Source organism: Physella acuta, unplaced genomic scaffold (genome assembly GCF_028476545.2).
Source record: "Physella acuta isolate Inbredline_101_S28 unplaced genomic scaffold, ASM2847654v3 ptg001844l, whole genome shotgun sequence".
In the NCBI taxonomy this organism is placed as follows: domain Eukaryota; kingdom Metazoa; phylum Mollusca; class Gastropoda; family Physidae; genus Physella; species Physella acuta.
In genome coordinates this window covers 1-72089 of record NW_026733353.1, presented here as the reverse complement: position 1 = coordinate 72089, position 72089 = coordinate 1, and the positions used below count along the sequence as shown (strand labels likewise).

Below are 72089 nucleotides of genomic sequence, written 5' to 3'. Positions count from 1 at the left end.
GTTGTTTGCTTTTGGAGTTGTCTTACAAAACAGAGTGGTTGTCCCCAGCTAACGAGCCTCATCTGCCCGAGGATTCGAACTCGAGACTTTTCGGTTAAGCTACCATGAGCTTTACCGAATTGACATTTATCAGGTCTAAATAACGGCCGTGTCTAATGCTTTAGACCAGGGGTCTCCAAACTACGGCCCGCGGGCCGGATGCGGCCCGCGAAGTCCTCTTATCCGGCCCGCGGAGATCTTTTTGTCCAAGGAAAAAACGTTTGTTGGTGATGGCTGAGGAAATTTTCCCAGAAAAATCACGACATGTCTAGAAGAAACTGGCCATCGAACTGAAATTTGATAGTTAATGCGGCCCTCGGACTGAAAAGTTTGGAGACCCCTGCTTTAGACCATTATCACGTCAAAATCTTATAATGGTGTGTCTGATAGTTTAGACAATTATCACGTCTAAATAACGGCCGTGTCTGATGCTTTAGACAATTATCACGTCTAAATGTTATAATGGTGTGTCTGATAGTTTAGACAATTATCACGTCTAAATGTTATAACGGCCGTGTTTGATAGTTTAGACAATTATCACGTCTAAATAACGGCCGTGTCTGATGCTTTAGACAATTATCACGTCAAAATCTTATAATAGTGTGTCTGATAGTTTAAACAAGTATCACGTCGTCATTAAGACCGTATCAGATAGTTTAGAGAATCATCACTTTCTTTTACAACGAAGCACAAAAAACAATCTCAGTGAGTGTCATTCAGTAAAGTGTCATTCAGTGACGTGTCATTCAGTAACGTGTCATTCAGTGAGTGTCATTCAGTAACGTGTCATTTAGTGAAGTACCAGGCCAGAAGTAACTCGAGTCGCTGCCTAGCAAAAGTTACGTCGGTGTTTGTCTGACCACCGTCAGGATGACCTGACAAGGACTGAATCATTAACATACAATATATTTTAATTATAATTTTAAATAACAATACGGCAGGTTAAAACAATATCTGAGTACACGCTCATAGATGTAATCGCGAATGTTTATTTGTTAAAGCGTCTTGGTACTATAGAGTCAGATGGTAAAATGACGTCTGCTTATAAAAACCTGCACTCGTGTAAATTCCAGAGATCAATTTAAAAAAAAAACATAATCAAAAATTTAACTTACTGTTCGTGATTCTGGTAGAATTAATGTATTTTGTGATTCTATCCGCAAAAAAACAAATTTACCCACCCTTAGTTGAGGTAAAAGAAGATGTATACTGTCGGCTGATCAGTTGGAATGTTTTATTTATGTTTCACATTGTAAGACCTCTGGTGAGTGTTCACTTGAAAATAAGTTATCCACTCACCCCCACCCGTCCCTCTCCCACACCCTCTCTCTCAAACACATAGATACACACACACACACACACACACACACACCAGAAACATAAGAGCTTAGAGATTCAACAGAGCTTATTTTTGCGTGAACAAAATGTACAAAAGGGCAATGAACAATGGCCTGTCAACTGTAGTGTTGTTTCATCTCTTATGCCAATTTTAAAATTATCCAATCATACTTACACTTTAATCGTCCTTCCACATACAACCACGGCATACAAAAAAAAAATATTCAATTATTTTTTAAAACATTTTATATTATAAGCACTCATTAGTTCGATCTTCACAAACCAATTTATTTGAAACTTGAAACTCAGGGGACGTCACTCGTTTAATTTGCACAGAGCGGAGAAATCAACTTACCTCCCCTATATGAAGGTTTCTGTAAAACGCTAATCATCATAACCTGAACTAATCTAGATCTATATCGCAACAAATAACAAAACACGATATGAAACAATATTGCCGTGCTGAAGAACATACCATCACCATGGAAAGATTACGTCGCCCATATTAAAAGCGTTGGTTTAGAAACCACATTTTTATTTGCCTTTTGATGTGTTTTCATTTTTTGTTTAATCCGTCTAGCACATATTTTTGGTTAAACCAACAAACACATAATTCTTTGGCTAACCTATCTAACGTATATTTCTTTGCTAAACTCATGAAACACATATTTATTTGGTTAAACTATTAAACATATATTTCTTTGGTTAAACAATTAAACACACATTATTTCTTGGAATAACCAACAAACACAAATTCATTTGGCCTACCTATCAAACACATATTTCTTTGACTTAACCATTAAACACATATTTATTTGGCTAACCAACACACACATATTTCGTTGATTTAACCAACAAACACATATTTCTTTGATTTAACCAATAAACACATATTTATCTGGCTAACCAACAAACACATATTTCTTTGATTTAACCAACAAACACATATTTCTTTGATTTAACCAATAAACACATATTTATCTGGCTAGCCAACAAACACATACGTCTTTGGTTGATAACTGAAGAGTCAGTTTAAAAAATATATTTATAATGAAATCCACGAACAGAAAAATTATTAGGAAAAAAATATTTACACATTGTACACAAACACTTTTGTCATCTACACATTTTATATAACTGGTAACATCTTTAGAGACATATCTAACCATCGTATAAAATTGTATACACAAATTTGTCACCTACACACTGTCTTATACAACAGAAGTCGTCTTTGGTACTTATAAAACAAATGCCATCTACGCATCTTGCATAATAAATGACATCTACACCTCTTGTAAAACAAATGTCATCTACACATCTCGCACAATACATGACATCTACACATCTTGCACAATCAATGACATCTGCACATCTTAAAAAACAAATGTCAGCTCCAGTTCTCGTAAAGTACTACACATATCTACACGTGACACAAATGACATGTACCCGCACACATCAAATCACAGCCCTCAATATTTATCAATGGGTGACCCTGATGTGTACGAATGTCCTAATGGAGAGGACAATTCTCGGGAATTTCCCCGGGGCGGGGACAATTCTCGGGAATTTCCCCGGGGCGGGGACAATTCTCGGGAATTTCCTCGGGGCGGGGACAATTGCCGGACGTTGGTTTCCGATGACCAGTTTAAATGTTCATAATGCCGGCTGTTCTCTTCCGGCGACCGGTTCGAGAATCCGACCATCCTATTTTCCGGTTCCTGTGAGTGATTAATCTCCTCTGCTAGTCTATTAGACAGCTCCGACGACCGCCTGTTTGAAACCGGTTGCCGGTTTGAAATCTCAGCCGGCTGCCGGTTCGAAATCTCCGCCGGGTAATACGCGCTGTTTTCGTACGCGCCCGGCTGCGACGTGGGGAGACTGAGCTGCCGGCTGGAGATGCTCTCGTACAGATCCGGCTCCGAGCCGGTCGGCGAGTTGAGGGCTCGGGTGGAGGAGGTGGAGGTGACGGACAGGCCTCGCATGGGCTCGGGGCGGGGCCTGCTGGAGGAGTAGGACACGGTGTCGTAGACGGGGGACTCGCCGGCTGACTTGGGCGGGCTCTGGGTCTTGTGTTTCTTGGAGGCTGCTCTCAGTCTGGTAGGTAAAGTAAGAAAAATTGTCAGTTTACTATATATATTCAATTTTTTTTTTTAAATCTGGAGGGCATTATCAAGGGTGTCTAAATTTGGTTATTGGTAAAATAAAAATTATCTGACGGAGGGTTATGGGGATTAATAAGATGAACAGGGGCTAAGAAAGTTATCCATTGCTTTAAATGAGCAGTAGGTACGAGTACTACGATCTAATGTTCTTTGACAAAACCATACACATAGAAACCCGTATGCACGCAATATATATATATATATATATATATATATATATATATATATATATATATATATATATATATATATATATATATGTTACGGTCAAAGCCCGAAGTGCGGCCAAAGCGCGGATTGGCCGGCCAATCCGCGCATTGGCCGGCTCTCTTGGCCAAAGCCCAAAGAACTTAGCGCTAAGATCGTATTTCGTATATTGGCCGGCCAATGCGCGCACTGGCCGGGACGTACTGGCCAAAGTCCGAAGCGCTTAAACTTGACAGCGTATTTTGTACATTGGCCGGCCAATGCGCGCACTGGCCGGGATGTCCTGGCCAATGTTCTATCTAGACTAAATTGTGATCGCATTTTCGTTATTCTTGGTGCGTTTTCATTGAGAGTAACGTATTGTTTAGCTCTTGTTTGTATAGCATTCTATATGCAAGGCGACATGGATCAAAAGGGCCGTCAGACCATGAGACAGACATAGCAGATGGCTGTCAAAAGAAAAAAAATGTAAATCCATGTTAGTTTCCATATATGGGCTCCCGATAAAATAGTTACTGAGGAAGATCTTGAGAACATTGAACAAGAAATGGAGGTTGCCATAAATGCAACGACATCCTCAGCTAACACATCTACTGCCGTGGCGGAACGCCCAATAATGTGGCCAACTGATTCTATATAGTTTGTGAAAAACATTGTAGTGCAGCTCATTCTTTTGGATCCTGTGGCAACGATGTCCATGCTATTTCTGGAATACCCAATGAAGCAGACGAAGGGTACGGAGGGAACATTACCTGCAGATTGTGTCACAACAAACAAGACATCATGGAACACAAATCAGCAGCTCATACTGGCTTGCAAACTCAAGGTGCTAAGATGCTTAAAACATCAAATACAAAATTTAAAGATAGTGAAGTGGGTGACAATGTACGCATCCGTTTTCCAGATGTTGACAGAGGTCACGGTGATCCCCGAAGCGTGATTGCAGTTGTCATGAGCGTCGAGGGCGGTTTCTACAAATTAGGAACGGAACATGGTGTTCTAAAACAACTGTATGCTAGAAGTGAGTTTTCAATTCTTCACGAAAAACTGCTCTTATTGTCGTCAGTTGGCACTGAGGAAAAATCACTATGGACCATCGCGTCTTCACAATCATTGACTGGGGGCCAATGCTACACTCGCTGCAATTGCACAACTAAGTGCACAACAAATCGCTGCAAGTGTAAAAATAACAAGCTGCTATGTAATTCTAAATGCCATAAAAGTTCAACTTGTTTGTAACAAATGATGATATTGATTGATTGAGACTATAGTACAATAAAAAATTTGATTGTTTCTGTCATTTACTTTAATTAATAATCAATAAAGACTTAATTTCATGATCCTTTCGACATAAAAAAAAAACAAAATCTGCTCATGATCTTCTAATTCGGACTTTGGCCGGTCGTCCCTAGCCAGATGATCTTCTAATTAAGACTTTGGCCGGTCCACCATGGCCAGTCTGCGGATTGGCCGGCCAAAGGCCGAAATCAAGCAAAGTTTCGGGCTTTGACCGACCTATGGGAGGCGATATTGGCCAATGCGCGGATTGGCCGGCCAATCCTAGCATTGGCCGACTTCGGGCTTTGACCGTAACATATATATATATATATATATATATATATATATATATATATATATATATATATATATATATATATATATATATATATATATATCTTATTAAGCCCCATACCACTCCGTCAGATAATTTTTATTTACCAATAACAAAATCTAGACACCCTTGATAATACCCTCCAGATTAAAAAAATAATTTGAATTTTGAAATAAAAATATATATCTGACTACTCCTCCCCATAAACCAGAAAAACCCATCTATTATATACCTGACAACCCCACCTGCATACCTGACAACCCACAACCCCCTCCCCCCCCTTCCCCCCATGAAAGAACATCCGACCCACCTGTCCCTCCTCTTGGCACTGTTGTCTTTAGTCGTGAGGGAGAAGACGAGCCTGTCTCTAAACAAGGCGTCGCTGACATCCAGGTAGGTGAACGTCCTACAGCAGCGTCTGATCAACGGGTCCATTTCTTCCTTCGGCACCTGGACACGACATGAGTTGAATTAGTATTTACGTGTGTTGTTTTTTTTTTTTTATTTACAATTTTGGAGACAATACGTTTAAAATGTGTTCAATTTTTTTAACGTGGTTATGTCCCTTAGGTTAAAAGGCCATCGCTGCACTGCAAACATTCAAAGGTGGTCTGTTTCAGACTATTGATAGGAAATCGTAACGTGAAATGAGTTAGCCCAGTCAAAGTAAAAATTTAACGTAAAATGAAATAGTAAGAACAGTTTTAGCATGACCAGGATCCGAACTCGTGACTCGCAAGCTTCTCCACGCCTTCCTCGACATGCTCTACTTCATATGTCCTGTGAACGCTACATCTGAATGATATAGTTTTTACGCTTCAACTCAAATCGTTTTGTTTTCAACGTTTCCAAATAAAATTTTCTTAGACACGGGTCGCTAAACACTTACCTTCTGTATAAGTTACAAGGTGAGATACCTGGTCTTCTTTAACAGACTTTGTACGCCTGACTGAAATACTTACCCCCGCAACAGACATGTCTGAATTAACCACGTAACCACCTACTGTAGTAGTCCTGTTTTAACTAACCACCTAACCACAAAATCACCTAACTTCTGCAGCATCTTACCTCTGTAGCAGGCCTGTCTGAACTAATCACCCAACCACCTACGATTTGCAGCAGAAACCACCTAACCACCTACCATCTGCATCAGTAACCACCTAACCACCTACCTTCTATAACAGGTCTGTCTGAACTTACCACCTTTCAACTACCTACCTTCTGCAACAGTAACCACCCAACCACCTACCACCTGCAGCAGTAACCACCCAACCACCTACCACCTGCAGCAGTAACCACCCAACCACCTACCTTCTATAGCACTAACCACCCAACCACCTACCTTCTGCACCACTAACCACCCAACCACCTACCTTCTGCACCAGTAACCTCCCAACCACCTACCTTCTGCAAAAGTAACCATCTAACCACCTACCTTCTACACCAGTAACCGCCTAACCAACTACCTTCTGTAGCAGTAACCACTTACCACCTACCATCTGCAGCAGAAACCACCCAACCACCTACATTCACAAACCACCCAACCACCTACCTTCTGCAGCAGTAACCACCCAACCACCTACCATCTGCAGCAGTAATCACTTACCACCTACCTTCTACAGCAGTAACCACCTAACCACCTACCTTCTACAACATGCCTGCCTGAACTAACCACCTACCTTCTGCAGCAACAACACAATGAGATGCCGTGTTTTCTCCACCAAACTCTGCCTGTACGCCTGCCTGAGTTCCTCCATGGCCCAGTAGCTCTTCAAGAAACTCGGCGACAGCACGATGATGGTGTGTCGACTCGACTCGATCGAGTCCACGATGTTGTCGAAGATTGTCTTCCCCGGAATAAAATCTCGCTGGTGTATACACAACTTGAACTGTTTGTTTTCCCCAAGCCAAGAACCGGACGCCGGTTTCTTTTTCTTGTCCTGCTTGTCATTCGTACGTGAGGGGTCATCTTCTGATTGTGTTTTGACCACCGGTCGGTTTTCTAAAAAGGTGATCAAATTCTCAAAGACCCACGTGTCGTCGTCGTTGCTGTACGAGACGAAGGCGTCGTAGGTTTTGTTGTGGCGCTGGTCTTCCGCGTCGCAGGGTAGGCGCAGGTGTAGCCGCGTGTAGAGGAGGATGCGGATCTCGATCTTGTAGCGGATTAAAACGATGATGAGGATGAGGAGGATCCCGAGGGAAACGCCCAGAGCGATGAGGGCTTCGTCGTGGGTTTCATAGGCGGCGCACATGAGCGAGGAGTGGGTAAGGGTGTGGAGCGGCCTGCCTGCTAGATCCTCAGGGGTGGCGCACTGGAGGAATTTGACGTACTCGTACGCCGCAAGCTGACCGGTGAACGTGGATTCCTGTTGAAGATAGGGTAAAAAACTAGCTAACTCACAGTCGCAGTGGATCGGGTTGTTTCTGATATCGACGAAAAAATTTTCAACGTTGGCCCAAGATTTGATCTCGTCCATGTTAATCGTGGTGAAATTATTGCTGTGGAGGTCAAAGGTCACGACCCCCGAGTTGGGTTCAGACGGATAGTTTTTGACGTCTAACCTGCTGATTTTATTATGCGAGATGTCGAGGTATTTTAACCTGGGGAAGAACCTCCGCCATTGGGAGAGTTCTCTGGGCACTTCCGTCATGCCGATGTAGGAGTAGTTCATGACCTCCAAGACGGGGTGGTCAGATGTCTGGACCAGGAACTCGAAGAACTCGCTCGGCGTCAGCGAGGCCTGGCTTTCTTCCAGAACTCGCAGCTTCGTGTAGTTGCATTTCGTTTTCGTGTTCACGGATTTCTTCAGCAGTTCCAGAAAATCCGCTTTGGCTTGCCTGGACAAGGTCTCGTTGATTACCTGGTTGCTAGGCGACGGTTGTTTAGACTTGGAGGCGTCGGCGTTCAGGTTCACCTGATCCGACACGACTTTCTCCGCGTCTTTGATCAACCGCGTTTCCGGTTTCACCGTGCCGGAATTTCCGGCCTCGTCGACCGGCTCGGAAAAAAAGTCGCTGAGCTGTTTCTCGAGTTTGGGCGCCGCGGTTGTGTTTTTCTTAACCCCGAGCAGCAAATCGTCCGGTAAAAAATCAGACACGTTTCTGTTGATGATGATCTCCAGACTCCTGGCCTGACCGCAGTCGTACTCGTCGCTGATGTTTATACCGCCCATAGAATTCTCCAGAACGATGTTTCTCATCGAGATCGCCCATCGCGAATGATGAATTTCCAACACCCGTAGCTCATCCGGTAAAGTCGGATCGACTGTGTCATAGTAATTAGCGTACCTGTCTAAAAGAACGCAATAATAGATTCTGAGTTCTCTGAGACCAGGTACCTTCATCGGCCATGGCACGGAGACGTTCGCACCTGATTGACAGGTAACTTGGATGTGGTAGTGAACTGTTCGGTTGTTGGCGCCGGTCATTGCGTTAATGCGGCTCGTCATAATCCAAACACGGAGGTCCATTAGTTTCCACGGGAAGTCTTTAGGCGTGATGGCGCATGTCAGGGTCAGGTTGAGGTGAGTTCCTGCCGAGTCGGCTGGACGGGATTCGTTGGTCTGGCAGACTCTCGTCCACCGGGGCGGGACGTAGAGCAGACTGTACACAACAGCGGCCGGCAGCACGGATAAAAATAGAACACACGAGCACGACATGGCGGTGTAGGATCGAAAAAAAGCCTCCGAAATTTTTTTCGTAGAACTAGAACTTTCTGAAGAGTGGCCGTGTGATGAGATTTGCCACAAAACACATTATATATTTATAAATTATTTAGAAAGCGCTGAGATTGATACAAAAGAAAAAATCCTTCCAAATCCTCGGTTAAATTTTCTCTCTCCTAAACCCGGAGAATGCTAAGATCATTTTGGGCGTAAAGGGCGGTAACTGATGAAATTTAAAACCGTGATTAAACACGATGATGACAAACACAAATTGCATCAAAGCTTGTGTTTAAAATCTCAGAACACGTGTGTTGGGGTATATTTTCTGCTATACATGACATCATCCCTTGTTGTTTGATACTTGTTGCTGAATTTGTTCTGTTAGGAAATAGTCGACTTGATAGTGTTATTAGAGTCACGTCCCTTACAACGTCAGCGACCCTGAGCCTATGGAAAGAAAACAAAATATAGCTTGTTTGTGATTTGTTTACAAATTTGAATGCAAACATATCTAAATTATAGTTTTTGATTTTCATAAAATTTGAATATTTAAATTTGTTACATTTTAAGCAACCTGTCATTTTTTAAATGTAAGTGGTACTAATCCGGGGTAGAAAATGTGAGGGGTGGGGGAGGGAAAGAGATGGTGTAGTGGTGTGGTCTGACGTGTTGGGGTATGCAGGGAGAATGTGCTAGGGATGAATGGGGGGAGGTCAAGGGACCAATTGAGAAGAAGATGTTCGCGTAGGAGGTGTGAGGTAAGAAGTAGGGGAGGGGAGAATATGTTGTTAGAACGATAATAGATGTGAGTGGGGGGAGTGGGTGAATGTATTGCGAGGGGAAGAGGAATAAAAAAAAAGTTCAAATTTGAGCACTTCCATTTCAACATGAATATATTTTCTGGTCTGTGTCTACTTAAAGAAAAATAACAGTTTAAAATAACATTTTGTTACCTTTTAAAAATCATACTTTTAAGCCAAACTATACAACATCCTTGTTAAGCATCGGAGCAAAGATTGCCTGAATTACTTTAAAAAACAACTATATAACCCCGGTAGTTTAGCATACATTAAGTATTAATAGATTGAAATTGGCCTACTCACCCCCAATAGTTGTGATCTTTTTTTAAAAAATTGCAGCGACGGACTAACTTTCTGACTAACTTTTTGTAAAAGTAACTTAAAAAACCAAATACCAGAAACTTATTTTTTACCTTTTTACCTGACAAAAACAAATGACAGACGACATTAAACACCAAGACTTGCTGTACCTACAGGTCCCCTACGTTAATCCCGTACAACATTACAGCCAGCAGTTTAAAAAAAAAACTACGAGACTCAAGGTCACCCAGTCAACAACATCAAGACCCCGAGGGGGTTCGAGGTTATAATGATGTCACTGGTTTAACTATAGCGCCATCTGTACCATTGAGTTATTCAGTTCAAATAAAGTACGGGAATATTTTTTAAAGATAGGGGCGGGGAGTCGTTGTCCCCCCCCCCCCCCCCCCCCAACATTAGATCAGAGAGTGGAGCGGGAAGATGAGCAGCGACGACTAGCGGACAAGGGGCGGTCACTGCGTGCGATGACAAACGGGATTGTCTCCCTGCCTACTAGTGATCGAGCATCTCTCGACAGGAACTAACACTGAGTAGACCAGACACCAGTATTTTTTGACATGAGTAAGTCCACAGGCCGAGGTGTCGTTAGGGACAAGGAGTGAGGTGGTGTTGGCCGTGACTGAAACTGTATCATTTATATAGTATCGCTGGGGGTGGGGGGGGGGGTCCCTTGTGAATATAGTATCGATATGGGAGTGGAGGGGGGGGGGCTTAGTGAGTAGAGAATTGCTATGATGAGAGGGGGTGTCTTAGTGAGTATAGTTTTGTCTAGTATTGTTATGTGGGGGGGGGGGGGTGTCCCAGTGAGTATAATATCGCACAGATGGGTGGGCAGTGAAAATGGTATTTCTATAGGGGAAAGGAGGGGCGTATCAGTGAATATAGAATCATTATAGCTACTTCTAATTTGTTGTTGATACAACCCTAGCAGCAGCCTAGATCCGCCACTGGTATGGGTCATAGATCTGTGTACGGCTTTTATAATATCTCAAACTTAGGACAATTTTACCTAAAAATTTCACATTTTCCTATACACTAGAAAACACATGTTTTGAGACCTAAATAAAGTTTAGGATTTCTTTCAGACATTTTGTCCATGGGGGGGGGGGGGGGAAGGTTTGAGGCTTCTTGTGGGGCAGTTAAATAATTTATATTAATTGTTAAATTAAACATTTTTCTGTATCTTTAAAGGGGTGATTGAAGTGCTTGAATATACGGGGGGGGGGGGGGGGGAGCAGAGCACCCCCGGGGAGATGTCTGAATGACACTGCTAAAGATTATGTAAATATCGACACAATTTCACCTTGAAAATGATGGTCCACACATAAAAGTTCAGATGTAACATAGATAAAAACAATCGTTCTCTCTGTAATGTATGCACATTAGATGAAATGATAAAGGCCGGACTGGTTAATTAAATTCAAACGTTTTTTTATCCAGTCAATCATTGTATTATCTTTCAGCCAATGAAGTGGTGGCATTTGTGTCACGTGCTAGCTACTAAAATGTCTTGTTTAATTTACACTTCATTGCATTCTTAGCTGCCCCACTTTTCCAGATATAGCAGCCTCCCTCCAGCCTCCATCTTTAGCAGCCCACTCCCCCTCTATCTTTAGCAGCCCCCCCCCCCCCTTTCATATATTGCAGCCCCCTCCCCCTCCTTCTTTAGTAACCTCTCCCTCCCTTCCATCTGTAGTCGGCCTTTCCTCCATCTATAATATCCATCCCTCAAGTAGACCCACTCAATCAACCTTTCGTATAGTCACATTGTGTGTTTGAAATTTATCAAAATCTTCTATAAAGTCAAACAGGCTTTAGAAAAACTACTTATTTTTGTTCATATTCTTAAAAATATAACGGAGGGGATAGGGAATTTGGGATCACTAATCCACCCCCGCCCCTCCCCACTAGGAATTTTTTTCAAAAGAAAGGAATAAGGAATTTTAAGCGTTCAGTCTTAAGTATCTTAATTAGCGTGACAACTTGTTTATGTAATTTCTATGGGAGGGTCAAAGGTTAGACACAGTGTAAGCCCTAAACTAACTTACACTGACAGCGTCGGTTGGTAATGTTAATCGTGACGTAGCTAATGACGTCAGGAGGTAAGAAAACAGAAACTAATGAGTACGTTTAAAATACCTTACGCAGGTGATGTGTTTTATTTTATTTTTAATTCACAAAGTTTTTAGTAAATAACCTTAAAGTCTAGCTATTGGAGGATTAAATATTTTAGTAAATTTAAAGTGAATAATCTTAAACTTTAGCTATTTAAGGGATTAAATATTTTGGTAAATTTAAATTTAATGGTTTTAAAGTCTAGCTATTGGAGGATGAAATATTTGAGAAGATTTAAAGTGAATAATTTTAAATTCTAGCTAGATCTATTGGATGATTAAACATTTTCGTAAATTTAAAGTAAATATTCTTAAAGTCTAGTTATTGGAGGATGAAATATTTTGGTAAATTTAAATTTAATGGTTTTAAAGTCTAGTTATTGGATGATTAAATATTTTGGTAAATTTAAAGTAAATATTCTTAAAGTCTAGTTATTGGATGATTAAATATTTTGGTAAATTTAAAGTAAATATTCTTAAAGTCTAGTTATTGGAGGATGAAATATTTTGGTAAATTTAAAGTAAATATTCTTAAAGTCTAGTTATTAGAGGATGAAATATTTGAGTATTTTTAAAATGAATAATCTTAAAGTCTAGATACAGTAAGTTAAAACATTTCAACGAGACTACGGAATCAGACGAAGTGGGACGAAGTGGTCTAGCGATAGAGAGCTGGACTGCTTACCCGTAAGTCTCGAGTTCGAATCCGGGTTAAAGTCAGTACACCGTCCCTGAGTCCACACAACTTTGATGGGTACCTAACTCACGTTAGGGAAAGTAAAGCCGGCTGGGCATAGTGCTGACCACACTATCTCTTCATATGCCGAGGTCACAGAAACAAGTGAACTCTACTTCACTTGCCCCATAGACCGTCAGGTTTGAAAGGGAAACTTTAATCTTAAATTCTACCTATTGGATGATTAAATGTTTTGGTAAATTTAAAGAAAATATTCTCAAAGCCTAGTTATTGGAGGATGAGCTAGTTTAGTAAATTTAAAGCGACTAATCTTAGTCTGGATTGTAAGTTAAAACATTTCAACGAGACTACGGAATCATAAGTTTTATATATAGGTATATACAGGTGTTGTGGGGTGGGGATTCTAAAGACTAGGTAGTTGTGTCTAGGGCACATTTAGCATTTAAGGCTGTCATGAGGTAAGTGAGGTAGATAAACCCTACTTCACCTGTCCGCTGGTTAATTTCATCAGGAGTTAAACAAAACGGTTGTGATCGTAAAAAAACAACTGAGGCTAAGAACATGATTGACGAATGTGTTGAAGGTGGACGAGTTAAAGATGTCAACACATCGGAACAGTTTCCTGTAGAGTGGTACAGGTAACCAGGGCTGGGGGAGGGGAGAGAGAGATGGACGGGGGGGGGGGGGGGTTGAAGGTGAACCTGTTAGCTTCGTTAAAAAAAACATCCCTGACAAATTGCTGCAAGCGACAGCTGGTCAGATAAAAGTTGTGACGTAGGTCCAGGGGCGTACATCAAAGGGGGGGGGGTTGGTTTTACTTTTACGGGGGACTGGGATAAAAAACCCGCACAGGACTGACGTAAAAAACTTGCAAGAGGGTGTGGAGGGGGGGGGTGAGGTTCTGCACTGTGACGATAGACGTAACGCGACGTTGCTTTATAATTATTGTAAACATTTGCAACTAACCATTTTATAGAGTACAAATGTCTAAACCGTTATCAGAGGCGTATCCAGGTTTTCGTTGTAGGGGGAGCGAAAAGAGGAAAAAAGGCGCAGAATTTGTAACACGTTCTATATACGTGTATCATATCATATTATATATATATATATATATATATATATATATATATATATATATATATATATAATTACTATCTGTATGTCATTACTTCGCTATGATTTAAAATAAATTGAAAGTAGCACGCTGTAGAAATAAGAAAAAAAAACACAATGTAGGCCGAGAAAACAAAAATTGTATCAATCTAAAAAAAAAAAAAAAATATTCACACACACTAAAACCAAAAACAATTAACGTAACACAATCTGTTTTGTAATTCTTGTAAAAAATTCTTACATAATATTTCGTGAAATTTTTTTTTAAAGACAAGTGAAATAGGGGAAATAATCACTCTCTAAATACAAATATGTATATATCTGCACATTTAATTATAAATGTCAAAACAAATAAATAATCAATTTAGAATATAATGAAATTGTTTAACACTATTCGTGTTTACAAAATGTTTTTGTCTATAATCGGAATTTAATATATGGTCATCATAAATGCTAAAGTATTACAGCATAATGAAAGTTTTTAAAATCAGAGTTGGTATAAAACCACGCTTTTCATTATATTAGACAATATTTGGAATAACAGCCTACATTTAACTAAATATCAGTCTCTTTAGTTTAGATCATATATTTTTAATTAACTACTGCATCTTTAAGTTCTTTAAAGATCATTTTTTAACATAGTGATAGTTATGGGTTAGATCACTGTATTGATCACACACAGTGGCGGAACTAAAAAAAATAGGGGCACCCCGCAAAAACAAATTTTGGGCCCCATATATATATATATATATATATATATATATATATATATATATATATATATATATATATATATATATATATATATATATATATATATATATATATATATATATATATATATATATATATATATATATATATATATATATATATATATATATATATATATAGAATACTCAATAGGGGCTTGTTCGAAATTTGAACAAAATTAAATTCTTAGTTTTTAGTTTTAATTAAAACATATTACAACAAGACGTCTTTATTGTGAGTGCTATAGTCCAGGGTTCGGCAACCTGCGGCTCGCGAGCCGCATGCGGATATCCGTCAAGAAGATTATGGTCGGCTTTGGGCCCCTAAACGACCTGCCCCCCCCCCCCCCCCGCATTGCGGGGTCTGGCGGCACTGTAGTTCCGCCCCTGATCACACACCTTTTTACTGGTAATTGCAAAAACAATATTCACAGAGTTTTCTGGCGGCAAGGTACTTTGGTACATCATTACGCGTTTTTCTACATGTACTTAACAGATCAGTTCGGGGTGGGTTGGGGTGGGGGTGAGTTCAACTTCATTCACCACTGTCTTTCACTTTAGGCCAATTATCCACCCCAGTGTATACCTTGGTGTGACATTAATGTCGCTCTACACAATTGTGGTGGTGAGGTGTGTGTGGGGGGGGGGGAGAGAGATAACCAACCCAGAGTGAACATAGCGTCAGTTTTTAGATGACTGTTCTAAACATACATATATATATATATTACACAAATATATATTACACAAATATATATTACAGACATAGATATAAATAAGTAGCAGTGGTATTATGACAATATTTTTTTTTACAGAGGGGTTCATGGGGGAGGGGGGTTGTAACTGTTTCATATAATTTGTAATCGTAATCACTATCGCCCAAACTGTAAGAATACTACTACTTCATCGTGATGACGTTGTTGACCTTGTCAAAATTTCCCCACCACTACGCAGTTTGCTCATAAGTAAATTTAAATAGAGGTGCCACATCAGTTGTATTTGTTTCTGTATTTTAATTTTTTTAAAATTAATCACACTATTTAAACTGTATATATAAAGTAATTATGTGTGAAGTTTTATGTATAACATTTTCTAATTCAATTATTCGTAAGCAAATACATTATACAGGTGCCTTAAACTTAACACCCCTCTTGCAAAGTGGTTCCACCCGTAGTGGCTTTTTAAACATTGCAATTCATTGTAATTGTTATTTTAAAATGGCAAACTGATGCAGCTGTTAATACGTGTTGTAAACGTAGACACTACTAGACTAGTACAATAATGCTTAATTGCTGCATGAAAAGAAATCTTGTGATTTACATAGATGTGCCGACCAAAAAAAATGTTTTTAACAAATATCATTGTTTAAAACTTTGAGTTTAAAAAGTTTCCAAAAAGGCGCCACTTTGCTGAAAATGCCCAGAGGGGGAGCGGCCGCTCCCCCTGCTCCCCCCCTGCGTACGCTACTGACCGTTATGCTAAAACTCTGTACTGGGGACGCATCTCAGTTCACACGGTATAATCGCACATGATTGCTCACCCAAAAATCCCGAGCACGGCCCCGGGGCAGATGAAGCTCGTTAGCGGGTGACAACAAGTAAAGAAACTACAAAAAAAAAACAACAGCTGCCTTGCAGTTTTTTTTTTTATGAACTCCAGCTAAGTGAGCATTACTAAACTCTCTATAAGAGTTTTCTCTTTAGACCATATGTCAATAATTAGAGTCGAATTAAGAAAGTATAAATACAAACATTCCTTAATATTCCTCAGAAATATGTGTCACGACGTTGACGCGTTGAATTTGTTTTCCATGAATAAAGTTATCTGTGTCAAACTCTTCAGTTTCATTGGCATTTCTATTTTTTTTTAAATGGGAGCAAATTCTGGTTCGTAATATTTTTATCTGTGTGTTTAAAAAAAACGTGGAATTTTATAAGCAGTGCTTCTTTCAGACTTTTTTCTCCAGGTTGGGGGGGGGGGCACTTTAAACTTGGGGGGGGACGGGGGGGGAGACTAGTAAAAGTATATATTTTCTGTTTAAATTTCATTTTATTTCGTTCGAGTGGGGGGGGGGGGGGGGGGGGGCGGCGGTAGAAGTGTTGACGTACTTCGTCCGGGGGAAAGGAGGGGGGGGGGAGATGCCTGAAAAAAAACATTGTTTATGAATGATTTTTTGTGTCTTTTTAAAAAAGACGTGATATTTTTAGGTGTGATTTTAAAAAGACGTGCTGTTTTTATGAGTGTGACTTGTTCATTTCCTGCCGTAGATTTTTCTTGGCGTTTCCTTCTTGTCATTTGTCAGTGACTCACATCCTCATTCACACGACTAAAAAGCTACTTTATCCCCTTCCTCTATCCCCACTTACTGACAGATGAGTCACTTTCTAACCCCCCCCCCCCTCCCCGTCCATGTTTTCCACCATGTCTCTCCTCCATTCCGGAGTAAGATGTGAACTTTTTTTTCTAATCTCAATGTTCAAAACAAAATGATAATCTACAGAACAATGGAGGGGTTAAAACAAAATTCAGAGGAATTTGTTTAGAAATTTTAAGAAATGAAAATAAACTCCTCTTAATCGACAAGTCTGATATATAATCAAGATGATTAGTTAGCTAGCCCACGGAGATAAGGGAACTAAACACCATGGGAATAATACTTTGATATACCGATGTTTTTAGAGGAACAAAATTAACATCTCGTATTAAATATTAAAATTCTTATCATGAGTTATAATTTCTCGAAACTAATTTATTTATTATTGATACACCAAGAGGTGTTGGCCGCCTGCCTACATTTATATATTTCCCTTACACTTTAGGATTGTTTAAGATATGATAGCAACAGAGGCGTATCCAGGTTTTCGTTGTAGGGGGAGCGAAAAGATAAAAAAAAGGCGCCGAATTTTTTACATGTTATATATATATATATATATATATATATATATATATATATAATTACTAGCTGTATGCTGTATGTCATTACTTCGCTATGTTGTAAAATAAATTGAAAGTAGCACTCTGAAGAAATAAGAAAAAACACACAATGTAGGCCGACAAAATAAAACTTGTATCAATCTAAACAAAAAAAAATATACACACACTACAACCAAAAGCAATGAACGTAACACAATCTGTTTTGTAATTCTTGTAAAAAAAATTTCTTACATAATAATTCCTGGGAAATTATTTAAGACAAGTGAAATAGGGGAAATAATCACTCTCTTAATATAAATATGTATATATCTACACATTTAATTATAAATGTAAAAAAAAATAATAATTACTTCAGAATATAATAAAATTGTTTAACACTATTCGTGTTTACAACATATTTTTGTCTATAATCAGAAATTAATATATTGTCATCACAAATGCTAAAGTATTACAGCATAATGAAAGTTTTTAAAATCAGAGTTGGTATAAAACCAAGCTTTTCAATATACATTCGGAATAACAGCCTTCATTTAACTGATATCGTTCTTTTAGTTCAGATCATATATTTTAATTAACTTCTGCTTCTTTGTGTTCTTTAAAGTAATTAAAGGTCATTTTTTAACATAGTGATAGGTATGGGTTAGATTACTGTATTGATCACACACCTTTTTACTGGTAATTGCAAAAACAATATTCACAGAGTTTTACGTTTAAAAAGCTAATTTTCTGGCGGCATGGTACTTTGGTACATCATTACGCGTTTTTCTACATGTACTTAACAGCTCAGTTCGGGGTGGGTTGGGGGGGGGGGTGGGTTCAACTTCATTCACCACTGTCCGGTCACTTTAGGTCAATTATCCAACCCAGTGTATACCTAGGTGTGACATTAATGTCGCTCTACACAATTGTGGTGGTGAGGTGTGTGGAGGGGGGGGGGGGGGAGGGGAGATAACCAACTCAGAGTGAACAGAGCGTCAGTTTTTAGATGACTGTTCTAAACATCTATATATATATAATTCTCTTCCTGGAGACGCTATAAAACAAGCTGTAAGCGCGCTCCCTACTACCCCACCCCTACATGGTCTGGTGAGCTGTGGTTCACGCTAAATGTTTACAATCGTAGAGCCGGGTTCAGTGACGGCTATTAGGGGCAGATAATTTAGTTTGAAACGATTTTAAACTTAGGGGAGGTAACTAAGGGGGGGGGGGGGGGGGGGTGTAGGTTAGGGGTTGGGGGAAAGGAGGGTGCGGGTAGTATCGTTCTTAACGACCTACTGATAGTCTTTTAAAGAAAATATTTTCATTGGCAGCATTGGTCCTGTCGAATTCACAAATTATGAATTACTGATAAGTAGAAAATAAAACAACTAAATAGCGGCATATGATACGCCGCGGGTCGGCTCGTTTTTAATAAATGCCCAGTTGATACATTGATACAGTACAACCTTGTTACACATTTAGGACGATAAAAAAGTTTTGTTTATTTTTTTGCACCATTCACTCTCTAGCCGCGGGTCGGCTCGTACATATATATTACACAAATATGTATTACACAAATATATTACAGAAATAGATTTAAATAAGTAGCAGTGGTATTATGACAATATTTGTTTTTACAGAGGGGTCCATGGAGGATGGGGGTTGTAACTGTTTCATATAATTTGTAATCGTAATCACTATCGCCCAAACTGTAAGAATACTACTACTTTATCTTGATGACGTTGTTGGCATTGTCAAAATTTCCCCACCACTACGCAGTTTGCTCATAAGTAAATTTAAATAGAGGTGACACATCAGTTGTATTTGTTTCTGCATTGTAATCACACGGTTCAAACTGTATATATAAAGTAATTATGTGTGAAGTTTTATGTATAACATTTTCTAATTCAATTATTCGTAAGCAAATACATTATACAGTTGCCTTAAACTTAACACCCCTCTTGCCAAGTGGTACTACCCGTAGAGGTTTTTTAAACATTGCAATGCATCGTAATGGTTATTTTTAGAATGGCAAACTGATGCAGCTGTTAATACGTGTTGTAAACGTAGACACTACTAGACTAGTACAATAATGCTTAAGTTAATTGCTGCATGAAAAGAAATCTTGTGATTTACATATATGTGCCGACGAAAAATATTTTTTTAACAAATATCATTGTTTAAAACTTTGAGTTTAAAAAGTTTCCAAAAAGGCGCCACTTTGCTGAAAATGGCCACAGGGGGAGCGGCCGCTCCCCCTGCTCCCCCCCTGCGTACGCTACTGGATAGCAACAAGATTTCAACAAATGGAAAACAAAAACTCTAGAAACAAAAACATTTGATAAAAATTCCATCCATCCACCCCGCCCCGCCCAACACACACACGTTCAACCCTGAACTTAGAGTACCAAGTTGTGTAAGGAGGTCAGATGAAGTAGAGTGTATCTAATGTGATTTGTACTACAAAGTTTAATGGAATTATATATCACGCTCATCGCCTTTCTATACCATTCAGAATTACAAAATCTGTTTCACGGCTGCCGAAGACCTTACACTAACTCTAGCTCCCACTTATCATAATAGGGCCTATAAAATCATATTTTTAAAAATCTTATACTAATAAATATTATTTAGGCATGTTATTAATATACCAAATATAGATCTATTTTGTTTAGGTTAATATCGTACCTTCTTTTGTTTTTTTGTTTTAAAAAAAATTTGACCAAGGACAAAAATCATTTAGTAACAAATTTTTGAAAAAGAAAATACTGTTTTAAATTAAACTAGCATTTTTTATGAACTGCACACCATCTAAAGCAGTATTTTCTTTGAAATCGAGAATAAAATGAAGATTTACCTGAGTTCTGTCCAACATGTCCCGAGCCATCAGCAGACGCGAACAGCCCAGCAGAAACTGCCATAGCTAGCCCCACGGCTTTTCCTGCCATACGCGCTGTTTCCATAATTAGAACTAATGTAATATATTTGCCGCTACATGACAAGGAATCATTTCTGCCGCAACTGTTTATGTCTTAAGAAATGGCTTGATTATGTCTTTATAAGCCCAGAGTGACAGGAAGGTGCGTAATTAGATTTTATTTTTAATTAGAGGAACTGCCAAGTTTCAATCAATTCACGAGCTTCAAGGAAAAAACAGACAGTCTTACATTTGTTGTCTCACTATTTTTTCCTGCATGTTTGTTTTTTTAACCTTTTTTATTTTTATTTTTTTAGTTTACCTCTATCAAATCTTGTATTTTATTAGTATTGCTCATTTTTTTTTTCACAATTATTGGTTTAGCTTTTATAATTTCTTGCCTATTGTTTTGTTGATGCTTACGTTATTTTCAGCTTCCCGTTTTTCAAGTGTAAATTTTTGTTTCGTGTAGTTTCTCCTCTGCCATTTTTTGGCTTGCCTCTGTCAAATATTATCATTCATCGTGTTGCTTTTCAAAATTTCTAGACACTCGTGTTAACACTTAGAAATACCACTTTTTATGTTAACACACACATAAAAATCATTTTTTTAAACACGTAAAAATATCACGTTTTTTTATGTTGAAAACCGAATAAAATATCTTGAAACAAGTTCAACGAGGCTGTTGAGTCTTTGTTTAAACTTTGTGAAATAAAGAATCCAAGCCGTGCTCAAGATGTAAAAAGTCTTCCGAAATGTGTGCATTTCCCAAAGGCAATAACAATCATTAACATCAAACTACCCGTCTGTTTCTTTATGTTACAACAACTGCTATTTCTAACTTAATCAAAAGCCCAAAGTAACACATTTCTCTAAATCTCTAACATCGAAGACTAGTTATCAACATATTCAACAATGGCGACTTTTGTCACGTATTCCATCTTTAGAGTAGGGGTTTTCCAGAGCTTTAGATACTTGCTGAGCTGATACTCCAGGCTTTTAGCCTTAAGCTTGTTACGCCAAAGACCCCCACCTTTTATTCCCCAACCAGATCTCTAGACACATCTTTTCCCCAAGATACAGACATTAATGCCTTGATTATCCTATCATTTCCCAGTTTTTATTCCCCAACAGTCTACCACTTTACATCTCTTATTCCCCAACATTTTTCTACCACTTTACATTTCTTATTCCCCAACATTTTTCTACCACTTTACATTTCTTATTCCCCAACATTCTACCACTTTACATCTCTTATTCCCCAACATTCTACCACTTTACATCTCTTATTCCCCAACAGTCTACCACTTTACATCCCTTATTCCCCAACAGTCTACCACTTTACTTTCTTATTCCCCAACATTCTACCACTTTACATCTCTTATTCCCCAACATTCTACCACTTTACATCTCTTATTCCACAACATTTTTCTACCACTTTACATCTCTTATTCCCCAACATTCTACCACTTTACATTTCTTATTCCCCAACAGGCTACCACTTTACATCTCTTATTCCCCAACAGTCTACCACTTTACATCCCTTATTCCCCAACATTCTACCACTTTACTTTCTTATTCCCCAACATTCACCCACTTTACATCTTTTATTCCCCAACATTCTACCACTTTACATCTTTTATTCCCCAACATTCTACCACTTTACCGCTTGTAATCCCCCATCTACTTTAAATTCTTTCTCCCCCCCCCCCCCCATTTTATACCCCCGACTCCCCCCCCCCATTTTATTCCCCCGACTCCCCCCCCCCACCCCCCCCCCCCGACTCCCCCCAATGCTGTCGTCTCATCCCTAGCCCCGGCTGTTTCCTACCTGTAATCCCCAACCCTCAGGGTCAACCCTAGGACGGCGAGAATCACGGCACCTGTCCAGGTATCCTTACCTGTGTCACCTGATTTATGTCCTCAAATCCCTTGAGCGTGCTGGCAGACGACCGAAGCCGACGCAGGTGATGAATGGTCGTCTTGTAGCAACACAGGACAAGGTGACTTTAGGTCACTCCAGTTTTTTTTTTAAATCTCAGTTTCTCATTTGGTCTGTGAGCAAGGATTTTATAAACAGCGCATGAAGTATGGACATTATTTATATGTTTATGCATGTTGGACAATTTTGTTTAGGGTCCTCAACATGCATCTTCACAATTTACATCGCAAATTTGGGTTAGGAATATGGATGTTGACTTTTTTTTTTTAAATAAGGATTTTCCGTTTCAGAAAATTTATGTGCAAGGGCATTTTAATTACACAAGAAATTATGTTTTCATACAGTTGTTAATGCTTATTTAAATAATAATTTAATTGTTAGGCACAGATCATTTTTGACGTCATCTGACAGTAGGAAAGTTAAGAGACTTCAAAATGGAGGATTTCTTTATTTTGCACATTTTGAGTAGACAAAACTTTCGCTTCAGGGTGTAGAAAATGTCTTACAGAAACTCTGATTGTGGCACGGAGTGGCCGAGCGGTAGAGAGCTGGACTGCTAACTCTTAAGTCTCGAGTTCGACCATCTCTGAGTCCACCCAACTCTGATGGGTACCTAACTCACGTCAATGAAAGTAATGGCGGCTGGGCATAGTGCTGACCTCTCTATCCCTTCACATCCCGAGGTCACAGAAGCAAGCGAACTCTACTTCACTTGCCCCGTAGACCGTCAGGTTTGAAAATGAACTTTACTTACAGAAACAAACACCAATATCGTCATTTTTTGTCTCTACACAATGTGTTGTTTCAGTTGTTTGTGGTGACTATGTGAAATCTAAACTTTAGTTGGGTTCACCTTAGCTTGAAGAAATATGTATAAGTTGCATTGTATTTTTGACATTCTTTTCCTTGAATGTAAAAGAATTTATCAAGTCAGCTTTTTGAAATGTGTGCTAGTTTTTTTTTAAATTTAATTTCAAGCGATGAACAAGATCTAAATTTAAATTTTACGTGGCCCTAAGCTCTCTGAGACAATGCGGACCTTAAATATGCTCAGAGGTCTTATGTAAGCATAGTTGTGTCGCTATTTTTTTATTTAACTTTTTTATCAGCTACAATAGGTCCAAAACAATTATAAGCTAAATTTGTCGTCTGAAAAAGCCCTCCAACATATAAATCTTATGCTGTTTCTGTGGTATTTTAAATTTTGTATGCGCATACTAGATCTAGTTTTTTTCTTCCAAATTTTGTTGGGGGAGGCGGGGTAATAAGAGAGAGGGCCCTTAGGAAACAGGGCGCCCTGGGCTATACTTAATTCATCGTATACCTGTGTACATCCGGCAGTATGGTGGACGCAGAGATTAAATTAAAACTAATTTAAAATTATCCTCAGAAAACGTCTGTCTTAGCTCCGTCACAATCGCCCGGAGACACTGACGTCGAGCAGACGGATGGAACTGTTTCTGCTGCCTCCGTCTGACGTGGCGAGCAGACGACTCTCTCTCAAGTGATCCAGCTGGACATTTTTGTACAAATCTTTTTTACACTGACGACGGATTCATGTCAGTAGAACATCACTCAATTCATCCAGATCTAATAGGTACACGGCTCACATTAGGGAAAGTAAAGGCGGCTGGGCATACTGCTGACAACGCCATCCCTTCATATGCCTAGGTCTCAGAAACAAGTGAACTCTATTTCACCTGCCTCATGGGCCGTCATGTTCGAAAGAGTACTTTACTTTTTACTGTTAAACTGATGACGATTGTGGTCAACTGGTTCAACCAGACCAAATTGATGGAGTACCTCCAAGATACAACACAAAACAACTGTGACAAATGTTTATTGACAAAGGTGTTTGTTTTAAATATTAATTAAACCGTTAATTATAGATTTGAGCACCCAAGAGAATAAATTACAGCAAATAGATAAATTAAAGTCTAAGTATCGAACACACTAGTTATTGCCAAGATCAAATATTTGACTTAGAATATCTCGGAATTAGAAATCTCGGCCCCTAATAGGTTCTGATCTGCAAATGCAAGCGTCTTCGCCAATGATGCCTCTACTCCTGAGAGAAATTATATTTAGCACCAATGTTTCGTTACAATCTTGAACTAACAACACATAACAACAACAAAAAACGAAATCAAAACATTCGAAATTTAAAACCATGCAAGAATGCCAAAATTAAATTTTCCTCTCATTTTGTTTGTCCTCGCCCCATGTATGGCTATTATTACTGTCAGTGAAGTGTTTAATTAAGCTTTGCCTCCTTTTGATCAAAGTTAATTTTTGTAAATTTTAATTTATTTCAGCAATCTTTTTATTTAAATTAAAGTCAATTGCTTGTTTCTGTTTAAAAAAAAGAAGTGTAGCGTTACAAAACGAAACAATGAAATTAAACATGAGTAACTTTTACTTTAGCTTGAGCTGTAAAGAGTAATAGCAACATTTAGCGACCTGCGTTGGTATTCTGTTGCTAAAACAAGTTGAACACAATGAATCAAAGCTGTGGTCAGTATTTCTTTCAGACATTTTTCTCCGGGGGGGGGGGGGGGGGGGCGGAGGGCATTAAAAGCTTGCGGGGGGTGGGGGGGGGGTCGGACTTTCCAGGCAGGGGTGGGCGATTACTGATTAAAGTATATTTTGAATATAAAAACTATTTCGCTTGAGGGTGTGGGCTGTTGAGATGCCTAAAAGAAACTGCCGGTGGTTGTTCAGAATAAACATTCTCCTATAATTTTAATACAGGGATCGTATACAAACCAGAGGCGTAGCGACCCTTCCCGGCGCCCGGGGACAAACTTTCGATTTGCACCCCCCCCCCCCTTCAAACTTTTCATTTACCCCCCCCCCCCCCCAACTTTCGATTTTCACCCCCCCCCCCCCTCGAACTTTTCATTTGCACCCCCCTCAAACTTTCAATTTGGCGCCCCCCCTTCCCCTAAGGTCGGGGCCCGGGGGCATATGTCCCCCCCCCCTCCCGCGTCCCCCCGCCCTCGCTACGCCTCTGATAGCAACATTGGAGAATATTCATATAATTATGTTTCGCAGCGGAGATCAGTTTGTTAATCCGGACAGGACAATATTTTGACGGTTTATACTTATCACACTATATAGATATACTAGCCGTCCCGGCCAGGCCCTGCTCTGGCTTCTGTGAAAAACCTTTCTGTTAACGACCATTACCTGTGTGTTTAGTAATCATCATAAACCCGGCATTGCCCACCCAAACCACAACCAACCAAAACAACAAAACGCAAACATAACGCTAACACAATTACAAATACAAACGAAAACAAAAACCTAACAACAAACCCAACCACAACCACAAACACCAATACAAACACAAAGAAAAAACAAACAAAAAAGCAAACGAAAACAAAAACCTAACAACAAACCCAACCACAAACACCAATACCAACAAAAAAAAAAAAAAAAAAAAAAAACGAAAAAGCAAACGAAAACAAACCAAATCCAAACGCAAAACCAACCAAAAACACAAATACAAACCCAAACAAAAAAACACAAACAAAAACGAAAAAAGAAAGAACGAAAACAAACCAAATCCAAACGCAAAACCAACCAAAAACACAAATACAAACCCAAACAAAAAAAAAAAAAAAACGAAAAAAGAAAGAACAAAAACGAACCAAATCAAAACGCAACCACTAACGCAAACCCACCTAAACACAAAGAAAACACTAACGCGAACATAAACGCCCGGGGCAGAATCGCCTGTTTTAGCTTAATAAACGACTATAGTACCCCAACTTATTCATAGTTTTTGCACTCACTTAAACGAACGCGCCTGTTTCAATTTAATGAACAATTATAATACTCCAAGCTTATCCGTAAAATACCTAAAACATTTGCACTTGATCAATCCCCGCTAATTATGTAATTATTTTTTTCCCAACACCAAAACAAAGTAATTAAAAAGTAAATGCTTTTCAACTAATGCAATGGTTTCATAAAGGGAAGTAATTGTGTTTTGCCTAATTTATCAAAGGGAAGTAAGCGCTATAGGACTAAATAAAAACATAATTAGAATTTTTGTAAAAGATGATATTTTTTTAAAACTTGTGTTTAATGAACATGCCGACAATTATTACTATAATTTGAAAAATGAAAATGATTTCCCAACACTTTTAATAGTAATTTTTTAACTCATAAATTTAGACAAATGCGCACGATAATTGATCTAACACTTAAATCCGTATAAATGCCAACGACAAACATATGCGTTACAGAATTGAGCTTTATATATTAGATATTACTTGTGTCTTATAAAATTACAAATAAAAAAATAATGAACAAAATGGTTCTACTAGAACCTAGATTAATAGTGGAAAGAAATATATTGATCTGCGTTTTATTGTTTGGTCGGGTCAGGGTTAAAATTAGGGTCAGTATTACAGTTAAGACCAGAACAACAGTTAGGGCTGGTACGATAGTAGTTATACTTGTACATACAAAAGAAAAACTTCCTTAAGCGCTGACGGCTTTCTTAGAAGTACCAAAGGAAGTTTCGATCTATTTAAAAAAAATTATAAATGAATGAAGTACATAAATATTTCGATCTTAAATCTTATTTTTATGAAATGAGTGAAACTCAAATATTTCGATTATATTTTTATAAAACGAGTGAAGCACATAAATATTTCGATCTTATTTTTATAAATTCAATTAAGCACATAGATTCTACATATACCGATATTATTTTTATAAAATGAGTGAAGCACATACATATTTTGATCTTATTTTTATAAAATGAGCGAAGCACATAAATATTTACTTCTGACGTCACAAGATAACCTTTTCAAACCGGGAAGTTTCCTGAAATTGTGTCAGACAACCGCCGTGTTTACATGTTGTTTGGTGTCAATGATCTAGCCACCTGACGACCTCTATCGGTATCGTGGAGAGAGTATCGCTCATTGACACAGTTTTATGGACTTGCCACTGTCCCTGTCAGTGTCAATGGTGTAGCAGCCAGGTGACATCTACCGGTATCGCATGAGAGTATCGGTCACCGACACAGTCTTGCAGACGTGAGAGTCAATGACCTTTACAGACAGACAGACGTATATTGTCAATGTGTACAGAACCTTCCAGAAATTAGGGCATACATCTATGGTAGATTTTAAAGTCCATCCCCTTCAGAGCAAGGAAAGCCCGCCCCCATTCCCCGCCCCTTCATAACAAACTACTGCACAAAGAACAACTCCCAAAACTATCCCAAAACTATCCCAAAACTAACACGGGTACTATAAAAAAATAAGTTTCTCTTATTACAAAAATAACAGTACCGGTGGATCTAGATTTAATTATCATTTACTGCGAAGTAAACCAACAATTGTATGCCGTTTTGTTTACAAATTATTACGTTACCAATAAATAAAAAACATGAAAGTGTAAAGTGGTTTCAGATCACAGAGATTGTCAACGTGAGCAAGATCGTTGGGTAGAATAAATAGCAAAAACCAAAGAACCTATGTTTAGGCTGGAGGCTGTATGTTTCATGGGGCTATTTTACCTCTTCGAATATTAAAGATCTAACAAACTAATGCCAGTATCGGGTATTTTATTCTTGGAAGTTTTTCTTTCCTAAGAAGACAGTCACACTCATGGGGAGAAGGGAGCTCGGAATTTTGTGACAATGGTGGCGAGGGGAAGGGACGGAGGTTTCAATTATACTTCGTATATGAGAAAGTAAAAAACAGTGTATGGTGTTACTCAAAACAGTTACTTCCCATTTGAATATTAAAACGAACAAGAAAAGTAATCCATATTTTTTTGTTCCAATTAACTTTTATACTTTATTTTAGTAATGTTTAGCAAAATGCGGATTGTTATTTCCAATGTTGTTTAACAAGCTTCTGCACATCTTTATTAATTTTTAGTATTTTATATTTCATATTATTTATATATATATTATACTTCCATTTTTAGAAAACTATTAACTTTAAATAATGTAAAATTTATTTTGTAGACTTGCAAAACTTAAGATTAAACTACGCTTATTTTCATCGTCCTAGTTGGCAAAATTCATTCGTATACAAAAAAAAATTTCATAAAAAACGTTTTAATAACAAGCTTTCATGTACTAATGCACTAAAAAGTAGAAAATGAATTATACACTACTATTTAAATAAATATAAAGAAAAGCGTGGGTCACTTTAGTATCTATTGGATACCTTTACTAATGTTTAGGAAGAGACCCACGCTTTTCTTTATAGTAATTTAAATAGTTGTGTATAATTTATTTTCTACTTTTTAGTGCATTAGCACATAAAAGCTTGTTATTAAAACGTTTTTACAAGCTTTTATTTAACTCACTTCCTCGTCAGTCGTCAGTCGTCAGTCTAGACGGAAACGCAGGAGTGAAAATTCGGACAGTTCTACTTGACCGATACGATTCACATTTGGCAAGTGGGTCAAGACATGAAGACAATGCAATCTGAAACTAAATTTGACTTAATTGGATGCCTAATTGATTTTTTATGAATTAATAAAAATTTGGACTGAATTAGTAGGCATGTCTAGCCAACCACACCACACGCGTCATCACCTTCAATAGCTGCGCCATCACGTAATGGCTGCGTTCAAAAACCATTGCGCGCCTACTGAACGTGATGTTCAGTAGGCGCGCAATGGTTTTTAGTCATGTAACTCTATTGTAAATAAAACATGTAAAGTACTGAAAAAAAAATTCATAAAAAACGTTTTAATAACAAGCTTTTATGTAATGATGCACTAAAAAGTAGAAAATAAATTATAGACTACTATTTAAATAACTATAAAGAAAAGCGTGGGTGTCTTCCTTAACATTAGTAAAGGTATCCAATAGATACTAAAGTGACCCACGCTTTTCTTTATAGTTATTTAAATAGTAGTCTATAATTTATTTTCTACTTTTTAGTGCATCATTACATAAAAGCTTGTTATTAAAACGTTTTTTATGAATTTTTTTTTATGAAATTTTTTTTAGTACTTTACATGTTTTTATTACAAGCTTTTATTTAACTCACTTCCTCGTCAGTCGTCAGTCGTCAGTCTAGACAGAAACGCAGGAGTGAAAATTCGGACAGTTCTACTTGACCGATACGATTCACAGTTGGCACGTGGGTCAAGACATGAAGACAATGCAATCTGAAACTAAATTTGACTTAACTGGATGCCTAATTAATTTTTTATGAATTAATAAAAATTTGGACTGAATTAGTAGGCATGTCTAGCCAACCACACCACACGCTTCATCGCCTTCAATAGCTTCAATGGCTGCGTTCAAAAACCATTGCGCACCTACTGAACGTGATGTTCAGTAGGCGCGCAATGGTTTTTAGTCATGTAACTCTATTGTAAATAAAACATGTAAAGTACTGAAAAAAAATTCATAAAAAACGTTTTAATAACAAGCTTTTATGTAACAATGCACTAAAAAGTAGAAAATAAATTATAGACTACTATTTAAATAACTATAAAGAAAAGCGTGGGTGTCTTCCTTAACATTAGTAAAGGTATCCAATAGATACTAAAGTGACCCACGCTTTTCTTTATAGTTATTTAAATAGTAGTCTATAATTTATTTTCTACTTTTTAGTGCATTGTTACATAAAAGCTTGTTATTAAAACGTTTTTTATGAATTTTTTTTTACAATAGAGTTTCATGACTAAAAACCATTGCGCGCCTATTGAACGTGATGGCGCAGCTATTGAATGTGATAACGCGCTTTTGCCGTGATGACGCGTTTGGATAGACATGCCTACTAGTTCGGTCCAAATTTTAATTAATTCATAAAAAATTAATTAGGTATCCAATTAAGTCAAATTTAATTTCAGATTGCATTGTTTTAATGTCTTGACCCACGTGCCAACTGTGAACCGTATCGGTCAAGTAGAAGTGTCCGAATTTTCGCTCCGGCGTTCCGATCTAGACACAGACTGACGAGGAAGTGAGTTAAATATTCTTATATAACTTGGAATATAGACATGATTTTTAATTACTTAAACTTTTAAAAATAGAATAGAATCTTTTACTTACATGTGAAATTTCATTTATTTATCTGAAATAGCACTCAAGTTATAGGCTTTTGAAAAATTCAAAGTAAAAAAGTACCACTTCCGGTTATCGGAAATCGCTCAAAAGTTGATACGGATCTACGATTTTGATAAAATACTTATATATGAAATTTCATCAACCTAGCTTTAACCGTACTCAAGTTATCGTGTTTACAGACACACCGACATACATACACACAGACATACGGACAGAATTGCAAAGTCCAGTTTTTCCGAGTCGATAACGCATAAAACGCAGAATTGTTTTTATATTTGTATTTATAATTTTTGCTTGATTAAAATAAGTCCTCTATACTCCGGATGTGATCAGTGTTTCTTCCAGACATTTTTCTCCGGGGGGGGGGGGGGCACTTGAAATTTTCTGGGGGGGGGGCGGTAGACTTACTTCGGGGGGGGGCGGACACTGTTAAAAGTATATATTTTCTTTATAAATTATATAAATTTCATTTCGTTCGGGGGGGGGGGGGGTAAAAATATTTCGGTGGGGGGGGGGGGGGGAAGCAGATGCCTGGAAGAAACTCTGGATGTGATGAAGGACTGAGGTGTAAAACGGTGAAAACTGTCAAAATTTTATGTTATTTTTGTGCACGATTACAAGACTTTCTCTATACTTCGTATATACGAGAAAGTAAAAAAGAGTTAGTGACGTTTAAAATCCGCTCTACCATTTTTGTCCAAGATGGTGGGGCTCTTTTTCACTAACAAAAATCGCAGGATTTGTACTGGATCGGTTGCTAGATAACTCTTTTAACACTTAGAAAAAAAATCAATTGTATTAACACTTAATGTACGATTTCACTACCCAGATTTGCTAAGTAATAACGTGACTAGTTCTTTGTACGATTCTTACGATTCTCTCAACTTGATCGTGATAGATCAGATACTTTTACTTGATTGCATTACATCTTGCCTGGATCACTGCATTAAAAAGAAATGAATATAACGGATTCTTGTAGCGCTATCCGATCAGTAAAATAGCAGACTGTCGGAGCGGGTGGATGGGAAGCGACGCTCTTTGCCAAAATTTTAAGAGAGAAAAAAATTAGTATATTGTACTGATTATTACTTTGTTCAACCTAACTGATAATTCAAAATTGCAATATTGGCTTGCTATTATCGAAATTGTTCTAAAGACACGACCAAAAGTAGACCAAATAAGGCTTGCACCTTCTACAAAATACACTCTAAAGCAGTGGTTCTTAACTTTTTGGAGTACCGAACCCCACCAGTTTCATATGCGCAAACACCGAACCCTCCTTAATAGTTGTTTCGTCCACAATGACAAAATCCGATCGTGAATCCTATGAGTCGGGTGTGTGTCTTGACCTCAGCGGAAGCCCTGTGACTGAATTACCGAACCTCTCGAGTTCGATGGAGCCCACTGTTCTAAGCTCTTTTGATTTTCTACTTTTTATTCGTTTCGGCATCTTAAGGGGAATTTAATTGGCGTCCAGTGAAGTTTTAGCGAACGACAATCAGCGTAATTGTTAATTTTTTTCCAGACTGTCGCACACACATACACACACGCATATATATGTGTATATATATATATATATATATATATATATATATATATATATATATATATATATATATATATATATATATATATATATGAAAGTTCGCCCCGGGCACCGGGAGGGGTAGCTACGCCTCTGGTTTCAAAACGTGTGACGATACACTTTGGCAGTTTTAAAAAATAATGTTAAACAACTTAAACACTAACGTTTATGTTATTTCGTGTTTTTAAATATTTTCGTAAAAATCGTAACAAGAATTTAATTATTATTATACGCTAGGTTGACCAAGGTCAGTAAAATATTCTATAAAGAAATCGAAGTTTTAAAAAACAAAAGCCGCTATTTTGAGGGGGGGGGGCGCTATAGGCTGAGATGGGATGTCATTTTAGGGTGAGGGGGGTTGGAATAAATCTTTTTTTTTTAAAGTGACGTCATTCATAGATGGTCCCGTAAATGGAATTTTTAGTTTAATTGAATAACGTCTTCATGTTAAAAAAAAAAATAAACCGTTTTTACTCTTCTTACATACTACTGGCCTCATAAATAACACGAAAAAACAAAATGCAGACATATTTGTTTAAATACACCAACTGCATGTTTTGACGTTCGATTCGTCACAGTGACCAAGCTGGTCACGTGGGATGTCTCTCCCGCGCTAGATCTCGAGACGTCTGCACGATGTGTCCGGGTATTAAAATATGTCGGGATTAAGCCCGTCTACGTGAACTGGGTCAGTTACGCCTTCTCCCTGGATCTCGAGAAATTAGGTTATCGCCGTCACCCACACACGCACACACGTTATTGAAAAATTGTTAGCATTTTTTTTCCAAACTAAAGGGTGGGGCGTTGAGTATTTTTGCTACTGCACTTCCTTATAGTATAAAAGCAAGAATGTTCAAGAAATTTCTAAACCTCGGCTGGGCTGTTAAACCCTTACATTAAGCTAGATGTCCAGTTTTGGCTGTCAGGCCAAAAAGTGAAACCACTTTTACAATATTTGGCCAACTGCTCAAAACGGATTGAGTGAGACCACGAATATTTAATTGGCTGTCGACCCTAAAAGTGAGACTCCTTACATATTGAAGACACTGTCAGACCTGGAAGTGAATCCACGACAAGTGAGACCTTCATTACACTTGTAAGCAAGTAAGTATGCAAATTGTTCAAATAATTAAATTTTCTCCCATATCAACCAAATCAGATGCTGAATATCAAAGTAACTGTTTTCTTCATCGCTCGCTTGATACAGAGGTATTTCATGTGTTATTATAGGCTAAATACTGTGATTTAATTATTTTAATTATTTTTTTTATTTTAGTATATCTTGACAAGTATACAGTGGAGTTCACATCTCTGCTTTTTTATAATAATAATAATTTTAATAATTGCTATAATGGTTTATCTGCTTTGGTAATTTATGTTGTTATCGTTTTAAGTGAAATATAGAATGCTTTGGGGGTAAGAAATGAAAAGTATAAATATATGATTTTTTTTTCTCCCACATCATCCAAAAAGGGATGTTGAGTATCAAAGCAACTAAACATGCCCCGCTTAACACAGAGGTATCTCCTTTATAAACATGATTTAATAAACAGCTGAGCTTTTGTTCTGTATTAAACACGAGCACTGCCGTTTGCTGCATCATATTTTATGTTGATCTTTATTTAAACATACTATAGACATACACAAGAACCCCCCCCCCCCCCCCAACACCTACATGCGTTTACAAAAGTCAACTTTTTGCGACCCAAACCCGCCTCCGTGAGTACATCATAAATGAATTACACCCCCCCCCCCCCATACTAGTCATACTAAACTCACGCCTCTTTCATCTCTCCGGCTTAATTTAGCGGCATGGCAAGAATTTGCTGATGTGATGATGTGAGGCTGTAGTCTGGAATCATGTCTAGATTTACTGGGCTATCACTACAAGAATGATTCCTGTACTTCGTCTCTTTAGGGCGTTTAACTATAATGTAGGTTTATAATGCGAAGTTTTACAGTACATATTCTGTTAACTGTCTCACGAAGTCTGTAACAACGTATCGTATCTCTAATTCAGGTCAGTGTTTCGTAAACTTGGGGTTGAGAGGTCATCCATAAATGACGTCACACACATACTGAGGAGAGATGTTTTTTTTCGGAATCGTGTAACAATTTGATATGTGGTATTCGTTTTGTATTTCGTGAGAGTAAAAACGATGAAAACCATCACAGTTTTATTTAGGGTGAAAGATATTTTGAGAATGTATTGAACAACAGGGAAGAGAGTGGTGAAACTGGGATGAATTAGTGTGACGTCATTTAAAGTCAACCCCCAAAGAGTAGAAGCTTTGGAAGAAGTATTTCTTCCAGACTTTTTTCTCCGGGGGGGGGGGGACGACGACGACATTTTCCGGGGGGGGGGGGGGGGGGCGGACACTGGTAAAAGTATGTTTTCTATATAAATTCCATTTCGTTCGGGTAAGACACTCTGGAAGCTGACTGTCAAGTTGCAAGCTCGATGACTTTCAGAAAATGTAGATCCTTCGGTGTGTTGTTTATTTTTTCAACTATATTTTCTTGTTTCAGAGAAAACAAAACCAGACTATACTATTCACTTCAAATTTACATTGATTGCAAAGAAACTAAAGAATTTCGAAAGAACTTTTTGTCCAAAAGAACCGAAAATAATGAACTTCATTGTATTTCTTCAAATGAAAGGGATGCGTTTTTCTTTTACATGTATTATTGCTCTCTGCGCCATTTGTGTTTCCGCCCAAACAAGTAGTCCAGTCCCCCCAGGGTGGGAGAGCATGTGCACACACCAGGAGGATCCTTTGATTCTCGGGAAATACGTAGAGAACACCACAACACCCCAGGCAGTAATTAACATTCACTGTCACGTGACCGGAAATAACGTCTGGCATTTTGCAACGTTACGGAACTGGTTACAAGGCTTACCTAACATTTCGGTATTCCTGCGCGCTGAATGCAGTAATGGCGGGAAATTATCCCTCCCTTGGCCAATGAAAGCGCCAAGGCTTGTAGGGCTATCTGTTTCTAAATGTATCTTGATGGATAAATACGCCGATTTTAAGAACCCTGAGGTCTACTCCACACCAGACCAACTACGTGTGTTGGAAATTCGTGACTCATCCTGGGTGAGCGACGAATCTAGTTTCAGTACAATGAAGAGCTCTGACAGTTTAAGTCACCTGACGCCCGAATACGACTGCGGTCAGCATAGCACACTAGAATACTTGGCCACTGTGAATGTGAGCGAGACCATTGACCCCGCCCCGTCTCGTCCGGTGAAGATTTCCAGGGATACACGTCCACGTCCTACATGGGCGTCTTTTAAAGCCAGGGAAAATTATTCGTTGGCTGGACTGTTTGGGTTTTTGTCTACGGTCGACAGGCAGGGAGTTTCTGTAACACAGTTTGGGGTCCTGACACACAGCTACATTCACACAGTTAGCCTAGGACTTTCGGTGCCTGTAGGTCAGGGGCTTTCGGTGCCTGTTGGTCAGGGGCTTTTGACGCCTGCTGCAAGCCCAAATAGAATTAAAATACCCCAATCACCCCTGGTAAAGCAACGCCCTAAGTCAAATAAGAACTACACAAATGAAGACTTCCAATCACTTCTGAAGAAACTCCAAAGTCTACAAGTACAGTGCAATTACCGAAAACTGCGTGTGTTGGACGAAAGCCACCCAACGATGATGATAGCCCACTATTTTAACCTGATGCTACAAAACGCTAAATATCCCGAACTCAGAATGATGAATTATTCTAGATCAGGACTTAAAGCTATACCCAGCGAGCTGTTAGACTTTCAGACAAATTTCCCCAAGCTCCGGCACCTGGATCTCAGCTGGAACCACATCTCAGAGGTTCGTCTCCCCTTAAATACAAACAACCAAAATGGAGTGATCGTCCTTGATCTACAACACAACAACATTACGTCACTCAGCCTTGAGGAAGTCCTGAACTGGTCAAAAATAGATTCTGTATTCGTCAACATAACCGGGAATCCCCTACACTGTGATTGCCAGATAGCGCCCCTTGTTAGTGAAATCAAAGCAAGCCAGTTTACCAATCAGGGGTTATCAAGATATGCGTACATCAAAGATTTAGAATGTTTTTCACCTCGAGTTCTAAGGGGGAAGAGACTAAGTTTTATTAACATTGTGTGCAACGGTTCTAATTTACACTAAGTGTTTTAGAAACTAGATGAGCTTTTTAAGAAAAATTAGTTTACTATGTAGTGAGCTGAATCCTTTAAAATTCAGAAGTAAAGTTATCAAACGAGAATTATTTAGGCAATTTTTTTTTTACAATTCATTAAAGACCAAACATAGGGTTACAATCAGTGGCATAAGCGAGTGTGTTAAGGAGTAATAGAACACCTTACCCATGGACCTTTAAAATAACAGCTGTCTCAAATTAAGTTGAAGCTATTTAAGAATTTAAGACAATGCTTCATCTATATCAATGCTTTTAGTTTTTAAATTTTTGTTTAACACTCTCCAGTGACCCAATTCTACATATGCCACTAGCTGTAATATATTTAAAAAGGCAGTAAAAAATAAATTTTAGCACTTATGAAAATACAAGTGTAATAGAAATCTAATTTTAATACATTCAAATAAATATATTACAAATATTTTAAGTATTACAATGTATTAATTTAAAGAATATACTCTACATACCAGTATTATTATGTTTTCTATTTTACAAATAAAGTTTGACATTACATCATCATTCACAGGACTTAATTCTTAAACAAAGTTTACACTCATTTCTCTCTGTCACCAACACAACCATTAATGTATTTACAAGTTACAAGAGATTTTGGAATAAAATAATATTGTTACTTACAATTGAATCAATATATTCAAGAGCAAAATTAAAAACAAAAGAACTAAACCTTTAATGACAATAAGCATTACAGATCTACAAGAGTAAGTTCTTAAAAATAATTGGAATCAGATATTTGATTATATAACTACCAAACATTACAAAAATGCACAATTGTTTTAAAAAATAGGGAAAGTTATTCGGCCAGATCACAAACTTTTTTAAAAAATCTATTCAATGCTAGGAAAAAACATGAATCCAAACTGTAATGACAATATCCAGAATGACAATAACTTTACCATAACATGTCAACATAAACTCACCAACACAGGAATGATTAACAACCTAGTTTGAACCATTTAAAAATCCAAGTTTTAAAAAGAATCTAAAACATTTGCATGATTAATTATTTTGGACGGATAATTACCAATATGTGGTAATCTAGTATAACCATTTAATTCAAATGAAAGGTAGGATTAAAAAATATTTTTAACAATTGAGATATATCTATATTAAAAATATAAGTTTTACATTTAAAAATTAGCACTTTCAACTATATTTGTAATAAAAACCACTAATTCAGTAAACTTTAAGATTCATCTTTTGTAGCACCAAGAAATAAAATATGACAGTTAATTCAAAACCATAAAATACAAATTAATAGATTTAAAATAAATATATATAAAAAAAGCAAAGTGAAATATTATTTAAGGCACATATTTCATTTTTATGCTTAAGAATATCACAATGTGAAATTTTCACATGCTTAATGAACAATGTCAATTATGTTGGAATAAATGTAGTAGGTGCCACATAAGGTTGGAATGTCATTCAAGATGAGTCTATATTGTGTGTGCCCATTGGTAGTACCCAGTAAATGACATGTTTCTTTATAAACATTACTTTGATTAACGAATAGAAAGCTATGTAATGTTTGGTTAAGGTAAACATGGTTGTATGATGAATGTGTAGATTTTTTTTCAGAATTGTATGCCAAGTGAATAGGATTATTGATTTTACGGAAAATATATTTTGGCTTGTGAATTACATCTAGTTTAATTAAGCTTATTATGGTTGCCCAAATTTAACTTTACACATTAAAACTTAATCCAGCCTTAAACTTTTGAAGTTAAACAAAGTAAAAACATATTATGTCCTAATGTTTTGTGTTGTTTTTAAATTAAAAATCGTTCATCAACCAATGTCTTTCTTGCAAGGTTCTTTTTACCTGCTGTGTCACGTATGAGGCAAATGAGCTGAAATAAGATTTTATAAAACTGGTTAACTTTGATTCTTTTTTATAGATCAATCAAATAAACTGTTTCTGTAAAAATAACATGAAAGTTGGTAAATATTATACAACTAAACAATGATTTTCCTAAACCTCATCCTTATAAAAATAAAAAGAGGATGTGTTCATCTCTTTTTGTGACTCTACATATGAGGGGATTATGTGCTCAGGGCTATGTCCAGCCATATTAAATATACTCAGGAGAAGCAGGTATATATCAGAGATGAGCCATTGTACTGGGAGTTATTCTAGAGTATGGGAACCAAACTTAAGACTTTCAGGTGAGCTAGTATGTGCCCTACCACTCAACCATCCCATTACAACACCAACTGGTAAATACTAAAACATGATGGAGAAGTTAGAATACTACTTCACTGATAACATAAGTGACATTACAATACCCACATGTAGATACTAAAACATGATGGATGAGTTTGAATACTACCTCAGTGATAACATAAGTGTGGACTCCAGCCATCCCATTACAATACACCCATGTAGATACTAAAACATGATGGATGAGCTAGAATACTACCTCAGTGATAACATAAGTGAGGACTCCAGCCAACACATAGTCCATGCAGATCAGATCAATGATACAAAACAGCAGCAAGTCAAAGATGAGCAGCATCAGTTCATTGCCATAGAACAGCACATTGTCAAAAGAGTGGCCGTTATCTGTAAACATTAAATAATCATATGAACTTGACCAGTATCTATAAACATTAGATAATTATTAACACAAGTATCAACAGTAGATTAGTAGGCTATAGGTACTAGTTACCATTGTAAAATATTCCTTTCTCTGTGAGTTCCAGAAACTCTGTATCAAGAAGTTTCTCCAGGAAATTTTTGTCCTTCACCACATAGTCGATGTCACGAATAGACTGAAATACATTTTTATTATGAAAACATAAATAGAAAAATTAATAACAAATAAATAATTAATTAATTAATTAAAGAACATAATAAAAAGAAATTGGAATGTATTATAATAAATTATGTTGTAGATCACTTACATGGTCAATAAATGCAGAGAAAAATCTGTTCAATGTTAAATAAGCTTCAGTGCTCTTGTCTTTATTGGCAGCTGATTTACCCATGCGGCTTGTTGCATTCTGGGAAAACAAGTGTTAGCGCCTATGTTAAACTTGTAACATGTATTATGGCTTTTTTATGAAATCAAAATTTAAAACATGTATTATGGCTTTTCTATGAGATCAAAACTTTACACATGTATTTTAAGATTACAACTTTAAATGTGTATCATGGATTTTCTATGAGATAAAAACTTAAAACATACATTATGGCTTTTCTATAAGATCAAAACTTTAAACATGTATTACAGCTTTTCTATTAAATCAAAACTAGAAAAATGTATTATGGATTTTCTATAAGATCAAAACTTTAAACATGTATTATGGCTTTTCTATGATATCAAAACTTTAAAAATATTGTATGGCTTTTCTGTGAGATCAAAATTTGAAACATGTATTATGGCTTTTCTATGAGATCAAACCTTCAACTAAACCCACATAGCAAGCTGAACTAACAGTGCCAGCAACAAACAAACCTCTAGCTGCACCGGCATGTACACTGCTGTGTATTTTTCCCTCAGACGTTTGGGTATGGCCATGACAAAGGTTTGAGCATCTGTGTTAGGGACTAGCCCTCTCTGGCCAACAAGATCATCCTAAAAGAAACATACTTAGTTTGATATCTATTTCAACCAAATAATTAGTAGTTGACAGCTATTTAACATGTAAAAAAAAACTACTTGTATACAAGATAAATAATTTTGGAGAATAAAACTAGTTGATTACTTAATTTAAAGCACCTTTTTTTTGAAGCATAGGTTTAACAAAATTACAGGCGTCAGTGTATATTACGTCTAGGATTTAATGTTATAAAATTTGTACATGTTATAGAATAAATATTTATATCAAGAGGAAAACAATTCCAACCTCCTCCCGTTTGATCATCTCAGACATCTCATCCATGCCAACATCAGAACAGCCATGTACAGATCTACCGTGAATATAATAGCCAAACTCCGCATTAGCCATGATGAAAACACTGATGTTACTCATGGAGCAAATGTCCACAAACTCCCTGATATCATCAGTGATGAAACGCTCATAAATGAACAGGAAGAAAATCATCTGAACTATACCTGAAATTGAAGTTTAACAGTTTTTAAAAAATTTAAAAAATGTATTGATGTCTGTTATTATTAAAAAAAAATATAAAAATATATGAGTATTTCTATCATCTTTGGTAGGGAAATAAATTACTGAAATTAAGTCTGTACGCAAGTATTGCTTTAAGGATTACAACAAGCCTCAGAATTAAGGTTAAGGTTGCAATTCAAACAAAAATTAGCTTTATGTCTTGGTGACAAGCTTAAAGGTTCCCCATTTATGCATTGTGCTCAAGTGTTATTGTGAATGACCTCTGACCTATGAGGATGTAGACCGTGGCTGCCAGCGCCATGCGGTACATTTTGCTCTGCTGGCTCATGTAGACGTCAGAAGCTTTGTTGACTGTCCCGTCTGGGTCCATGGTGGTCGTGTCCTCAAACCCTACCACAACCAAGAAGAAAACAACAGCAAATATCTGGAAGACCTGGTTAATCTTTCGTTTGGTCTGCAGAGAGAAAAAATATTTCAAGAAATTAAAGATCAGTGCACCAATTTAACAAACAGGTGAGGAGAAATGAAAGCAGTCATTTTAAAAAGATATAGCATCATAAACATGCAGTGGGTTTTTCAAAGCCTAACAAAAGACAATTCGTCTAAACAACAATTTTCTGTATTTTCTATAGCAAGTTACCTTTTCTGGCTAAAACACTAAGTCCAATAGGATGTCATACTAGTGACTGTTTTCTTATGTACATAATTTTTAAAAACAGAGTATTTGAATTCATACTCTCATCTAAAACAATAGATAAAAAACAGGTTATTAATATTTCTGACACAAACTAACCTGGATCTCATTCCATTCATTGGCTACAAAATATGTCCTCCATATGGACACCATGCTTTTCTGCTTTTTCCCATCTCCTGAGTTTCCACCCAGGGACTTGGGGCGTTCCCAGTCAATGAGGAACACATCCGCTGAGCACTGCATCACAATCATGTGGAAGAGAGCCAGGCCTTTTAAAGCAAAAGCTGCACCAAACAGAGCTATCCAGTCTTTGTAGGCTTGACCATCAGGGTGTACAAGGTAAATCACGTTCTGGCGCTGAAGACAACAAAGCTCAATTTAAACTAATTCAACTATAAACTAATTATAATCACTTACAGCGAACTGATTTTACGAGGTAAACCATATATTGATGCTGAGAACTCATAATTCTATTCTAATTGTTAAAGAACACTGGGCAGATGAAGTAGAATTCACCTGTTTCAGTGACCTCGACCTATGATGGATAATGTGGTCAGCACTATACCCAGTCGACTTTACTTTCCCGAATGTGTCAGGGACCATCAGAGCTGGGCGGACTTTTGGGTTAGCTGCTTAAAGCTCTGCCAAAAGACCACGCCCCCCCCCCCTCTCCCATAATCCCCCATACTATAATTATAATTTTTTTTTATCATACAAAAAAAATATTTTATTTTAAGTTTGGCAACCTTAACCATAACAAGAATTCCAACAGAAGAAAAAAAACCATAACACAATACTGTTATCTATCTGTTATCTAACTTGATTGATTAGAATGTATTCATCAATACTTATGGATGATGAGGACTACCTTATAAAATATAAAGAAGTAAAATCCAACGCCATAGACGATGACAAAGAAGCAGTTGGAGAGTGATGCACATAAGTAGAATATGAAGTTGGCTAGAGTGGGGAAGTCAATGCTTATACGTCCAGCACGTCTGCTCCAGACGTAAGTTCTAAACCCCGCATACAGGAGGGCAAAGCTGCTCAGGGTCCCTGTGGCTATCTGGAAGTTTCTTGTATAGCTACTCTGGCTCATGCTGTAGCTTACTTGGAAGCTTATCTAGAAAATACATACAGTTGTAAATAAAATGTCAGTGCCAGAGTAGTTGAGCTGATTTTTATTATTGTATGTAGTCTCAAAATGTTTAATAATTCTGGTATTAATATTGTAAATTTGTTGTGGGAACTTGACTGATGGTAGAGTTTGGTGTTGTTCATTGAGTTTTTTGTTAGCAAAGCTGTAATATTCATTGAGCTGTTTTTGTGAATGGATTAAGTTTTGTATTCATCATAATTCATGCTAGATGTGATGCCTCATTTTATTGCTTATAGCATAGCGGTAGAGTGTTGTAAAAAATTGATGCTAGTAACACAAGTACTCTACATACATCTACTTGGTTATCAGTCAAACTGGCTTCGGCATATTCAATCTCAAAATATGGGATGTAAGTTTTTCCATCAGCCGAATCAGAGCGCAATTCCACCAGAAGACGAATGTTTTTGGCGTACCTGACATAGACTGGTTCTGAGAATACAGTAAAACATTTAATTCAACAAAAAGTCTCATACACGTTATAAAAATGATGTTAACAATTGAAACATCCTACTAAAAATTTAAAATGTAATAAAGTAGTATTTAAATTTAGATAATTATTATACTAACATCTTATGTTAAAAGATTTCCTAATAAAAATTTTAATGATGGAAGAAAAAATTTGTTTTATATAATAAAGTTGAGAATCATAGTAACATTACGCTTTTATTAATTAATTATATATTTTAATTGTATCAGGTCTAAACTTACGTTTATCAATCTGCTCTCTTGCACCTATGCTGTCCACCAGAAAAAAACGATATGCTAATTGCCATTTCTGCATTATTCCTGTCAAACACATAAAGAACTATTTTCATATTTTTACATTAATCTCAGTTATTTGTGTTTTTGTTTTTGACTCATCTGCAACAGAGCAGAAACAATACACTGAAAAAGACTAAAACTATGTATAAGCAAGCAAAGATATGGCAAAATGATAATGGGGAAACTGAACTTTTAATTAGTGTTCCTTACTGGAGAAAAAAAAGTAAGACTGGGAGAAATGGTAGTGTCAAAAAAATTTTTTAAATTAATGGTAGATCAGGTAGTCCAGGCGTGTAAGCTTTTCTGTTTTTTTACACTCTGTCCTGGTTCAAAACATCCATCTACCGAAGTCAGAACACTAGGTATTTAAGAAGCACCATTTTGATAAAAATAATTGGTGCAAATTTGAAATTTTTAAAAAATGTAACAAATTATGCTGGCATTAAATTATTTTATATTGTAATGGTAACTTCATGTAAAAAAACCTAGAAACCTAACATTTTAAAATCTATAATAAAAATACAGTACCTTGATTAACTTTTTCACCATTATTATTTATAAAATTGAGTATTTTTACAGGTATCTTGAGAGTTTTGGTAGTTCCTGAATCTGTGAACTTGATAACTGTTATTTTGTTAAGGAAATGTCATGATTGTTGAATTAAATAAAATTCTGATACATCTAGCTAAAATTATTTTTTACAATATAATAATTAGATTGATATAACATAAAATTGAGTTATACAATTAAGGATACAGACTTCATAAAACTTGAGAGGAAAGAGTGTTTGGTCCATTAGTGAGCTTACTGATATAGAACACTGAAATAAATAAATAAACTTTAAATACATTGAAAAACTTCTATTAATTTTTTGACTTCTATGAAACAAAATAATTTCATCTATATAACTTCTCTTGTTCTAAGCATAAATTATTTATTATTTAAACAAATAACTTTTTATAAGTATAACTTGAGCTGCCAGGCGGTACTCGCGTAACTCACCTTGTACGAGTAGTAGGTCCCAAAGACAAAAGCTGCATTTAAAACATTTTCGTCAGCTTCACAAAGCTGCAGGAGACGGCCAGTCATGTCCTGGAAGCCTTCAAACAAACCCGCTAGAGAGAACTGGCCCACCACAAAGGGAAACTTCATGGCAGGATCAACAGTCCACTGAATGTTGAGTGCGTTGTCTATGTAGAGTACTCTGTCTCCTGCATCTGTATTAAAGATTGTAGGCTTTGTTGTTGTCACCTGGGTCTGATCTCTGAAAGAAAGTGATGAACCAAGATATTAATTAACTAATAAAAGCAAACTGCCAAGCAAACAAAAATTTACAATAGAATAAATCATGAAACAAAACATATCTCATTGAAAAATGATATACAAACTACTATAAAAATAACATCAAAATTTGTAAGAGTTAAAAACAAATTTGTGGGGAAACTACTTCTTATAATGAGGGAAAAAAGCTACTAATACAAAAAAGTTTTTTAAAATAGTATAAACGAACATACACTTTGGCAAATAAAGTACAAGCATTTGGTGGACTGTATGTTGTGGTCATGCCTCCCTTGTACAGTATGAGGGTGCACATATTAGCCAGTGACTGGCATGCTGTTATGTTTTTTAATTCCTGAAGAAGTCACAAGAAGATGGTTTTCAATAATAATTGTTTAGTATAGCCTAGTACAGTAAATGAAAATATTCTTTCACATCATCAATAAAATAGTAATGACATCACAGAGGCTGCAGGACATTACCCCCCCCCCCCCCCCACTGTATTTAACCCCTCTGGAGCAATTACTCTCCCCCTCCTCCCCCCCCCCCCCCCCCAAAAGTTAGAATCCTAACTCTAACTCAAATTCTATATCTATATATTACCTTAATCCTAACCTTAAGAAAAAGACCAAAACCTAAGCATTCACCTCAGCCTAAAACTTATCACAAAACCAAAACCAACGCCAGACATTGGTTTAAGCTTAACCTTGACCATTACACTAAACCTAATCCTAGCCCTGATCCTAGCAATAGCCCTAATTAGGGGCTAATTGGTGGAAATGTCAGAGGGGTAATTGACTGGGGGGAGGGGGGGGGGGGGTAATGACCTGTTCCCCATCACAGATCATATAGTCAGCCTAAAGGTGGGTGAGATAGACTGAGCTAACATTAATAAAGTACTTACATTACAGATCATATAGTCAGCCTAAAGGTGGGTGAGATAGACTGAGCTAACATTAATAAAGTACTTACATTACAGATCATATAGTCAGCCTAAAGGTGGGTGAGATAGACTGAGCTAACATTAATAAAGTACTTACATCACAGATCATATAGTCAGCCTAAAGGTGGGTGAGATAGACTGAGCTAACATTAATAAAGTGCTTACATTACAGATCATATAGTCAGCCAGAAGGTTGGAGGTCAGATAATCTGAGGTAAAAGCTGTGCCTGTTTTCTGAAATACAATGACAATAGGCTCCTGTAGTTTTTTTATATCAGTTATTACAAAATAAATCTTTCAAAAATTATTTTATAAGAATAAACTCAATAGATTAATAGTTTGGCTACATGCATTGTAACTTTCACTAGAGAAAATTTAAATCCTCTGGATATTTTATTATCTACATACATAAAACTATCCTCTCTATTTTAATTTCCTAAAATTATCTTTGAAACTATCCTCTCTATTTTAATTTCCTAAAATTATCTTTTTTTCACATTGGCAAATGTTATAGTTAAGGGACACTTGATATTTTCAAAAAAATTTTAATACATTTTTTTTAAATAGCACTTCAGTGAGACTTAATTAGTTTTCATAAGATATAAATCCTCTGAAATCATACCATTTTACATAAAGCAAGCATAAGAAATATATATCCTAGTTTTACATGGTATTTGTCAGTTAACATTGGGTGGTGAAATTTAATACTTAAATACTTTAATACTTAAATTTAATACTGACTCCGGATCCTAAAAAGAACTCTACCATAAATACATTTTATAAGAAAAAAAAAAAAAAAAAACATACCTCAATTTGTACACGATTATCTAAATTCACTACATCAACTTTGGTTAAGCAGATGCCCTTTACCTTTAAATAGTATAAAAACAAATTTTTTAAAGTGTGTGCTAATGCATGTGCTTAAGAACAATGAAATGAAAATTAAGAAAAAAAATATGTGTTATGTTTTTGTCTGTGCAGAACTAATGGCCAACAAGGAAGATGAAGTAGATCTTGGTATTTGAAGGAATAGTGTAACCAGTTTCTATGCCTTGCCACCATTTTCTTTCTCCAACACTCAGGGATACCCTATAGACTTGAACCAAGGAACTAAATACAAGACTGCTGGGTTAAACAATCGATTGCTATACCCCATGACGATCCTCTCACATTAAACATGCTGTCACACAGACTCAAAATTCCTTATGTAGATAGAGCTGTACCTTTGTAGATGTGGAAGCACATTGACAGCTCAGTGGGTTGGCTGTAATACTTATTGTGTCACTACACCTGTTACACCTGAGAAAACAAAAACTTTTGATGAAGTGAGATCATAACTATCTAAGAGCAAATCTTATGTTTTTTAAATAAAAGAACAGCATTTACACTGATTTATTAAAAATAAATGATGTAAATTGACTAAGAAATTTTATTAACAACAGTTCTATTTAAAAATACATTTTCATAAATACATTTTTTAAAATCAATTTTGAGAAACTCATTAGCACCCCCTTCCTTCCCATGCAAAAGGCAGTATGATAAAACAACTTTTAGTATAAAAGCCAAACAACCAAAAGAATCATGCAGCAAAATAAAAATTACTCTAAACTGAGAGTTGATGAGGTAAATTTCACCTTGATTTTGTGCTATCTGGTTGGGTACCATTTATGCAGGTTATGCAGGAGAAGTCTTGACTTCCAGAACTGTACTGTCCATCCAACTGACGAAAAACTATTCCAGTAATAAATAGTCATATTAAAATGGTGCAGTTTAGTAGTAAAATTACTTAACTAAAAGGTCAATAAATACAGCAATAAGCATAATAATATGATTTTAAGCAAATACAATATAATCTGGAGTTTCTGTTGAATAACCACTAATAGTAAGAATATTATCCTAACTAACAACTATCAGATGCTTTACTAATGCTTTGTCAACCATACGTCTGCTATATCTGAATCAGCAAATAAAACACATTCACCTCAATAACCCAGCATAAAAAGGTGGTACTGAAGTGAATACTAGCCAATATAAAAAAACAGATTGTACTCTCCTTATAAAAGATCAAAGACTAGGAAGCAGCTAAGCTGACAACCAAAGTATTATACTATTGGAGGTCATTTTCATAAACGTGACATATGGCTCTATAGGCTAATAGCCCATAGGATGATTGTGCTTTGGAAATCCAAACACAATACCTGGGCAGTAAATGAGTAAGATGAGAATAGCCAGATGTTCTCCATGTAGACTACTTAGTAGAAATATAAACATATTTTTGACCTGCCAATATTATTTGGCTAAAAAAAGCAAGTATATTCACAAAGTTAAAAAAAAAATTATAAATAGAAAATATACAAGCAAAAGGTGGAGTCTTGTTTGATAAGCAGACGCTTGGTACAGGAATCACAGCAAAATAAATAGCTGATTCTTACCACCAATTTGGGTTTCTTCTGTACAAGGGTTACATTTCTTAGTTTCTGTATTAAGATTGTCACCACAGTTGACACACTCCCAGCCATCATCAGATACACCCTGCAGCAGAATTAAGTTTAACTTTAATCTATTTCATGTTAATTACATTTCAAAAACATAAGCATGGTAACTGATTTCTATCCAATTTTATTTACACATAATTTATATCTGTTGTTATGGGTAAACAAGCTGTGTACCACTGATTTAGTCATGCTTCATTTTTACTTGTCATTGTGGATTTTAGTTGATATTTTCCAATTTTTGTTTACTGAGTTGTTGACATCATTCTGTCCCAAGCTACAGATTAAATAGGTTGTGTCACAAGTCACTCATAGCCTTTTGCATGTTTTTACAAACAGTAGATTTTTTTTTATTCTTAAGAGTTCTTTCTGTAGGCTAATCAATGACTGTTTTATGTGAACTTTTTGTTAGGATACCTGTTCTAGTGATATAGTGTTTTTTCAAGTTTTTTCAATTGCCTTTTTTGTAGTTAATAGGGTTGATAAATCTTCATTAAATCTTTATTGTTCAGCTAAAAAGCCTTTTGTCTCTATCTTACAATACTAGTGTTTTGCTCCATTTTATAAGTTCACGTCAAGGTGTGTTGGACATTAACAGTATGGCCAGCATGTTCTCTGCAGTACCTTATCCTCCTGACCATTCCATCAGTACTTGTGAAACTTCACATTACATCATCATAAACAACACCAATATTATTTTTAATGATTCATTAAGTTAATAACAGTGTACAGATTATTTCATGAAAAACTTACAACAACAAAAAAAACTCACCCCAGGGCAAAATTCACATTTCACTTCTTTCCCTCCCATATTTAGCGAGTATTTGTAGCCAGGTTTACATTCACAGAATAATCCTGAAGGAATAGTAACAGAATAATAAAAACAATAAACATTCAGAGCTGTATATTTAATTAAATTAATAAAAAATTTAAGAGCAAAAAAATAGATCCAATAATAACAAAGAATTGTTTAATGAAATAAAACTTCTACAGGCAAGAAACTAACACAAACTTCACAGACCCTAAATGATTTTTTAAAATTTGATTCAATTTAGACTAACAGAGTAAATAATAGTTCCTGCTGATAAGGAAAACTTATCATGTGAAAATCATAAAAAAGAATGTCTCATTAAATGTAAACATGTATGAATTCTATGTTTACTAAACACTAAATTTAACTTCTAAGGCCCATTTTGATTTAGCAATGTGAAACACTAACTAAAATTATGTATAATTAATATTATTAAATTAAAAATTACTATTAAGCTCTGATTAATTAGTTTAAATTTTGTTAGAGGGCATAATTGATCATCTCGACGTGGCAGATGTGAACCTTAACTAAACTTATATCATTACTTTTTCCCATCAAGGGTTAAGAATGAATGTTTAGACTTATTTAATGTAAACTTTCATTTATTTATTTTTACATTTTTTGGCCTTAATAGCTGAGAATATTGAGCAGAACATAAGGTGAAAAAAATGTTGATTACTATACGTTATACTATTTTGTCAAAATACAAAACTTGTTTTATTATAAAGAAAATTATGTTTTACAAGTTACTAATTTTATTGATTTTGAAAATTCTTCAGGGTAAAAAATCTTTTTAAAATATAACTTGATTGAAGCAATAGCCAATTAAGCCCAACCATTTTACCCAAAGTGTATTTGAATGTGAAGAACTCTAGTAGATAACACATTTCATCTGAATGGTCAAACAAATCACAACTACACTCCTTAAAAACTAACCCACCACCATATCAGTCATAGCATCTTAGCCATTTAAATTCAATTAAAAGCAAATTTTTTTTAAAATCACTTTTTAACATTCCAATCAATTTTGATAATTAAAATGGTATCTAATTAAAGGTAAATATAGTAAATAAATGTAGTGTTTTAATTCTTTAAACTTCAAAGTTTAAGTAAACAATAATGAAGTTTAAATCCTTAGGCAACATCCTATTTTAAATACTAATAGTAAATAGGCCAACTGTTAAAGACAAAGAGTGAAGGCTGCTCTAAATCTACAATTAAAAACATCTAGATCTAGAATAGGCCTAGATCTAGGAACTAGCAGTAAAATCTAGATCTATAAAATTTTAAAATAGGGGCTAGATTCTAGATCTAAATCTAGAGTAAAGTGGCGTCTGCGGACAGACGTATAAAAAAATCGGAACTCCTGATTTCCATTGAGCGCCATTCAGTAACAATTTCACATAGAAACAAACCGAAAGTACTGTCTTACTCCGCATTCTTTCTAGTGTAATCACATATGAGTCATTTTGTATTCATACGCATAGCATTAGATGTATTACAATTTTAGTGGTGAGACTCCATGCGGACACTAAGTGGTTTTTTTTTTAAAATTAGATTGTTGCTAGATCTAGGTCTATCATCTGACCCACTACTGACACTGTACTGTTTTTTACAAGTAGTAGACTAGATCTAGATTCTTAGGTGTTGAAATAATATAGGCCTAAATAGTAATACAATTAAACTCGATCTAGATGTCAACAATAAATTGCTACCACGAAAAAAAAAATCGGGCAGTCCTAATATCTGTTTTTTTTTTAAAGATCACATGCCACCTAGGTTAAAGATTAAGCGTAATGCAGAGCGAACCGCGCAAATGCGGCCAAAAAACTACTTGGCCCAGAATGATAATTTTTGTGTATTTACAAATGGGTTATAATTGTCCATAAATCTATGTATGTTGGCCTATATTGTATAATTATATAATGATCAGGGAGATTTTCACAATATACCTATATAATATAATAATTAGTTAGAGTAGAGTTGAGCAGTTGAGTAGAATTAGATTTAAGCTAGATCTAGTCTAGATAGTAATAGTAGAATTTTAAAAATACCGTCGGCACTCCTCTGTTGGAATGTTGAATTTTGTGCACAGCTTTCACATTTCATCGTTGCAGTGTTAAAATACTCAACAACAGATTCTTTAGTATTTTTCCCATCTTTGCATGAAGTTGGGTTTACATATACATTTTGACAGTAGACTGTGTGAAAAGGTATAATTATAACTAAGAATGTAAATGTGTTTAAAAACGCCATATTGGTTGCCTATAAACAGTTGGGAGCTAACTGCATTGAAAAGTTTTCATTTGACGACTTAAAAACTTGATATTTAAAAAATTAATTGTAACACCGTTTTGATTGATTTATGGGATAAAATAAGATCAATAGATTAAACACACCATCAAAAATTTAATAGATTAAATATTATAAATTATTTTTAATTTAGACCCAACATGTTTTTTACAAGCCAGACAGTGTTTACATATTGTTACCATATAGAATTCCTCATTAGTGTAGTTAGAGCTAGATTATATAATTATAACGCACGTGAAAAAAATGAAAATGATTATATTACTAAACTCAATTTTAAATTTAAAATCTACCCGATTAATTAAAATTGTGTTGAATACATTTTAGTTGATTTGTATCAGATCTAGTATTTAACTAAAATATTTTATAACTATAACGCTTTTCTGGCATATTACGAACAAACATCCCGCAGTTAAAAGACAGCAAATGAGATGCTCCAACTTCGCTAATTCATGAAGACTATTTTGAGAGGTTGAAAGAAGCAAGACTGCTTGTGACTTATCCAAGGTACTAATCTACAGTTAATAACCGAGATTTCAAAAATACAAAACACAGATCTTATAAATTAGTTGACGATTTACATTTGAAGAAAATTATTTATCGACCTATTATTTACAATCCTGATTTCAAAATGGCGGACAGGTGATAGCTAAAACTTGATCTACAGCTGGTTTCATTAGTTTGTTAGAATCTAACTACCTACAACTAATATGACGTTGATTGCACTTCAATTAAAATGTAAACGGTCTTACGGGAAAGCTACTTTACGAATGTAGATCCTATGCATCTGAACGCGATACACACGGGAAGGGGGGGGGGGGGTGTTTACAACCAAGAATACACCAACAATTTTAAAATAAAAAAAGGTGTGAATTGTAAACTAGACTATTTTAGACTAAACATCTTCTCTAGATCTAGATTCCATCTACTGACACACAGACAAGAAAACATTCCATTGAGTGTTATTAAAGGGAATATTTATTGTTGGTAAATTTTGAAGCGAACAGGTGATTTGGTAAAATGTGAATAATAGACATTTGACATCGTTACTTGCCCCAACCACCTTAATGAGCCAGATGTTGTTTCTGGTGATTATAGATACTGGTGTCCGATAATAGACTCTTCCATTAAATAGGTGTGTTGGGTTGTTAGTAGTATAAAAATCTCGACTAACTTAATGGTTAGAAATTATGATTAGGCGTATGTTAGGGACAGGGTTAGCATTGACATTAGCCAGCCATGTGTGTATTTAGTTACCTACCAGTAGCCTAACATATCTTTTTAAAGAAGATTCCATTATCGGACACCGGTATCAAAATTCTCCCGTTTCTTGTTAGCACAAAGTTATGTCTAGAATAATAGAACTGCCTGTGTAGTGAGTGCTTCTCTCTGGCATTGATGAAAACTGCATGTCCCAATTAAGGACGAAATCATACTAAGACCTAAACTCTGTTTTGAGTTCAGGTTTTCTGGTCATAATTTAGTCTATGAGAATATAACATATTTTAGTCTATGAGAACATGGGCCTAACTGGATTTTATTTTTCCCCAAAGGAAAACATTTTAGCAAATTAAGATTACATTCATTATTAGCTGGCTAGCATTATGATTATTTTATATATTTTGCTACTTAGCTAACTATTTAAATATGTAGGCTATATTCACAAGAGTTTAATATTAATAGTTTCATTAAGTTATAGGCCTAAATAATATAAATTAATTATGGAACTAAAAATAAGCTGTCTTGGCTTAAAATTTTTTTGATGATCCTGCCTTATGTTAGCATTCCAGTTTTCCTAAGTTTTCATTGATCATTAAGAAGCAATTATGGAATATTTGAAGCAGTGCAGTATGAGCATTGTCCAGCCGTCACTTTTAAAGAACTGAGTCCCAAAACATGAATTTAAAAAAAAAATAATTATATTTGGGTTTTCTGCTGTAATGAAAAACAAGATCTTATAAGTTTTTGCTGGTTTAATTATAGGCCAGATTTTAAGTTAAATGGGTAGTTTGCTGGGGGAAAAAAAGGGCGGGGGGACTTGTTAATTAATAGGCCTAAACCTTTTTTGTGTGTCTATAGGCCTATTTAATTTAGTATTAATTTTAATGGTATCTCAGTGTATCAAACTTTGAAAGTTCGAAAAAATATTTCTAGGGTGTATTCTGTTAAAAAAAAACTAGTCAGTTAACTATTAGATTTTAGTAAAAAAAAAAAAAAGGATAGATGATTATATGATCAATGTATATGTTAGTTTTTAACCTTGAGACCTTTACCAAAGGCTGGGGTGTTTTTTTTTCAAGATGGCCACCGTAACCACAGCAACCCAGAAGAGTCCCTGATGCATGCATATATTTTCTTTTAAGTACCCTAACTTAAATACAAACAAATAAAGAAAGCTTATTAATTAAGAAGTTGGTTTTCTCTTAAACCTATCAGTTTTTTGGACACAAAAATAATTTCAGAACTATACACTAAACCTAAATAAAAGGCTGGACACACAAATAAGTTCAAAACTATATGCAAGATCTAAATGCACGGAAGAAATGATGTCACAATATAAACTATTACCATAAAATTGAAAGCTGCATTAGCACTTAAAACATGCTGGGCAACACTGTAAGTAAAGCTATAAAATAAATAACATCTAGGCCTATAGCACAGTCCAAAACTTCATTCTGTTGGTTATTTCTTAACACTTGTCTGGATAATGTATCCATACATCCAACAGATAGTGAATACTGATTTAGTTGGATTTTCATACATTATTCATGTATTTTGAACTGCACCTTTGTCCACCAGTTCACATGTTATATAACAAAGTAATGTAAAAATTATTGCATCTGGGCTATACCTCAATAAAGTATGACTCTCATTGCTTATTTTCCAAAGAGCTCTATATTTTAACCTGCACTGTCACTACTCTAATCCAAAGAAAAGGACTGTTACACGACTATTTAAAAAAATATTAAACATTTTAAAATATCTAAACTTTTCTTCTTTATTAACATTCATAACATTAAATCCATAAATTACATCGTAAATAAAAACGTATTATACTAGGTACTCCAAACGGATTTTTCAAATCAGTCACACAATAATGGCTTTGGTTTTTCTGCATAGTACTAATAATTCTAAGAACATGGATACCAACTTTATGTCTGTAGGACAATTAGAAAAAAAGTTATGCGCTTAAGAAACACGCGTTTTTTTTTACCTTTTACGGCCTCATGAGGACCCGACTTTAGCACCGATTATCTCAAAAACTATAGCAGCTATATCCATTATCTAACTTAATTCCAATAAAAGAGTAGATAGATTGTAGTCTCAATTTTTTTCAAACTAGTATAACAAGTTAAAGATAAACGTTTTTTGTCTTAAAAATCGTACTACACCATATTTACCAAAAATTTGACAGGGCGAAAAAAAACTAAAAAATCACCAACTTTCACAAAACCACTAAAATTCTTCTATTGCATGCACAATAATCACCTTTATATCGATTTAAAGGGGAAAATGTTACCTAATTATGTAAATTAAATTGAGTGCTATAAATCATGCAGTTAAATGTCCAGATTTGAGAAAATAAGGTGGGGGTGAACATTTTATACCTCAACACGGCTTTAAGTCCGTTTTTTTAAATTGACAAAGAATTACTAAAACTTAACAGATATATAGAAAAAGTTATTTATTTGTAACTACAGTTAATCTACATTTAAAAAGAAACATTCTCAGTGAAATAATTTAGTGTTAGATCGCTGAAAAACGTTAATAAAAATGCACGATTTCAGAATTAAAATCGGGCCGAGATTAAAAATAGACAACCTATTTTAGACTTATTTTTAGCAAATTACAACCCGTAAATGAAGAAAAAAGAAACACAGTGTGATAAAGTATACCCATAACTGTAAAGACTAATTGAATTATATATTTAGCAGATAGTTTGGACATTTTAAATCGGATAATCAGTTCTTATTAGCGTTTTTATCGCAATTTTCTGTAGTTTTCTCTCGAAACGTTGCCGGTCGAAAAACTAGGTCAGCGTGACCTTTTACTAAATATATTCAAATTTTACAGATAAAGTTTAGTTTTAAATTATAAATACTTGAATATTTTCATATTTTATTGTATTCTTTTTAATATTGAACTGTTTTTATTGTGATATAATGCGTAAGAAAAAATAGATTTCTATTCAAACACGTCAGGGGTCTGATCCGGGGCGGGCTTTTATTTTCTTTGTAAAAAATTTCGTGATCGCGTCGGCGAACGGGAGTTACACATGGTTTCGTTATCGCGCTTTGCCATTCGCGCCATCTTTGATATTGTAAAGATAGTTTCGCATTTAAATAGAAAAATGGACGATCTTTCTAACCATGCTAGTAGAAAATTTGTATTCTTAGTGGATTTTGGTGAAAATTCAATTTTTCGTAGAAAATTTGAGAATTAAACCGTTTTTACTAACATAATTTGTTAACATTTTATACGAGACTAAAGGTCATTCAATCCTGCGTACGATAAGCTATGTTTAGAATTCATACGTCACGTGGCGCCGAAGCGCAAAGCGTCAGAATGCGATAGGGGTAAAAACGGGTCTATCATTTTGCCGATAAAAATCGTTGCGGTGATGTTTTTCAAGCTACAAAAACATGTATTCTTCCTTTACCAATATAAAAACAAACAACACATCATTGTAGAGCTTAAGTTAAGCTTTCTAACCATACCATTTTTATTAGTATACGCTTAATTTTTATGGGAGAACTTTGTGATGGAAAGTAGGGAAAAAGTAAAGAAAATGAGCAGAAACCTCTATTTTCGGCAGTTTGGAGTACCTAATTATACCAATGTGAGCTAAAGAACAAGGAAAATTATTTTTAAAAGTATTGGTTGATGATTCCAACTTTATTAATAAGTTTCCCTAAAAAAAACTCATCACTGGAATTATCATAATCAGTGCACTCTAAATCATTTTCTACTATGTCTGGCATAATACAACATTCTGCATCACTTTCATTATCAACCTCCTCTTATAAGAAACGATCTCATAACTACAGATGTAACCTCTAAATTATTGGTAAAATGTCTTGCATCTCAGCTCATACACATAATATTCTTGAAAAAATAACCATAGCATTTAAATAGTTTTAGCAGTGAAAGAAAGCTTGTTTTCTGTATTTTTATTAACCAGAATTTCAAACAAGCATTTTCAAAAGCTGCAGTTGGCTGAGGCAGCAATATGGGATAGTTTTAAGGTTTTTATAGATAACCTGTTGGCTTAAGCTGAATTAATCTGGTTATGTTAGTTTATTATCAACATGCCTTTAGTTTTTGGTCTATAATTTAAGAGAAAATGCTGCAAAAAACTAATTGAATTTCATTACCAATTACACAATGTGGCGAAACAAATAAGATTTGGCTACTTTTTTTTTTTTACATTGGGGGAGTGGTTGTCTGGGCTAATTTGCTCCTTCACATAAATTGATTCTCTTGATGCCTCATGAAATTGGATAACCCAGAGCTCAACATCTCCAAGAAAGTTGATATCTCGACACTAGAGATTCTGAAATTATCCAAAGTAAATTTCTTGAGCTGTATTTCAGGACGACAACCTGGCTACATAAACATGCACATTTTGTTAATCTATGACTGTTGATTTCACTTAACCTGGATTGCCTGTTCGCTAATCAAGATTTACCAACCAAAAAGATGGTGTACTTAATTTAACAATAGTACTAGGTTTCCAACGATCAACTATAATTGATTGTCTGGTTATCTAGTATATTATATTTACATTTGTGTTGTACTTCTACTACAACAGAACTTACTAACCCTTTGTTTAAATAAAACAACACTGTCTCTATATTGAAGTGCAACTTTTGCTTTCTGTACTGCCTCTGCATTTGCCTGTTCACATAGCCCTCCTTGGTATATTCAGATCATAGCTATTTTCAGTTGCAAAAGATGATTCTAATGGAACCATTCTTAGAAAATGAGGTCCCATATAAGTTTCAGGATTTATGGGTAACCATATACAAAGGTAAATTAGGTAACATCTTGTTCCAGAATGTAATTAATTTTTTTTTTAATCAATCACTTTCTATGGAGACAGTGTGAAATGTTTTATGGAAACATTACTTCAAAATTATCATTCTTGTGTTGACAAAAGTGGTGTCATTTGAAAACAAGCTTTTATATTTTACGTAGGCTGATAGAGCCTTGTTTATTCTAGGTTGAGAAAATTTGCATAAAAACTGACATTTTTTTACTCTTTACGTAATTAAATATATTTGTGACCTACCATAATTTTTGTGGTATTTATAAAGAAGAAACGTGGTGTGTATTAAATTCTGGATATAGCAAATGGGTCGACTAATTTGGTAAACTTCATATTTATATAAAAACCCAACTATTTACTTATTTAAGCTACTTATAAAAATACCTTGATGAAGTTAAGGTACTTACTCCTCAGTTTAAAATTGTGTAACAACTGGTATTTTTAAAATATAAGGCATTTGACTGAAATTATTGTACTGCATAAAACAAAAAACATTAGTTACATGATTTCTTAAAATTTCATAAATATTGTAGAGAAACAGTTAGTGCTCAGCTGTAAACTTATACTCTTAAATACTTGCTAATAATCAGTTCTATCTGTATTTCTTTCACTTAGTATTTCTTAAATTAATATTCTTTGAATCACCAATCAATGAATTACTCTCACATCTACTTTTTTTTTCTATCTATAATAATAGTTTCGCTGTCTGTCAAGAACGCTCTGTCTGACAAGAACGCTCTAGAGAAAACACAAGCAAAATAAAAACATGCACAGTAATTCGAAAAACGAAATATGACGTCGACACATTTAGCGTAGAGTAGAACATAATCTCAAACCAGAGAGTGCACACAGTAATATGACGTCATTGATTATCGCGTAAACATTGAAAAAAAGGAAATGTTGTCTAATCTAAATGGTTTGCGTGAAGAGTTTCTTGCATACAATTCTTCGGGTAGGGGCGAAGCCCCACCCCCCGCGTAAGAACGTCTGAGCCCCCCCCCCCCCCCCCCTCCCCAACTCAAAAGAAATTTCTTCATCGATACTCTATAATAAAATTACCGCCTAATTAATGTGTCTAATCTAAAAAGTGGTTTTCTTGCAATGGGACGGTAGACATGTTTTTTTTTGGGGGGGGGGGGGGGTGTGGAGGGGTGGGGGGGGGGGTGTGTGTGGGGGGGGGGGGTGGGTTGGTTTCAGTGTTTCTTTCAGACTTTTTCCTCCCCGGAGAGGGGTGGGGGTACTTGAAATTTTCGGGGGCGGGGGTATAATTTTCTGGGAGGGGGCGGACACTGGAAAAAGTATATAATTATATTTCGTTGAATGGGACGGTAGACATGTTTTTTTTTGGGGGTGGAGGGGTGGGGGGGTGGTGGTGTGTGTGTGGGGGGGGGGGGGTGGTGTGTGTGGGGGGGTGGTGGGGGGTGGGTTGGTTTCAGTGTTTCTTTCAGACTTTTTCCTCCCCGGAGAGGGGTGGGGGTACTTGAAATTTTCGGGGGCGGGGGTAGAATTTTCTGGGAGGGGGCGGACACTGGAAAAAGTATATAATTATATTTCGTTGAATGGGACGGTAGACATGATTTTTTTGGGAGTGGGGGGTGGGAGGCGGGGGGGGGGGTGTGGTGTGGGGGGGGGGGGTTGGGGGGTGGTGTGGGGGGTGGGTGGTGTGTGGAGGTGGGGGTGGGGGGGTGGGGTGGGGTGGTTTCCTCATCGATACTCTATAATAAAATTACCACCTAATTAATGTGTCTAATCTAAAAAGTGGTTTTCTCGCAATTTCTTTAATGCAATTCTTCGCGTAGTGGCTAAGCGCGACACCAGTGTTTCTTTCAGACTTTTTCCTCCCCGGAGAGGGGCAGGGGGTACTTGAGGTTTTCGGGGGCGGGGGTAGAATTTTCGGGAAGGGGGCGGACACTGGAAAAAGTATATAATTATATTTCGTTGAATGGGACGGTAGACATGTTTTTTTGGGGGGTGGGGGTGGGTGGGTGGGGGGAGGTGTGTGGGGGGTGGGGGTGGGTGGGGGGAGGGGTGGGGTGGGGGGGGGTGGGTGGTGTGTGGGGGGTGGAGGTGTGTGTGGGGGTGGGGGTGGTGTGTGTGGGGTGGGGGGTGGGGGGGGGGTGGGATGGTTTTAGTTTAGAGAAAAGAGACAGCACTATCAGCCTAGCGCCCGTTGTACCCTTCCTCAACGGGCCATTTATCTAGTGTTATTAATATTACTGATCTGTGTCTTTGGTAGCTTACAAAACGTAATATAAACAGTCCTTAAAAAGAAAACTAAAATCATTCTTATTACTTAGAAAACTTAACTTATTCTTTAAAAAATTTAAAGATATTACTTGAAATTTCTGTGTTATTGGCAATCATTACATTTGGAGCTTTAAATAATAAGTGCTGGTGACTGGGTTGGGGACATTGCATAGGAACATATTTATAAAAATATAAAAAAAATTAGTTATTTGTGTGGTGGAAATTAATTAATAGTAGTGTGTGAAAATGAGCAATTCTTTCAAACTCTTTTTAAACATATGTCATCTGATAGTGAGGATGTCAACTGTTTTCAGGTCAGTAAGCTTATTTTATGTTTATTTGACAATTTTGTACCCGTTTATTTTACTATTGAGCTATGGGATATTCTAAATCATGTTATTAGAAATATTAGAATTAAACTAACAGTTTAATAAACAAAATTTGATTCCTAAAACCTTAAAGGTTAAGGATTGGAGTGATTATTTGAAAGAGGGAAAAGTTGGACCAAAAATAACCTGGTAATTTTAGTTTCCAGGTAAAACCAATTAGGTTTGGTATGTAATGGCTACTAATTTTTGCAGTTATTTTTTACCAAATCTGATTACTGTTGGACATAAACAAATTTATTACCTATATAACCACTTGAAACAATAACACTTTTCAGACACTACCCTTTTTAAAAGAAAAATTATTTTAAAATATCCACAAATATTAAAAATAAAACAAAACGTTCGACTGGAAAATAGTCTTAAATTAATGTATTATGAATCTGAATTGCTTAATAATTTACCAATAAATAAAAAAATTATCAAACAAACTAGTGAAAAAAAAAAACGTTTTTTTAAATGCTAAAAAAAAGTTCCCCTATTTCAATATCACTAAATTACTTTGAAATTTTTATTTTTTTTTACGGTTTACACCATCCACAATTTTGAGGGAAGTTTAAGTAAAGATGTGGAGAAAATGAGCAAATAGTAACAGAGCGCAACAAAGAAACTAAAGCAATTCCTATTATTTCTGCCTACTGTCATCTTCAAAATCTTTTTTTCAAGACAACTATTACTACATGTAACATAAATTACAATTACTATACATGGCACATCAGATATGACCACTGACAAAATCTCTGTAGCATTGGGAGCTTAAGGTTTAAGTTGACTGTAGGCATTTTTTTTTTTTACTATTCTTAGCTTCTCAAATGTCAGCTAACTAAATGCATATAGGCCTACTTTAAAACGTTTTCATATCTTTTACATTCAAATATTAATAAAGCTTAAAAGTAAAAGATGAATTTTTGCAAATATTAACATGGTTACTATTGTTGGACACTAATAAAATAGTTCTTTGCAATATGTAACTTGTTGGAAGTAACCACAGCTGATAGTAGCAGGTTCTGGTGTCACTATTAACCTGGTTCTTCAACATAAAGAATTGTTTTTTGTGGTAAAAAAATTATTGCTCCTCAGCCATTTATTTTAAAACTGCCCTTCTGGAAATACCCAAGTCAGGCTAAATCTTAAATGCATGTGTCCTAGTTGGTCACATGCCCCAAAACAGTGGTTTTAAACTTCTTTAAATACTGAAATAAATTTTAAAGAGTTTAAAAAATATTCTAAGTGTGCTAGTATGTAGGCCTTTTTCTATCAAGATCTAGCTTTGAAAATGTTGCTAAATATTTTAGCTAAATAATCATGTTGTATATTGTGTGTAAGTAATAAAATTATACAGTAACCTGAAAAAAACTACTTTAAAACATTGCCGTTCAGGGTACCACTATTCAAAACAGTTCCTTAATATATAATAATAACAATGTTACATAATTGTTTCATATTTTCTATAATAACAAAAAGTTGCTAGTGTGTTTTTAATACTTATATAAAAATATAAATATTCCCACTGCTGTGTTATGGCCATGGCGTAGGCTACACTCAATTTACTATCCAGCTGAACCAGTAGGCCTACATGGTTTAGCATAGATCTACATAATGATGGGAATGATCTCTATTTCGCGTGTTGGTATATTCAAGTCTAGTACCTCCTAGCAACCAAATGGTACCTCCTTTTCTTCTTAGTGCTTGGACTTGCAGCATTTTTAATGTTCTGTGCAACTGAGGTCTATAACTTTTCTGATGTCATTCAAGTGTTTTGCCAATATCTTCCTTAATTAGCTCTGTTCATACCTTCAGGATAATCATTGTGACTTATGGTATTTTTTTTCCAACTTGGCGAATTTGATTTGAAGCCTACTTTTTAACATACTGTAAAGTTTGACAACATTCTTTTATCCGTGGTCTAACATGCTTCTTGTTCTACAAAGTTAACTCATCAATACTACTTTGTATTTTGGTGAGGGAGAAAACTAGAAACCCTTCTGCACATTAGGCTTAATGAATGTAACTAGTCTGGAACTTAAGATTCATTTTTGGACACAAGCTACTGGATGACGAGAGGTAACATACCGTATGTAATTACACTTTTTCAGCCAACATATTATAAAGGGAGTTGGCAGATTTACATCTCTATCTATATTACTATTAGTATTAGATAGTTCATTAACTACCTCAATAACAGCGATGGGGCCCAAGATTATTTTTCCATCAGTATTGTGTGACTTGTGTACGTTGCTGTGCAGCCAATCAAGTTATTCACTAACATTACGGCTACGGTACACGAACATTACGACTACGTTACGATGATCAGTGTGTTAGTACGAGAGGAATGGATTGTCAACAGTTGAAACGTCATTCTACAACAGGATAGTTAATTCTCAATTAAGGAACATTTATTATATTTTTAAATTACATATGCAACTAGATCTAAACATTTCGAAAATTGCGCCGTTGATGGTATCCCGTTGTCGCCCGAAAAATACAAATAACTGGTGTGGTTGCTGTTGAGTCTTCTTCCAAGCTACCAGCTACCAAGATTTCATGAAAATGAAAGAGGTTCTTCTGATTACGCATATACCACACGTGAACAAACAAGAGATAGATCTATCTTAACTTACCGTATCGGTAGTATTACTAACTATTCACTAAATAATAGTAGTAGTTGACTAGTAGACGCTCAGTAATAATATTAGCAACGTTGTCAGCTTGTATAGTACTATCAGCTGTTTATTTTAAACTTCAAGAGATGACAAAACTCTAAAACGATAAAATTAAGTCTCCTATATATACCTACTCTCTTTCTGCTCAAGAATAGGATGTGTATGCTCATCAAAAGGAATTTCGTGATGCATACAGTGTCCTGTCTTTCTATTTGAAGCCTGTTACTTATTTTTCGAAAATGGTCAACTAAACCTTACAAACCTTACGATAGCTGCTACTGCTATTAAAGAAACACCGTACCGGTTAATTTTAATCATGTGTGTTTTATTGCGGGATGGTTGTTTTCCGAATTAAAACACGGTAAGAAAACGCTGAGGCGTATTGGATTACACACACCAAACTCAAAATATCACTGATTTCTATTGAATATGCTGCTACTCCAGACACCATATATGTAATTAATACACATATTTAAGCTTTTCCTACCATGTTGCGGTTAAATTTAAGAGATAATTAAGTATGTTGTCCTTATTCATTGTTCCTGTTATTATTATTAGTCGTAATCTCTTTATCATAGGTGTCAGACGCCTCACGTCAGAAGCTTGTCTTTTTTTAACATACATTTTGTTTACCTTTATGTTATCGACATTTTTTAACACGTTTTTCTTAACTCAGCTTCGCGTTTGTGGGTTTGTTGTTAAAATTGACAACGAAAATTAGCCCACTTCTGATTGCTCTAGAGATCTGAAATTCGGCTTGCAGGCTATTTTCGCCTAACAATTTCAGATGCAATCATAAAAACTAGCAATTAGAGACCTAAATTAGTTTAATTAAATTACGCCACAAGGACCCTAAAATTGAGGACATGATTTCTAAAGATACCGACAAGACTGGAGGCCTATTGACACAGTTACTTCGGCCCCAATCGATGTGAGCGCGCTGGCCGTGATGGTATAGTGGTTAGTACTTCGCGTTGTGGCCGCGACAACCCAGGTTCGAATCCTGGTCACGGCATTTGATGACAAAAAACGTGGGTACGTTCACCATCAAATTTCCAAAATTCGTGTCATCAAATGTCATCGCCTAACAATTTCAGATGCAATCATAAATTAGAAACCTAAATTAGCTTAATTAAATTACGCCCCTTCTCTGTTTAAAGCGTATCTGTCGCTCAAGATTTTTAGTCCGTGTATTTAAAAACACTTAGTCGAGTCATTAGATAAAGTAGAAAATAAACTATATAAAAAACTTTTTAAAAACCACGTTTTTCATGTGTAGCAACGGACTAAAAAGGAGAAAATAAAATACTTAAAAAAAACTTTTTAAAAAACCACGTTTTTCTTGTGGACTAAAAAGTAGAAAATAATTTTTTCTTCCGACCCTAGGGGATCTACCAATGACTGCTCGTAGATTTTGTGCTTCCTCGAGCTGTGCAGGTTCTTCTGATGACTGTTCATACATTTGATGACAAAAAACGTGGGTCGGGCAGATTTATGATTTAAAGCGAAAAGCACACAACACACGAATTTTGGAAATTTGATGGTGAACGTACCCACGTTTTTTGTCATCAAATGTATGAACAGTCATCACAAGAACCTGCACAGCTCGAGGAAGCACAAAATCTACGAGCAGTCATTGGTAGTGTTTTTTTTTTTTTAAGTTTTGTATTTTTTTATTCTCACTATTTTGTGACAGCTCATTTAATTAAGAAAATTAACTCGACAAATTTATTGTTCGCCTTTGTTGATAGAATAGTATACATTCCATCTCTCCCGGACTCTTGCTACACACCTCCCCAAGACAAACAACAATCACACCACCTTTCCTTTTGGAAAAGATATCTATGATGTGCCTAACTCTTGTTAACTCAGTCTGTCTCAATATTATCAGAGATACCGACATCGTGAAAAATATTTGGATTTTCGCTTGCATATTGTCAAAATTTTCGGATACGCACCAGTAGGAAGATTTACACGTTGGGAGGGACTGGTTCTTTATTAGAATACTCTGCAAAGTGGACACCTGCAGTTTATCCACCATTCTTCACACAAACAAAAATGGCATCCAATAAAAATAAAAGCAAATGCTTTTGTGTGTTGCTCAGCTACTTTAGCTAATATTAGCCTCAAGTTTACCAAACCTAATACAAACGCCATTGTGTAAACAAATTATGCAAATATATTCACATTTAACAACCATAATTATAAAACCGTGCCGTTATCAGTTATTTTCTTGACACTCATTGACAGAAATCAAAATGGCTACAACATAACGATTCATGACGTAAAAGTAAAGCCTCTAGTTAGCAATGTTTCCTGTCAAAGTCAAAGGGGCCTTAGGCAACCTGGCTCTCCACAAAAAGCTTGACCGCATTTCGACTACTGACTTTTAAAAAATGTTTAATAATGAAGTATAAAATCCACTTGTTCCGCATGTTTTGTAAACTGCGTTTCTTTTCTTATTGTTTCGTTTGATACAAAGTTAATGATCAATCAGCTTTAGTCGGTAGCCTTCGAAATGCTTGTTGTAGCTCTTCTTGAGAACTAGCGGCATTATACTTATACTATTTTTTATACGGAGTTGCGAAAGAATTGTTATTGTGCAGAATACGTAAAATTGGGATGTTAACAGGTCTCGACGTTTTACACCTACAGGAAACTAAGAAACGCGGTGCGGTATCGTTTCAGTTTGGTGGACAATTTTACATAAGTAGAACGTCTAATCCTCCCCCGACCTCCAAAACGAAATATAATTTATATAGAAAATACATAGTTTTACCAGTGTCGGCCTCCCCCAACCCTGGAGAATTGTATTCGCCCCTACAAACATTGAAGTGCCCCATCCCCGGAAAAAAAGGTCAGAAAGAAACACTGTGCGTGAGTGAGGTTTATCAGCCAAAAGTATGAAACGGGTCTACATTATAATTATAGAAGTAGACCCTTCCTTTAGTCCGTGTGTATGATCTAAATAGTACAAATCTACAGTGTTTCTTTTAGACTTTTTCCTCATCGGGAGGGGGGTAAATTTTCTGGGGAGGGTTCGGACACTGGTAAAAGTATAAATTCTATTATATTTCGTTGAAGGGGACGGTAGAAGTAGAAGTGTTTCGGAGTGGTTGGTGTGGGCGCAGCCCGCCCCTAACCTCCCTCCCCGTGGAGTCTCCTGTAAGAAACTCTAAATGCGACTTATGTCATGTTTGAGATTTGTGCAAGATTAAGGGGTATGGCTACGACTATATTTAGTATCAATGTGCAGTAGCTACGTGTTGTTCAAGTTTAAATAATATTAAAATGCCGATTCTGGATAAAAATCAGTTTTCAATGTCATTTTTCGTTTCCGGTTAAATTTGAAGTTGAGGGTGGTGGTTTTGGTTTAGAGAAAAGAGACTACACTATCAACCTTTCGCCCGTTGTATCTCTCTATCAACGGACCGTTTATCTCGTAGATAATAAATAAATAATAGTTTTGGTATTCTGTCACTCTGTCTTTCCGGAACGCTCTAGAGAAAACGCAAGGAAAAGTAAAAGATGCATAGTGAAAGAAAGTGACGTCATATGGAACAGACAGGAAGCTTTCGAAACGAAATATGTACAGCTCTAAAGCCAAAAAGTTAACAGAATAAAATGACGTCATTGATTCTAGAGTAAACAAAAAAGCCATTGCCGAAAAAAAGACGCAATAATAATGACCTAATCGAAACTTGAAAATAAAGACACTTAACATTACCACCTAATTTATTTGTCAAATATTAAATGGTCTGCATTGACAAAGCACGTAAACCTAGCTTTCAATTAAAACACGCACACACAACAGACCTATCGTCTACTATCGTCCTAGGACACAACATAATTATTTCTTTACAATATTACAGCTCAAAGGGCTTTAATTTGTATGTAGTATATACAATACATATATACATATAAAGCAATGTTTGTGTGTGTCTTTTATGCATTACTACACCAGAGTTCGTTCCAGGCATCTCTTCCCCCCCCCCCCCCCCCCCCCCCGAGAAAAAAGTATGGAAGAAACACTGTACTACACCTTTCATCCAATCGCCCTGAAACTTGGGGAGGTTCCTGTGAAAATAATGAACTTCATATTCGCAGGGTTGGCGCCCCGGCAAGGCGCGATTCGATTCTTCTCTATATACGGTATATACAAAATAAAAGTTGATTGCGGTTTCACACCGTTGATCCGATCGTCATGAAACTTTGGGGAGTAAATGAGAATACTACCGAGCAGATTTAAGCGAAAAAGAAAATTAAAATTTCTTATGGGCAGCACCATGGAGGGTGCGATTTCTTCAATACAAGTTTGGCGCCCAGAGTTCTAGAGCGGCTATGTTGGCACTTGGCATCCGTTATTATATTCAGCGGTAAAACTGCAACAAGCGCAACCACCGGCGCCCCGTTGATTGCGCGGCCCGAAGCTCCCGTGCGAGAACTACGGCGCCTATGTTCGTTAAAAAAAAACTATACACTAAAGCCACAATAGGCAACTACAATCGTTAACTATATCGAATCAGGCACCTCTGCAGGTTTCGATTTAGCGCCCCTGGCTTTTCCGTGAGCGCGATGGCGCCTACGTTCGTTCTAAACAGTGCGATAGGCAATGGATTAGATGGGCCGTTATAGTCGCTCAATAAATTGAAATAGGCGTGTTCATCGGAGCCCCGGCATGGTGCAAGGTGGCGCCCCGTGCTATCCTGTGTTGTTAAGTTCGTTTTATCTTAAGTTCGTTTTAAACAGTGCAATAGTTATCACCAAATTGAATCAGACGCGTCTGCCTGCGCCCCGACAGGGTGCTATTTTACGCCCTAGATTATCCTGTTAGCATCATGGCGTTTACGTTAGTTTAAAGGAGCCAGTCGCAGTACGCGGCGCCCCTGCGGTAGGTTGGTGTAATCGGGGACTCCCGAGAGAGCCCCTCTACGTCTCTTGACACCTGGGCGGACACAAAAGTGTTCTACCTCACTATTAATAGTATTATTACGGTCAGTGGCGTAGCGAGGTCGGGTGTCACCCCCCCCCCCCCCCCCAGATTTTTTATTTTGCACCCCCCCCCCCCCCTGAAGTTTTCGATTTGCACCCCCCCCCCCCTCAAGTTTTCGATTTGCACCCCCCCTCTAGTTTTTCTATATATATTTTGCTTTTTTTTTCCTGGGTGTCACCCCCCCCCCCCCCTAAATGGTGTCACCCAGTGCTGTCCGCACCCCCCGCTACGCCTCTGATTACGGTTACTGATTAACGTGCACTCAAGGCTTTCATTCATGCGGTAATGTAGGTAAACCTATGCCCCGATAAATATGATCAAAGCGTAGGCATTGTTTACATTCTCATTCAGTTTTAGAAAACAAAGTCACACGTCTAAGAATATAGGATTAATAAATATTACGTCATACTTTCTTCAATCCCCGCGGCAACGCTCGGGGACAGGACAGCACGCTAGTAAATTCATACTTCTGTGGCAAAATAGCGACGAAGTTAAAGAAAGCAGGAATGGTTTGTCTTTGACCCTAGTTTTTAATACAAATACAAACTGTTTCAGATGCGAGAATATGATTGTTATTATACCAAGTGCTCAGTGTGTATAATTTGTTTATTTATATCTTAATTTTTATAATGATATAGCAGAGAGTTCCGAAAAGAATATATTCTTACTTTAGTTATTTAGTAGTTATTAGCATTGTAAGGCTAACACACACTCACACACAGTACATTTTATTAAATTTGTATATAGGAGGATGAACTTTAGTCTAAGGACCGCACCGGGTGACACCAAGGCAAAAAAAAAAATAGCACAATATATAAAATTTGTGGGGGGGGGGGGGAGGGGGGGTTGGTGCAAATCGAAAATTGAAAGTTTGTCCCCGGGAAGGGTCGCTACGCCTCTGGGGGGCGGTGACACCCGATCTCGCTACGCCACTGTGCAGGGGCGTGATGTTTCGCCGCCCCTTCCCCCCACCCCCTTCATATACATACTCACAGACCTTCAAAATGGAAGTTGTTTCCGTTATTAAAACGAATTAAATTTTAAAGGCCAACGGCGACGTCGCTAATGTCAGTTTCAAAATTTTGACATTATTTTTTTCAGAAAATGTAACATGAAAAGAAAGAAAATAGCGCTCACGGAAAAATATTCAAAAAGAACATTCAGCAAACAGACACCTACACACAAAATAAAATACATTTTTGAAACGTCGCAATTGAAATTATCTCATTACCTCATATATCATATATTAATTTAATTAAAAGAAAATAATCACTCGCAATAGCATGTGCTGTTTTCTTTTTTTTTCTTTTTTGTACATCTGTATTTATAGAGACTCAAGATGATAGATCACCCTATGTACATCTGTATAAAGTATATTAGCTTATGATGCATTATAATAACATTCACCCCCACCGCCATAAACATTTTAACATTTTTCTAATCGGATGGTTGTGACCGAGAGAGTAGGCGTCCCAGTTTTCTTAGCACCTGGGTCCGCTGATTGGGCGTTCTCCATAGTTCTGTATCAACTTTTCTTCAATTTCCGGTAGTCGGAAATGGGACTTATTGTCAATTATTCTACTTTTGGTTTTTCAAAGCATGTAACTTTAGTACTATTTCAAACTGATAGACGAAATTTTACTAATTAGTAAAAGAACTATTCTCTGCCTTCTTTCAAATTTTGAGTAATTTCTGGTAACCGGAAGTATTTTCGTTATTTCCGATTTATCAAAAAAACGCATATGTATTTATAAAGTACTAATATTCCGCACTATTTCACACACATTGTTTGCGTTCACTTGGCGCGAAATTATCTTTCCTTGAGATTCTGTTCAATTTTAAAAGTTAAAATAATTAATTAAAAATATGTCTATATCTCGAGTTGCCATCCCCGTAGTGTTATTATATAAGAATATTCGAGAAAGTTTAGGGGAGATCACTCCCGCTTTATTTTTCTTGGTTCTATCTAATAGTAATGGGGTTTGATTAGTTTCTTCTTTCTTCTACTTCTACCTTGTGACATGTCTGGACCATTTCAGTTTTCGTTTTTTAACCTTGGCAAGTCTTCATATCACAACCTTTGGATTCCGTCGCATACGCACTACGTCATTGGAAATGCGGTCTTTGCTGTGTTTCTTCCAGACTTTTTCTTCGGGGGGGGGGGGGGGCGACGACACTGGTAAAAGCATATGTTTTCTATATAAATTCCCCTTTCATCTTCCCCCCCCCCCCCCCCCCCGAAGAGATGACTGGAAGAAACTCTTGGTCTTTGAATGAGGTGGCCTAGTAGTTTCCTATAACATCTCATTCCCATGTCTTGGATTTTTACTTTCCAGTTCTAATTCGCACACATGATTTAGGAACGATTTTTGTTTAGTGCATTGTTTTTATCTCTCCGTGCGTAGTCCTAGAGTCCTGAGCCCCGTAAGCGCCGCTTTGGCGAGCAGTTCTTGCCTGGATTCTCGAGACTATTGCGTCCATCTATATATAAACTTTTACAATATGTGTATCGTTTCTCGTTCTCACTATATACTATAGATGTCGATAGTGAGCTCATTACCATACTTGATCAAAAGTACTAAAAAAATATACTAGATTGCATTGACTAACACAGCAGAGTTTCTCCCCCCCCCCCCCCCCCCCCCCCCCAAAAAAAAAAAATGGAAGAAACACTAACACTACTAACAGTAAAAGAAAATTGGAATAAACTTCTAAAAATATTAGAAATAGAAGTAAAATTATATTTATTATGTAAGAGTTTGCCAACTTCGGTAAACTTCTTTCGGTGTTTTATGAATGATTCATTTATGACACACTAATCCACCAAGTTGGTATTACTATTAATAGTATTTGGCCTACTACTACTACGAGCAAAGGCTTTGATTGTGCCGGTATGTGGACCGTATCATTATGACTATTATGAGGCCATACCTGTAATTTTTTTATTTAAACTATTTTTACTCAGTGAAGTCAGTGCGATTGGTTCCTCAACTTAGCAGGGTGTCCAAACATTATTTTTATTTAGGGTTTCAAATTAATAATCATGTAACATCACGAAAACCCGTAATTTGTAAATTTCCAGGTCTAAAATTCAACAATTTTGTCGGTGAGATTCAAGAGACCTTATTGTACCTGTAGGCTACTCATCATCAAGTGACATGCTTTAAGAGCTTCTGCTATCATTGGAATCATCAGTTTCGGTGGAAAGGTAAAACGATTCAAAATTTTCAAATCGATTATTTTTAATATAGATTCACAAATCGCACGTGTGGGCTACTGAAGCATTGTTTCAGCGCTGATTTCAATAAGTAGCCTATATTACATTACAATTGTAACATTTAGCCAGTCTGGAGTAAATAAAAAATTTAAAACCTCTGTGCATTTCTACAAAAAGTGTTGTTTGTAGTTCATGCTATTGTGTGATTGTAGCAGACCATCTTAGTCACAATCATTCGTTGTGTTGAACGTCTCGGATTCTCAGTCAGAAGTCGAATGTTAAGTGCTACGCATGCCTGGTTTGACTCCAGTCATCCTGCCAGGTTGTGAGTGAGTAATCAATTTCCAAACTAATTGATTTCAACACGTAATCATTATTTTAAAACATTAAATCAATGTGAAGCGGAAAGATTGTTTCGCTGATTGAAGCTTTTAATTCACTTTACAAACAGCAACAAAATATTTATCCTCGCAATGTTTGAGGAGACGGCTGTTTGTCTGAGCTCTTCAACTGTTCAGAAATCACGGCCCCAACCACGACATTCGTGACCGGTAACTTGTACCTTGAACTTCAAATCATCTTTTAAGTGTCGCTCGCCTGCTGGTCGAAATAATACAACAGTAACACGGGATGACTATTAATAATAAAGACGCACTTGTTTCTTTTATAAACTTAATATTTTCCCACCTCAACTAAGTATGGGTGATGTCACTATAGAGTGCCTATTCATGCATTGGATCAAGGGCTCTAATCCGAAGAGCGTCACTTATCAGAGGGTTAAAGTAAAGGCTTTTAGAATAAGGCACAAGTACTATACTAAGCCATATTTTATTCCTTCATATGGTGAGATCACGGGACCAGTATCTGTAGGCTAATTCATCTGCCGTATGGCATGCTGGACTGATACTAAAGATCTAGTAATGATGTTTAATTTGACATTCTTGGTACACATTTAAATTATTTCTTAATATTATTCAATTCAAATCGGGAGGAATCCAACACAAGAAAACGCCGTAGACGAGCTGCGGTGTCGTCTCCAGATTAGGGGCTCACCATACATGTTTTTTGGGGTTGGGTGTATTGGGCCAGAGTCTAGACGTGTTTGTCCGTATCAGCTGGTTATGGGCATTTGAGGCCATTGACTCCGATTTCAGCCTGCTTTTCTTTTGGATTTGCTTCCATAGCCTTTGTCCAACCAAGAACAAACAACAAGCAGCTTTGATTTTGGAGTTGTCTCTCCTAGAAAAGTGGCTGTCCCCAGCTAACGAGCCTCATCTTCCCGAGAAGGCACTCTCAAGTTCTTGTAAAGTAAAACAATATACCACTTCCGTTTATTGAAAAATCACAAAACAACAGATACCAGTGTATACGATATACTTACACTCTGAAATTTCGTCCACCTAATTGAAACGGTTCTCATGTTGTCGGTATTTTACTAAATTTTAGTAACCGGAATTGGCTAAAGAGTCGTTCCGATTATCGCTAATAAGTTTAAGTTGATAGAAACTACAGATTGGATATAGAACTATTATATATAGAACTATTACTTTAACTTTAACATGAAAT

The 72089-nt window shown here is 36.3% G+C and overlaps 3 protein-coding genes, 1 long non-coding RNA gene and 1 other non-coding gene across 5 annotated transcripts; 3 read left to right on the top strand and 2 right to left on the bottom strand.

Annotated features, from left to right (window-relative positions):
- Positions 1 to 2846: 2846 nt before the first annotated feature.
- Positions 2847 to 9017, bottom strand: LOC131930780 (toll-like receptor 1). Its single transcript, XM_059287398.1, has 3 exons — positions 7038 to 9017; positions 5669 to 5808; positions 2847 to 3471 (listed from the first exon to the last, which is right to left on the bottom strand). Exons 1-3 carry the CDS (start codon positions 9015 to 9017, stop codon positions 2847 to 2849), a joined length of 2745 nt encoding a protein of 914 aa, XP_059143381.1.
- Positions 9018 to 35250: 26233 nt separating this feature from the next.
- Positions 35251 to 36735, top strand: LOC131930777 (uncharacterized). Its single transcript, XM_059287395.1, has one exon. It carries the CDS (start codon positions 35251 to 35253, stop codon positions 36391 to 36393), a length of 1143 nt encoding a protein of 380 aa, XP_059143378.1. The 3' UTR covers positions 36394 to 36735.
- Positions 36736 to 36795: 60 nt separating this feature from the next.
- Positions 36796 to 50918, bottom strand: LOC131930779 (meckelin). Its single transcript, XM_059287397.1, has 22 exons — positions 50713 to 50918; positions 48620 to 48702; positions 47788 to 47887; positions 46990 to 47086; positions 46579 to 46654; positions 46163 to 46225; positions 45521 to 45589; positions 44649 to 44767; positions 44137 to 44398; positions 43891 to 43954; positions 43663 to 43758; positions 43081 to 43158; positions 42665 to 42801; positions 42082 to 42336; positions 41313 to 41570; positions 40787 to 40973; positions 40292 to 40500; positions 39901 to 40020; positions 39347 to 39445; positions 39112 to 39214; positions 38863 to 39005; positions 36796 to 38292 (listed from the first exon to the last, which is right to left on the bottom strand). The coding sequence occupies exons 1-22, from the start codon at positions 50912 to 50914 to the stop codon at positions 38212 to 38214; spliced, it is 2901 nt and encodes a 966-aa protein (XP_059143380.1). The 5' UTR covers positions 50915 to 50918; the 3' UTR covers positions 36796 to 38211.
- A 448-nt stretch (positions 50919 to 51366) lies between these two features.
- LOC131930778 (uncharacterized) lies at positions 51367 to 70514 on the top strand. The gene is made up of 2 exons (XR_009384170.1): positions 51367 to 51475; positions 70389 to 70514. It is a non-coding gene; the product is annotated as an uncharacterized LOC131930778 (long non-coding RNA).
- On the top strand, positions 63257 to 63328 carry Trnah-gug (transfer RNA histidin (anticodon GUG)). The gene has a single exon. It is a non-coding gene; the product is annotated as a tRNA-His (tRNA).
- Positions 70515 to 72089: the final 1575 nt, after the last annotated feature.

What these genes read in the sequence shown, in the direction of transcription:
- LOC131930780 (XM_059287398.1), bottom strand. Translation starts at nt 9,017, where the DNA reads ATGTCGTGCTCGTGTGTTCTATTTTTATCCGTGCTGCCGGCCGCTGTT. An exon ending in TTGTGTTGTTGCTGCAGAAG is followed by an intron (nt 5,809 to 7,037) that starts GTAGGTGGTTAG and finishes TGTCGTGTCCAG; the next exon opens with GTGCCGAAGGAAGAAATGGA. An exon ending in AGTGCCAAGAGGAGGGACAG is followed by an intron (nt 3,472 to 5,668) that starts GTGGGTCGGATG and finishes TTTACCTACCAG; the next exon opens with ACTGAGAGCAGCCTCCAAGA.
- LOC131930777 (XM_059287395.1), top strand. Translation starts at nt 35,251, where the DNA reads ATGGATAAATACGCCGATTTTAAGAACCCTGAGGTCTACTCCACACCA.
- LOC131930779 (XM_059287397.1), bottom strand. Translation starts at nt 50,914, where the DNA reads ATGGCGTTTTTAAACACATTTACATTCTTAGTTATAATTATACCTTTT. An exon ending in TGGTGAAAAAGTTAATCAAG is followed by an intron (nt 43,159 to 43,662) that starts GTACTGTATTTT and finishes TGTGTTTGACAG; the next exon opens with GAATAATGCAGAAATGGCAA. An exon ending in GAAAGGAATATTTTACAATG is followed by an intron (nt 39,006 to 39,111) that starts GTAACTAGTACC and finishes TAATGTTTACAG; the next exon opens with ATAACGGCCACTCTTTTGAC.